Consider the following 71934-nt stretch of genomic DNA (forward strand, 5'->3'; position numbering starts at 1 on the left):
TTTAATGCTATTGCATTGATCAACAAGTTTGGCGGGACCCGAAAAGTCTCAGTATGATATATGATACTTGTTCATTTCTACCACCTTTGTGCTGCAATCATAACAAAGCCGTGGGTCTATTACTAAATAATGCTGTGCAGCCCTTCCATAAAAAAGTTTCTGTTTCTATTCCCCCTTCTGACATGACAGAATATTGATGGTGGATTTTTCTGGACCAGCAGGAACTTGTTAATATTTTATACATACTCTATCAACTACAGGAGATAAATGCTATTTATCTTGTTTTTGTTCACATTTGTTGAATAAAGGAAGTTTTGCTTTGTATTCCGCGGGAAAATGGAGAGGTGAATATTTTTCAAAAGAAATTACTAATTTCCTCATTTGCTGTTTTCATCATTTTAATATTTTTCCTTGAAACTATAGGTACAAATTAATCAAGGAAGTTGGTGATGGAACATTCGGTAGTGTCTGGAGAGCTATTAGCAAGGAAACTGGTGAAGTTGTAAGTATTCTTAACCTGGTATGTTCAAGTTGTGTTCTATTTGAAGTCACATTTTTGTCCTAATCAGTTACATAATTGCAGGTTGCAATCAAGAAAATGAAGAAGAAATATTACTCTTGGGAGGAGTGTGTAAACCTAAGAGAAGTCAAGGTACATCATAATTATCTTTCTTGTCTGAAACCTTAGTTGTCGCGTATTATTTGATTCTTTTGTATATCGTCTCTAAACTTTTTTTCCCTTATTGGCAGTCTTTACGAAAAATGAACCACCAAAATATTGTGAAACTGAAAGAAGTTATTCGAGAAAGTGACATTCTGTACTTTGTTTTTGAGTACATGGTGAGTGGCTAAACTTTTTGGTAGAAAATGGCTGAATTGGTCTAATATATTAAATATTAATTGCTGTCAATTTTTGGGTGACACAGGAATGCAACCTATATCAACTTATGAAGGACAGGGAAAAATTGTTTTCTGAAAGTGAAATTAGAAACTGGTGTTTTCAAGTTTTCCAAGGTCTCGCTTACATGCATCAGCGTGGTTACTTCCATCGTGACCTTAAACCTGGTACTTGTTAATTTTTTTGCCATTGTCTCTATATTATATGTTTGAAAAATGGGAAATATTCTTTAATTCTTATTATATTCTAGCATAATGTAATATGTTGCTAGCATTTCATTTCCTGATTACTGACATAGTCAGAAAGTAGTTTTCATCATGCCTTTTGTACTTTTGGCTGGCTAAAGACCTGAACTCCCCCTATTGTGAGAGAAAACTGAGGATTTAGTTATTGCAATTGTTTTTTCTCATTGCAATTCATATGTATTGAAATATTAAGGGTATTGCTCATGGTATGAAAGATATTCTGTAATCTAGCTTTATTAAAATATGTATTGTTGTTTTGACTCTTTGCTGCTCTTTGCAGAAAACTTACTGGTTACTAAGGATGTTATCAAAATCGCTGATTTTGGCCTCGCCCGTGAGATCAGCTCACAACCACCCTACACTGAGTATGTCTCCACACGATGGTACGTACCTTTGGCTTGCAATAAATGCATCATCTTTTGTGTTGGGTATTCAATAACACGTACGATTGCCTCTGATTAGGTATCGTGCTCCTGAAGTGCTGCTTCAGTCTTACATCTATGGCTCCAAAGTTGGTAAGTTTCTGATGTTAAATATTGATGTCATCATTGATCTTTGATAATTTGTTTCTTGCAGCAATGATGATGTGTACTTGCTACCTTTTTATCTATTAATGTTATTTTTTTCCTTCTAGACATGTGGGCGATGGGTGCGATAATGGCTGAGCTGTTCTCTCTTCGACCTCTTTTTCCAGGAGCCAGGTATTGGCCTCACTTATCACACCCCATAACTACCCAAATAATGGGTTTTCTATTTAGAGTTTATGTTATTTTGATTTGTTTAGATTTTTTTTTTATAACATAAGATATGCAGTCGAATCCAACTTTTAGCCTTTTACAGAAGATGATTTAGGTAGTTTCTCAAAATATTTTCATGCAATAATGAGAGTAAAGCATGCACTCTTTATAATAGTAACAAATAACAAATGCAAAATAGTTTCTGCTCTAAGTTGGTCTGTTTGGGAGGTGGGTTTTGTATGTGGGAGGGGAGGGTTGTTTGTCTCTTCTAAATTAAGCAAGTTATACAATGTTACTAGTAATGAATGAAGTGGGATTCAATTGTTATGGCATTCTTTCAATTTTTTTAAATATTGACCTAATTGTCTAAAACCCTCCTCCCAAATACACCCTAAAGAATAATAACTTCTGGTGCACTAATCAGTAAAAAAAATATGGCTGCAAAATATGTTTTTATATATGCTTTTAAAGTAGAATCCTGCTCTAAAGCAATTGTGTAACTCCTGGATGTTGGAAATCAACATGTTCGTTCCTCGTGACTCGTGCAGTGAGGCAGATGAGATCTACAAAATATGTGGTGTGATAGGCAATCCAACTACTGAATCATGGGCCGATGGACTCAAACTTGCAAGGGATATTAATTATCAGTTTCCACAGGTTAATATTTTCTACATAAGATTTGTTATTTTTGGTAGGCAGCTACTATTTTCTTAACTAATAGTGAGACAATATTATTTTATTTGGTACTGACTATTATATGCCTATTGCTAATGCTATCTATAGCTTGCTGGCGTAAATCTTTCTGCTTTGGTACCATCTGCAAGTGATCATGCAATCAGCCTTATCCAAGTAAGTAGTGTATTTTGCGGGGCTTAGCCATTTAAATTTTAAATCACTCATCAACCAATTATGCTTATGACATTTTGCTGTTCTCTTGTTTTCTATTAATGTCAGTCACTTTGCTCCTGGGATCCCTGCAAGAGGCCAACGGCTTTAGCGGCCCTTCAACATCCTTTCTTTCAGGTAGCCTTTTAGCTGATTCATTCATGTCTTGTTTATCTTTCTCTGAATTCCATTTTTTTAAACTTATGGTTGCTTTACTTATACTTTTTTTTATGTGCTGTAGAGTTGCTTTTACATTCCTCCATCCCTTCGCTCAAGAGCAGTAGCGGCGAGAACTCCTCCACCTGGAACCAGGGGTGCACTGGTGGATGATCAACAATGGGTCAAGAGATATTCGGGTGCTCTACCCAATTCAAAGCCCACCAATTATTTTCCATCTCCAAAAGTACAACCTTTTTCAGGTGATCCCGTGGATCTCTCATATTTATTGATTAGTCATATGAATGCATGCATCACGAGTGATTAGATAGTTTAGTGATTTGGGGATGTAGATAATTTTTTGATAGATAAAGGGGTTGTCGGTCAACTCCCCTCTCTAACATTTCAGAAAGAAAAAAAGGTCCCATCAAGGTAGTCAGAAGCAGAAGGTCCTAAAACAATAACATTCATAGTAAAAGATTACTATGGTGTTCAATTTACAAATTAGATGCTAGTCTTTGTTTTTTTCACATTTTGGCTGAAGTTAGGAAGGTTATAATAGTGTGTTTTGCCTCGGCTGGCATCAAGAAATGTTGAACCCTTCTTGCAACTGGCCTCTTATGATCCTCTGAAAGGGCTTTGAAACATTGAAATTTGAATTTATGGGCCCAAGTCTAATAATTCTAAGCTCATATTTCGTACTTAATTCCTAATGCAAAACAAGGAGAATATCCTTTTTTGTATATAGTCAGGTCTTTCTTAATTTGTGGCATTCTAGTTTCATCCTTCAAATGTCTGATTTCTCATCCAATTATGAATGATACAGGTGTACAGCGGAAGCTGGATATGGTAAATCAGGTTAGTTATTCTTGCCGCATCCTTATTTACGAAATTACGAGCACTTGTTCATGCACACATTCTTTTACCCCATGATGTCAAAAACATCAAATGCTGTTTTTAACTTGAGATCCTTTTATCTATAAGATTGTGTTTTTTCTTTCTTGGGGAACTGCTTTGCTGGACACGTGTTGTATTTTTGCTTCTTAATGTTATTATCTATTTACGCTAATAATATCTCTCTGATTCATTGAAGGATGGAGTTAAGAATGAAAAACCAATGAAGACTACTACACAATCAAAATATCGACTGCCAGGAAAGGAAAGTCCAAGTAAGTTTTACAGTCTGTTCTGTTCAATTATTGAATCACAGATAGTCTTTTTTTATGGCATTGACCTTTCATGAAGATTCTAAAAAATACTGAACAATTGAAAAATGGGAATATAAAGGGAGCACTGAAATTTATAAGATTAAATGAGAAGAGGGATGTATTCCTTTCTCAAGCAGACAAATAAAAATTAGGAGAGTCCCGGAAGGAGGAAAAATAAGGTGCTCTGCGGAGTCATCACTCATTCACTCATAGTTGGCCCCATCTTTGACACCAAAACTCAAATCCCAATCAATCGTTTTGTGCCCAAAACTCCCCCCCCCCCCCCCCCCCCCCCCCCACTGAGTTTCCTCTTTTTCACTGCCTTTGCCACTCCTCTGTCCTAACCAATATATACACAGTAATAAATAGGAATCCAGAGGGTTATCTGGCTCATTAGCGCAACCCTCTTCTTTGGTGTAAATCTAACAAGATTAATGGGACGGGCCTATGGATTTTCTTGTTTTTAATAATCACATAAATTAGTTACTCTGAAATTTATTGGAGAAGTGGTGCTTTTATTTACGGAAAGTTATGTTTGCTGGCAGCTTCTATGAACAAAGGAAGAACTACACGCGGGGTTTCAGAAACAACTGAGAGGTTGGCCAATATGTCTATTGGTAATCAAAGACAAGCCATGGGGCAACCCCGCCCTCCAATGAAAGCTGGAGTTAATTGGAGTTCCGAATCTCCTAACTTCATGCTCAGGCCTGCACCACAGATTCCGACTGGAAGAACATACCCAAGAAAAGTTGCTGGATGAGAAGTACGAGCATCAATATCGCGAATGACCTGATTTACATAATACATATGGGTTGTGGTCGTGTTATGTTTACTACAAAAAAAAAAGTATTGCCTATGTTATTTGGTTGTCGTTTCATACTGTGTTGTGGGATAAACACACGAGCTGATGCTGTTTAATAGGTATGGACTACTATGATGTGTCTGTCAGAGGCACTCATAAATCATGCCTGGGTTTGCTTGGTTCACAAGACAATAATGTAGAAATGCTGGTCTTAATTACAACACCTGTACACGATGTTTGGATCACTTATGTTTTTATTTTAATAAATAAAATGTGAAAGTCTTTTTGTGAGTAATAATGTGAAGGGTGTTGATGTTTATCGTCATTTAATGGTTTTTAAGCCTGATTATAGCATCAAGTTGACCTTTGTTTTCTTTTTTACCTTCGGTAAGTAGTAGTTCTATTTGAGAGAGAAATTATCCAAAACTCCATTTTTCTTACAGTCCAAAACTGCTTTTTATTGGCAGTATTTCTCAACTCTTTATTATTATTTTTTTTGGTAAAACAAATGTATTTTTTGTGCGCAGCACACAGATATTAATTTCTCTATTTAAGAGGTTGATATTTTCTTAGAAATATTTTTTAAATTGGTATAACAAGTTATTTGATTTATTTGTTTGTTTTAGTCATGGTCATTCAAAGGAAAATATGCTATTTATTTATTTATTTATTTATTTATTATTAAGCATTATTTGTCGTGTATTATTCTTTGTCTACAAATATGGAGTATCTCTATCCTACTTTATCAAACTAGTAGTAGATTGATAATATTTATTAAAAAGAAGATTAATATAATCTGGATTAAAATATTGCAAGATAAACAAATTTCCAGCTTAAAAAAAAGTACCAATATCTCGTTTTCCAAACGGCCAAGTAACGGTGAGACTTGGTTATAGAACAATGAGGTGTTTTGAATATGAAAATAAGCATTTATGACCAAGTTGACTTAGAAATTTCTAGCGGTACACCAAAGTAAGGACAGTTGAATATTAAGTGTTGATTTAAGATCCGACAATCGAAATCACATTAGAAAATCAAGTTTAAACAATCTTGGCCATTGATTAAAATAGATAGACAAACGGAGTAATTTTTTTAGGACTACATTTTTTCCACTTATTTAGCCTACTATTTAATATATAGATAGATAGATATAGATGCTATTTTGGAGATGATGATCCACTTATTTAGCCTTACACCCACTTTTACAAAACAATTTTATGTTTTTTTATTAGAAAAATATTGTTTGAGAATTTTAAGAAAGGATAAAATATGTTTTGCTGTTTTTTTATATAAAATTCCAAAATTGTCCTTTACTTTGAACTTATTTGAAGAAGAAGAGTATTTTTAGTCATAATAGAAAAGGTGCACCTTGCTAATTTAGACCTTCATATTTTTAGGTGGGTCTAAATTAACAAACCTCTATATATATATATATATATATATATACTCCCTCCGTCCCGATACATAAGCAAAAAAAAAAGTTTTCACACTTATTAAGAAAAGTAAAATATGATAATTTTAAGGTTGACTTTTTGTGTGTTTGTTGAAATAAGTTTCATGGGAAGATGTTAAAACAATTTTTATTGGTTATTGATTATGGGGAAAAGAAGAGAGAGAGTAAATTAAGTAAAAGTTTATCTTGAAAATGATAAAAGTTACGATAGTTTTTTTTTGCTTATAATTTGGGACATGAAAAAGTGATTTTTTTTGCTTATAATATGGGGCGGAGGGAGTATATATATATATATATATATATGGGAAGGATCAAATTACACCGGTGTAACATTTGACTAATGTTACACCGTTCAATAACGCTTTAACGAATACAAATTTTATAAAATTCACTGTTGGATTGAACACTTTAACTGTTTAGACCTTGCTAATTTAGACCTTCATGTGTTTTTAAGAAGGTCTAAATTAGCAAACCCATATATATATATATATATATATATATATATATATATATATATATATATATTATATCGAAGTGTTCATGAACCAAATGAGTCGAACTGTATATAGTTCAAGTTCCACTCATTTATTTAACAAACTAAATTTCCAACTCAAGTTCGACTCATTTAGTTTACGAACCAAGTTCACAAGTCAATTATCGAATCGAGTTTCGAACTATTCACAAGTTGACTCTGGTCATTGTTGTTGGAACAAAATTGATTTAAAAAATGTTTGCCCCTAAAACTATTAAGGTTTTGATGATAACAAAGCATTAATAAACAATTGGAAGGACTAAAAATTTAATTTTAGTGTGCAGATATTAGCTTCAGATAAGCTCTGAGTAAAGCTCAGAAGATATGTATTCAGAAGTTTATAAGCGCACAGAAGATGTTGAACTTCAGAGGTTACAACCTTCAGATGATGAAGTCGTCAGAACTTCTTAAGGTCTTAGCCGCATCAAACTCTGATGATCTTCTTGAAGTCTGTGAAGATTCTCTTTTGCAAGTCAACTCTTCTACCAATGAAGAAAAGGACCTTTCAAGCTTGATCAGAACAGCTACTCTCATTTTGTCTGTCCACTCTTGAGAACGTGGGACATCAGACTTGTTAGCTGAATAAGGAAAGTCTTCTCTGTACATGGTCAAAGTATCTGAAACTCTTACTCAGTTTTAGAAACAACCAAACTACATCAGGACAAGTTGCTTGAAGACAAATGGTTATCTACTTCAACGGTCATTTCTGCAACGACTCTTTTCCAGCTATATATATATACTAAAAGGATCCGTTGTATCAAATATATATAGAACAAGACAATCAAGGATCTAATACGCGCTGAACAAACTCTGAAGTCTGTGTATACAAGCTCTGAACCTCTGATCTAGTGTTTTTGCACTTGTAGTTCAAATACTTTGTATTCATTGTATTTGCTCGTTTAGGTTCTCCTAAGAGCAGTTGTATACATTCAACTACATTATTACTTTCTGATACCTGAGATAACTTAAGCTTGTGTGCTTAAGTGTGAAGTCTTAAGCTTGTGTGCTTGAGCATAGTTGTGAAGTCTCTTGCTTGTGTGCTTGAGCATTTGTAATCTTGTGTGATTATAGTGAACTCCCTTGGAAGTGCAAGGGGACTGGACTACTCTCGTTTTGTGAGAGGAACCAGTATAAATTGCTTGTGTGCTTTCTCTCTCTCTCTCTCGTGTTATTATTTGTGTTACTTATCCGCTGCTAACGTAGTTAAGATAAGAACTTTGAAAAAGTTTTAACTTAGCTAAAACACAATTCAACCCCCCCTTCTTGTGTTTTCACACCTTCAATTGGTATCAGAGCCTGGTTTGTTACTTTCACCTAACAGTGAGACAGTAAAGATCTTGTGAGAACACTATGTCTGGAGGAGACGATAGTAGTACTAGAACTGTTGAGGTCAGTGGTGCTGTTGGTGATGGTCCTAGAAATGCTTATGGTTATGACTACTTAAGTAATGAATCACATGAACATAGTGGCAATAGAAAAGTCCCTATATTCAATGGTGATGCATCATTATTTGAGTGGTGGAAGGAAAGACTGTATAGCAATATTACTGCCATTGATCATGAGTTGTGGGATTTGGTTGAGCTGGGAGTAACCTTTGAAAACTTAAATGAACATGGAAGATTGTCCATTGAGCATAGAAGGTTACTCACACCAGCTAACTTAAAAATCTACAATAAGCATCATAGAGTAAAGAACATTGTTTATGGTGCTATAAGACATGAAGATTATGTCAGAATAGAAAACAAGTCCACTGCTAAATCTATCTTTGATTCTATGTGTGCTATCTATGATGGTAATGAAAAGGTTCAAGAGGCTAAGGCTAGTCTCTTGATAAGGCAATATGAACTATTCACTATGCAACAAGATGAAAGCATTGAGACTATGTTTACAAGGTTTCAAATCCTTGTATCTGGTCTTAAAGCTCTTAAGAGAAGTTATTCCACCTATGACCATGTTCAGAAGATTCTGAGAAGTCTTTCTATTGCGTGGAGACCTAAGGTCACTGCAATAGAAGAAGCTCAAAATCTCAAGACTCTGAGTCTTGAGGCTCTGATAAGCAATCTCAGAAGCCATGAGATGGTTCTGAATGCTGATTCAGAAGCTAAGAAGAAGTCCAAGTCTGTGGCTTTACAGTCAACTAGGACTTCTTCTAAAGCTCTTAAGACTCAGCTTCTTGACATTGAAGAGGAATCTTCTGCAGATGGTCAAGAGGAGGAAATTGATGAAGATGAGCTTGCTTTATTCATCAAGTTTCAGCAATGGAACAGGCTTAACAAAAGAAATTTCAGAGGAAACAGTTCCAGAAACTTTGTCAGTAAGAAGGATGATCAGAAGAACTGCTTCAACTGTAAGAAGCCAGGACACTTTATTGCTGACTGTCCAGAAATGTCTGCCAAAGACAAAAACAAAAGATACAGCTCAAAAAAGCAACAATTTAAGAGCAAATTGAAAAAGAGTCTGATGGCTACTTTTGAAGAGTTGTCATCTGAGGAAGAAGTTGAGGAAGAGGAAGAGGCAAATCTAGCCCTAATGGCTTCAACTGACTCAGATGCAGATTCAGAGGATGAATCAGAATCAGATTCAGAAGTTACAGATGAGGTATTTTCTGACTGTTCTAAATCTCAACTTATAACTGCACTTAACAAGGTCATTGAGAAACATCTCAGAGTGTTAAGTAAACAAAAAGTTTTACAAGAAAAGCTTAACACTCTGACTGAACAGACAAAACATTTTCAAGGTCTATATCAAGAAACTCTGAATAGAGTGAATGACTTTGAAAAGGGTTGTGCTGTGTGTCACAAACCTATTGATGAGCAGGAAATAGCTCTTCAACAGTTTGTGCATCTCAATCTTGGGAAGAGCAAAGCTGCTAATAGAATTTATAATGTTTTGAGACATAGAGGAGAAGGACTTGGCTATGAATATGGTAGAACATATTCAAAGCTGACGACCTTCGCCAAAAAGGTTGGAAAATCTTGGGTTTATTATGTTGTTCCACCAAGTGAAGAGAGAAAGAATCCTGGTACCTTTGAAAATAAGGATGATGATCTGAGAGATTTAGAAGCTGACAACTCAGAGGAACCAAGTTCCTCAGGATCTGGAAAGAAAAGTTCAGAAGATAGAAGTTGTTCAGAACCTGAGAACATTAGTTCAGACGTTCTGAAAACTTCAAAATCTGAGACTTCAAATTCTGGAATCAAAGGAACTTCAGTACCTAAGGCTAGTCAATCTAAAGACTCAGAAGTTGTTAAAAGAAAAAAGTCTAATTCCAAACCTCAGATGCAATATAGGACTAAGATTATTTATGATTCTAAAGTCAGTAGATATAACCAATCATAACAAAAGATTGATGATAAATACAGACCCTGGAATCATAAACAATCCAAATCCTGGAATAATAACAGATCTCAAACAAAGAAAAAGTTTCAAAAAAGTTATTATTCCAAACCAAGATCTTTCTCTAACACTAAACAACATAGTAAGCATTTGTGGACTAACAAGCGTGGACCCAGAAGATGGGTACCAAAAGCTGAAATAATGTACCATTCAGATTTACCAACTAGGAAAAGATGTGTCCTACCTAAAGCATGGAAACAAGTCCTATGCAAAGGAAGAAGGGCTTATGTCCTAGACAAATGGCTGACAAGTTCTCAAGTTAACAATCAGAACTTGAGAAATGAAGAGGAAGAATACTGGGATGACTTTATCATTAAATGTGATGAAGAGTTCTACCGCAATGATTAAAGTTGTTTCTCATACAGCCTACCACTCAAAGAAGTATCATGAATCACTCATGGTATCTGGATAGTGGATGTTCAAGGCATATGACTGGTGACAAACAACTATTTTCTAAGCTGACTATGAAAGAAGGAGGAACTGTTGGCTTTGGAGGTAATCAAAAAGGAAAGATAATAGGTACATGTACAGTAGGTAATTCTTCCCTATCTATTAATGATGTTTGGTTAGTTGATGGACTCAAACATAACCTATTGAGCATAAGTCAATTTTGCGACAATGGTTATGTAGTTGTCTTTGATAAGGAATCATGTACTGTAACTAAACAATCTGATAACTCCATTGTATTCAAAGGTCTGAGAAAGAACAATGTTTATAAAATTAATCTTTCTGATTTGAATGAACAAAAAGTGGTGTGTCTTTTGACCTTGAGTGAAGAAAAATGGATCTGGCATAAGAGGTTAGGCCATGCTAACTGGAGGTTAATCTCTAAGCTTAGCAAGCTTGACCTTGTCAGAGGTTTACCAAAAATCAAATATCACTCAAACACACTTTGTGGTTCTTGTCAAAAAGGAAAGATTACAAAATCATCTTTTAAACCTAAGAACATTGTCTCTACCTCAAGACCATTGGAACTTCTTCACATTGACCTGTTTGGGCCAGTTCACACTGCCTCTATCAATGGAAAGAAGTATGGATTAGTAATTGTTGATGATTACAGTAGATGGACTTGGGTAAAATTCCTAAGAACAAAAGATGAAGCTTATGATGAGTTTAGCATCTTCTGCAAACAAATTCAAAATGAAAAAGGCTACACGATTTTAAAAGTTAGAAGTGATCATGGTGGAGAATTTGAAAATGAACCTTTTGAAAATTTCTGTGAAAAATATGGCATCTCGCATGAATTCGCTTCTCCTAGAACTCCTCAACAAAATGGGGTTGTAGAAAGGAAGAATAGAACTCTGCAAGAAATGGCCAGAACCATGATGCATGAAACTAATGTAGCAAAGTTTTTATGGGCAGAAGCTGTAAACACAGCATGTTATGTTCAAAATAGAATCTATATCAGATCTAAGTTGAACAAAACTGCTTATGAATTGTTCAAAGGAAGAAAACCTGACATTTCTTATTTTCATCAGTTTGGATGTACCTGTTACATCTTAAATAACAAAGTCCATCTAAAGAAATTTGATGCTAGAGGCTATAAGGGTATCTTTATAGGATACTCTGAACGCTCAAAAGCATACAGACTGTATATTTCTGAAACACACACTGTGAAAGAAACTATGCATGTCAAGTTTGATGACAAAGAGTCTGACCAAGTGTCAGAGCTTGTGGAAGGTTTGTCTAGATTTCAGGTATCAGAGGATCAGTATTCAGATATTCCAAATTACTCAGAACATCCATTCTCTGAGGAACCTCTGAACATGACAGTTCCTACAGACTCTGAACAACAAAGAACTGAAGCAGCTGCTGAACCTGCTGTTGATGAGTCTGAAGATGATGAACCCCCTAGAAACACCTTCAAATACAAATCATCACATCCAGAGGAACTGATCTTAGGCAACAAGGATAGTCCAAGGAAGACTAGATCTCAACTGAGAAATGAGGAATCTTTAGTTGGTCTTATCTCAATGATGGAACCGTCAAAGATTGATGAAGCTCTAAAAGATGATGCTTGGATTGTAGCAATGCAAGAAGAGCTAAATCAATTTCAAAGGAATGATGTATGGACTCTAGTGCCTAAACCTTCACACAAGAACATTATTGGAACAAAATGGGTATTCAGAAACAAGCTGAATGAACAAGGTGAAGTGGTAAGAAACAAGGCTAGATTGGTTGCACAAGGTTATAGTCAGCAAGAGGGGATTGACTATACTGAAACCTTTGCACCAGTTGCTAGACTTGAGGCTATCAGGTTACTTCTATCTTATGCTGTTAATCATGGAATAACTTTGTATCAGATGGATGTTAAAAGTGCATTCTTAAATGGTTTTATTTCTGAAGAAGTGCATGTTAAGCAACCTCCTGATTTTGAAGATGTCTCAAACCCAGAACATGTTTTCAGATTGAAGAAATCACTGTATGGTCTGAAACAAGCTCCAAGAGCTTGGTATGATAGACTCAGTAATTTCCTTCTTGAAAAGGGTTTTGAGAAAGGAAAGGTTGACTGCACACTCTTCAGAAAAACAACCAAAGAAGATATTTTGATCATTCAAATCTATGTTGATGATATTATTTTTGGTTCAACTAATGCTTCTTTGTGCAAGAATTTCTCTAAGATAATGCAGGATGAATTTGAAATGAGCATGATGGGAGAATTGAAGTTCTTTCTTGGAATTCAAATCAATCAGAAGAAGGAAGGAACTTATGTTCATCAATCAAAATATACCAAAGAACTTCTGAAGAAGTTCAACCTAGATGACTGCAAAATAATGAACACTCCTATGCATTCAACTACCAACATGAGCAAGTCAGAAGATGAAGGAAAAGTAGACCAAAAGGTCTACAGAGGTATGATTGGTTCATTACTCTATTTGACAGCCTCTAGGCCAGATATTTTATTCAGTGTTTGCTTATGTGCAAGATTCCAGTCAGATCCTAGAGAATCTCATCTTACTGCTGTAAAGAGAATCTTTAGGTATCTGAAAGGAACAACTAATCTTGGACTTCTCTATAAGAAATCCAATGATTATGTGCTAAATGGATTCTGTGATGCTGATTATGCGGGAGATAAAATTGAAAGAAAATCCACAAGTGGCAATTGTCAGTTTGTTGGTGAAAACCTTATCTCCTGGGCTAGTAAAAGACAAACTACTATAGCTTTGTCTACAGCAGAAGCAGAATACATTTCAGCAGCTAAGTGTTGAACACAACTACTCTGGTTAAAATATCAGTTAGAAGATTATCAGGTAAGCAGTCACAATGTTCCTTTATATTGTGATAACACTGCAGCCATTCATTTATCTAAAAATCCTATCCTACACTCTAGAGCCAAACATATTGAAATTAAACACCATTTTATCAGAGATTATGTTCAGAGAGGCATTATAGATATTAAGTTTGTTGATACTGAAAATCAATGGGCTGACATATTTACTAAAGCCTTACCTGTTGAAAGATTTGATTTTATAAAGAAACATCTGAACATGTTTTCAATCTCTGAATGAAATTTTTTTTTTGGCAATATGAGTATAAGAGGTTATGTATATCAGAACTTATGATTCAGAACATCTGAAACACAAGCTCTGAAATACTTAACTCTGGTAGATTTTTTAAACTCAGAGGCTCTGAACTATTTAAGTGGAAAACGTTTAGCATTCGCTGCTAAACAGTTGTCCATTAAAATAGCAGTTACCAAGTAAACTTCTGCACGTGCACTACAAGAAAAAAGATTTTTGGCAGCGACTATTTTGCAGCGACATTCAAGTTGTTGATAAAAACCTACATATAGCAGCAACTAATTTAAGTCGTTGTGATAAGTTAATTTTTTTCGCAACAATTTTATTATTGTTGGGAAATTTTATTATTGTTGCGAAAAGTGTACATATAGCAACAACTTATTTAAGTTTATGTTTTTTTTTTTAAAAAAAATTTAATATAAATAATATTTTTTTATACATAAAAAACTACCAAACTTTTATTGTTTTATTCCTTTTTTTATGCATAGATTCATATATAATCTTTTTATTGTTTGTTATTTTCTATATTTTTTTTTATTAAACTTCTTATAATCTTTATTATTTTTTTCTTTTTCCTATTTTTATGCATATATTGTTAACAGAGTAAAATTACAATAAAAAATACAAAATTTGAAATATTATTAAAATTAAAGACAAATTATTAAACATAGTAGTAATTAGTTTTATTATATTAGAACTAGTTTAGAAACCCGTGCATATTCGCACGGATCCATCGACTTTTATTCGATATTTAAGATTGTCACTGTATTAATGTAGAAATTTTATTTAGAATTAGAAATTTGTTATATAATAGTATTGTTAAAGTATAAGTGGAATTATTGTGTTATTTCTTGTAAACTTATTTATTCAATTTTTTAATGTTACGGAATGGTCCCGTGTATATTTTTAATAAAAAATTAGAAATTTTATTAGGAATATTCAGAGTAATTAGAAATTTCTTGTGTTATATCTTCTTAATTTTTTTAATATTTTTTCTATAATTGTTTTTATGGACTAAACTTTCTATATTATTTTTTTCACCTATTTTTAGGTATAGATTGTTCTGGTTTGTTCTTATCTATAATCCGTTTTGTTTCTATTTTTAAGCATATCATCTTTTTTTTGGTGGTAATCGATTTTAATATATTATTAGTAGATTAGAATAGATTAATTAAATTATGTTTATTTATATTAACAAAATAGTGGTTTGTTTTTTTTTTCTTCAAAACTGAACGGGACCACTCCATACATATCCACATTGAGTAAAGATAATTCATTATTTTATTTTCCATGTTTTTTGGAATGTTTGTTAATTGATAAAATCTATAAATTTACTCACTTGAATCATGTATTGCAAACTTTCTCTTACGTAGATTACTATTCATCCAACGTTCATCTTTCTCTTTTGTTCACCCATTCTCTCCGAAATTTAACCATCCCGCTTCTCTATCATGTCACCGTTATTCAATAACTTATATGATTTTCGTTTTCAAAATCACTTCTCTCAGTTTGTTCCACACATAACCTCATTAAAAGTTGAGTATAATTTCAATATTAACAAAACGTTACGATGAGAACGCATGTAATATTATAAAGCATTTGAAGAATACTAACGCAATTGAAGAAAAGTGTCAAGACTATGAAAGAAGATGATGAATAATGAAGAAAAAAAGCGTGGGGAAAGAAATCAAGTCATCGGTGTCTTAGTAATTTTTGTGGTGTTCTTATAGGATTAAGTGATAGACATTCAAAGTAGTATTACTCTTTTGTATTATCTAGCTTCTTGTTGTTAACTTAGTCTCTATGTTACTGTTTTATATTATGTGGCTGACAATTTTTTTTTTTTTTGTAAGTATCATGTTTTCTTACGGTCTAAAAGACTTATGATTTGTATTTTGATTATTTGTATTTCAATTTTTTATAAATAAAATTTGTCTATTAAAACAAATTGAACAAAAAACATAACTTATAAATAATATAAAAAAAAAAAATATTTTCTAAAAATTAAGTGAATAATGCAAATCTTTTTTATAAAAAATAACAAAAATATATAATATTATTGTTAAGCTATAAAAGATATAACAACAATTGATATTGTTGACAAAAAATAACTTATTGCAGCGAACTTTAGTTGTTGACAAAAATACATTTTGCAGCGACTTTAGTTGTTGAGTGCAGCGACTTTAGTTGTTGACAAAAGTACATTTTTGCAGCGACTTTAGTTGTTAACAAAAATACATTTTGCAGCGACAATGGTCATCATACGTCAGCGATCTTTGTTGTTGCGAAAACACTAGTTATGGCAGCGACATTGATTGTCCTTGCAAAACTTTTTGCAACGGCACCTATGCCAACGACATGCAGCGACAATTTTTTTGCTGCCAAAAATATATTTCGCAGCAATTTTGTGTTTTTCTCAACGACACTTGTCGCTGCCAAAAACTTTTTTTCTTGTAGTGGTGGTCTACGTGTGTCAGGTAGTGGGTGGTTAATGATGACTTTTAGTATTCAAATTTTTGTCAATTTGCGTAACTTCCCAAATTTGCCATTTTTGTGTTAACTGTCCGCTTTTAAATAAACTTACACAATACACTTGTACACTTTTCACTCTCACAACCCACACTTTCTTTTCTCTCTAAACCTTCAACAAAAATCTTTTTTCTCTCTCTTTAGTTCCTACCCTTACCTAAACTCCATCATGGCTGGTTCTTCTACTTCTTCTTCAACAAAGATCCCTCCGTTCATGTTCAAACATCTTCAGATTGTTGGGAACGAGATGGAATTCCCAGAATCTCAACTGTCGTTACTACCTGAGAAGATGGTCGACTTTAATAGTTTGAAGGATAATGGGTTTGATGTGAAGCCGTATTTCTCTGCTCAAGGATGGGATAAGTACTTCGACATGTTAAATGGTCCTATCTACCCAGATCTCTTGAAGAAATTCTGGATGAAAGCAAGAGTCTTTTCAGAGTATGAAGCTAAGCAAGAAGAACTTGCAGCAATCGAAAGAGATCCTAGTCTGAAAGGAAAAACTAGGAAGGAAATGGGTCTATTGGAGTTCACTGGTACACAGATTAGGTCTAACATCTGTGGTATCAATCTCACTTTCTCTCCAATTCACTTCAATGCTTTGCTGGGTTTGGATAACCTTGGCTTAGTGCTGGATGATTTTGAGAAGGATACAAGATTCAGAGACGAACTTCTGCACAAGATATGCATTAATATGAAGATGAAGGGAAAGGTTAAAGGTCTGACAGATGAGTGCAAGGTTTTATTCAAGATTATTTTATCAACTATCAGTCCAAGAGTTGGTGGTACTGATACTATCTCATGGCCTCATCGTCATCTGATATACTTCCTTCTGACTGAGAGAAAAGTCAATCTGGGTAAGTACTTCTTTGAGAGGATCTGTGAAGCCATCTTCCTAAGCAAGTCTCAGAGGAAAACAACCATTGTTTATCCTAGATTGCTTTCAGATCTTCTTTTCCAAGGTCACATTGTTCAGAATCTGAAGAAGTTCTATCCAGAACTTATGGCTCAGAAGCTCTCGCCAGAAGTTCTGACTGCAAGCTTTTTGACAAAGATGCAATTAATCGACACCAAGCTGGTTCAACCTAAACAGAAGTTTAAAGTAAGTCTAGAAGATCGTCTGTATGTGGATGGATATCCAGTAATCTCTGAATTAGATGCTGAAGAGGTTATTCAAGATTACCTGAAGGTTCTTCAAGGTGAAGGCTATGCTGTTGATAGGAGTATGGTTTCAAAGGCTCCAGTAAACATGTATAAGCCTAAAAGGAAACCCAAGAGGAAAGCTGATTCTCAGGATGAACAAGTTAAGCCAGATCTTCTTGCTCAGAAGAAGGTTAAGGTTGAGCAATCTATGGCTGAACAGAGAACTAAGAGGAAACATGAGGATGTTGCTAACAAGGCTGCTGAAGCATCATCTAAAAAGCCAATTATTATTGATGAGGATAGCTCATCTGATGAGACTGAATCTGATGATGAAAGTGAATCTGATGAAGAGACTATTGGTGCCAAGCTACGTAAGAGACAAGTCCCTGATCCTAAAGGTAAGTCTCCTAAGTACATTCTTAATGAAGCTGAGATTGGAATAGGCTTTACCAAACCTCTTAGAACTATCTTTCCCAAATCTACTAACATTTCAACTTCTGATAACCCCCTATCTGAACTTGAAAAACATCTTAGCCCAGACCCTCTAAACAATCAACCTTTTACTCATGAAACCCACAAATCTTCATCACCTCCGAAATTCAAATCACCTCAACCACAACCACAAAAAGAATCACCTGACATTCCATCAACTGAACCCCAATCAGATATTCCCACTACTGAACAAAACTCTCCCACCAAACAACCCTCTCCTAACAAAACTCCTGAACCAACCTCTGAATCAACTTCTGAACCCAATCCTAACTCAAGTGCTGAACATGTTTCTCCTGAACGTATTCACACTTGTGTTCCTAAACCCTTCATTCCTAATATCTCACCCTCATTCTCTGACCTATTTGGTAACCTCTCCAATCAGCTTTATGATGATTTACTTAGGTTGTCACATATTAAGGACAGGTTCTTGGTTTATCCCTCTGATGTGGATATGGAGGTATCACTTCTCAAGGCAAAAATATGTAATGCTCTGGATGCAGTGGGTGAAGATATCAAGTCTGTTATTAGAAAACGGGATATGGAGGTGGTTCATCTGGTGAAGGAAGGCTTAGCAAGGGCTAGTCTAAAAAGGTTAACTATGTACAGTCATGAAGAGAATGAGCGTGCCAAGTTTGCTGCTATATCTGCTGCTATGAGGCGTCTGACTGCTTTTAAGGAGTTCTGGGTTGATTCCAAACTTTTCAAGAGTCTTGAAGATCAGAGGATTGAAAATGAACGTATTGCTGAAGCTGCTGCAAGGATTGCCCAACTAGCTGATGAGCAGAATCAAGAGGATGCTCCGGATGCTGATGTGCTTATGATTGATTATCAAGAGGATGGTGAAACCTCCTCTGATAAAGGAAAAGCTCTTATGGATTCAGATCAGCTAAGGATTCTTCAGGATGAATTGAGGCAACAATAAGAAGCTCATCAGAACCTAGAGTCCAAGGTGGATAAGCTTGACTCCAAAGTGGACTCCCTGAACGACAAACTTGACATCCTCTTAACTTTTCTTCAAAAACCCTAGGATTTTATGCACCTTATGTTATTTATGTTTCCTTTATTTTTGGTATTCTCTGAACAATTTTATTTTGGTTTTTTAACTTAGTTAATTGGTTTGTTATTTGTTTTTTTGTGTGTGTCGCTTAACTTTATATTTTTAAGATAAACAAGAAAATAAGAACACAAGCAGTTTTTTAAAAGGAAATTTTTTATTGATGCTCTGAAAATGCTGAGTACATTGGCAAAAAGAAAAAGACGACCTAATTCTAGTCAGATGGATAATACTCAGAAGAAATCTCAGATTTCTCCTCAGCATCATCTGATGATATTTCTATAGGATCTGGGTTCTGCTCTTCTTCTTCTTCGTCTTGTTCTTCTTCTGGAACATAGCCAGCCAAGAATTCAGCATAGTCAGCGTCAACTTCATCTTCCTCAGCTTCAGAGTCTGATGAGATGATTATCATTTCAGCATCTTGTGGTTTCTTGTTGTCTTCTTTATCTTTTTCATCTTTTTCGCATTCTTCTTCTTCTTTCTTTCTACGAACCTCTGCAATACGTGCACTAAATCTTTTCATTCTTCTTGATATACTTGTTTATATTTTGTTGTGCAGAACGTTTGTTACCAAAGTGCACCTTTTATAGATTTTTTTTTGGAGCGTTGGTTTTCGCTTTTGAAATAAATTCACCTTTGTAACAACCAATTTCCTTCTTTGACTGTCTTGGTTATCTAATTTTTTTTTACTTTTTGATAATGACAAAAGGGGGAGTAGTTACGCATTAATTGATAAGTTTCAAAAAGCTGAAACCACTTTTGAATTGTTTTACGTATTTCAATGCGGAGATTAAGTAATTTAAAACTGAAATCAAAATTCATAAGTAAGGATAAGTTAAAAGTGCAATTTCAACTTAGCCTTATGAGACTCAGGGGGAGAGCTTGCAAACCTCTCGCTCTGAAGAAAGATGTGAAATTTGTTTCACTTTAAATACTTAAGTCTTATACTAAATTAAATTTTCATGGATAAAACTTAAAGCTTAGGCTTTATGGAGTATCAATCTTAGGGGGAGCTTGCAAACCTCATAAACCTAAGAGAAACATGATAAGTTAATTTAACAACAATTGTCAATTAATACTTATGTTTGTCATCATCAAAAAGGGGGAGATTGTTGGAACAAAATTGATTTAAAAAATGTTTGCCCCTAAAACTATTAAGGTTTTGATGATAACAAAGCATTAATAAACAATTGGAAGGACTAAAAATTTAATTTTAGTGTGCAGATATTAGCTTCAGATAAGCTCTGAGTAAAGCTCAGAAGATATGTATTCAGAAGTTTATAAGCGCACAGAAGATGTTGAACTTCAGAGGTTACAACCTTCAGATGATGAAGTCATCAGAACTTCTTAAGGTCTTAGCCGCATCAAACTCTGATGATCTTCTTGAAGTCTGTGAAGATTCTCTTTTGCAAGTCAACTCTTCTACCAATGAAGAAAAGGACCTTTCAAGCTTGATCAGAACAGCTACTCTCATTTTGTCTGTCCACTCTTGAGAACGTGGGACATCAGACTTGTTAGCTGAATAAGGAAAGTCTTCTCTGTACATGGTCAAAGTATCTGAAACTCTTACTCAGTTTTAGAAACAACCAAACTGCATCAGGACAAGTTGCTTGAAGACAAATGGTTATCTACTTCAACGGTCATTTCTGCAACGACTCTTTTCCAGCTATATATATATACTAAAAGGATCCGTTGTATCAAATATATATAGAACAAGACAATCAAGGATCTAATACGCGCTGAACAAACTCTGAAGTCTGTGTATACAAGCTCTGAACCTCTGATCTAGTGTTTTTGCACTTGTAGTTCAAATACTTTGTATTCATTGTATTTGCTCGTTTAGGTTCTCCTAAGAGCAGTTGTATACATTCAACTACATTATTACTTTCTGATACCTGAGATAACTTAAGCTTGTGTGCTTAAGTGTGAAGTCTTAAGCTTGTGTGCTTGAGCATAGTTGTGAAGTCTCTTGCTTGTGTGCTTGAGCATTTGTAATCTTGTGTGATTATAGTGAACTCCCTTGGAAGTGCAAGGGGACTGGACTACTCTCGTTTTGTGAGAGGAACCAGTATAAATTGCTTGTGTGCTTTCTCTCTCTCTCTCTCTCGTGTTATTATTTGTGTTACTTATCCGCTGCTAACGTAGTTAAGTTAAGAACTTTGAAAAAGTTTTAACTTAGCTAAAACACAATTCAACCCCCCCTTCTTGTGTTTTCACACCTTCAATTGTCAGCTCTGCATTTACTTATTTAATCCTTTTTTTAATGAAGTAATATGAACATGATCATGTGTTGAAGCAGTTATATTTCTTAAATATGAAGATATATTTTGAAAAGGCACAAAAGAGCTATCATTGAGAATTAATAAAGGATTGAAAAGTTATTGTTCCTGTAAGGATTTGAGGGGGTATGCACTTAGCTAGACGATGTTCTAGGTCTAAGTTTGAGAGTAGATATGTATATAGAATGTGATGATCCTATCAGAATTTTGGTTGGACATATATATAGACTTAAGATATAATTGTCCTGGGTGAGATACATGCATCATGGAGTCACTATCTCCATTATTCTAGGAGTAGTTATCACATGTGAGCTATAACTTCAGCCTTATCTCCTTACGGTCCTTAGGATCGGGGTATTTTGTTGATACTCTGGGCGAGAATCTTGACCCGGTCTTTTTGAGACTATCACTTACTCCATGGCCAAAGCTTCCGCAGTAGCTGCATTATCTAATCCCTTGACTCTCCATGTTGCTATCGCGATGACAGTTTCAAGATTGAATTTCTTGGCTCACTATTTGAAATAATTTTTAAGATTGAAAAACGTTGATAAAGAAATTTCCTCTAAACTTAAATATAAGAAGAAAAAAAAAGTCAACATGTTTGAATTTTTTCTTATATTTAAGTCTAACATGGTGTCCGATGCACCCCTAGCAGCCTTAAAAATCCAAAAGATCGTGTGCCACTTATACCTAATCGTACTCATAACCACATCAAATCTTCAAACTTATTGCATAGTAATATGAGCCAACTACTTACGAAGTAATCTCAACGGCTATAAATAAATATAAAAATTGGTCAAAATAAATAAATAAAAATATAAAAAAATAATGACTACCCCACGGGCAAACAAAGAAGGGGCATTGAAATTGGCATGATGGTTGTAGTAGTTTAAGACAAGAAAAGGAAAGGCGGTGACATACACGCATATATATTAGCACAAACACAACGCATATACGATTACCAGTGGCATAAAACAAAAACGCATCTCAAATAAATTAGGTATAACGCACGCCTTTAAATTCTTCTATTCTATATTTCTTGGTCGCCACGAAGCGTAACTAACAGAGGAAAAAAAAACACCACAGAGAGAGAAAGATAAAGAGAAAGAGAAAGAGAATTAGATTCTCGTATTGGAAGAAGAAGAAGAAGCTCTGGATTCCACCTCTTCCCGTCCTTCCTGCTTATTCTTCAGGTCTTTCTTCTTCGATTCTCTCTCTATTTTTTTTTAGCTCTTTTTGTTTCTTCAGATCCGATCCGATTTTGTTTCGATTATTATTCCGATTTGTTTTCTCAATTGATTCTGATTTGTCTTCGATTGATTGATTCTGTTTTCAATTGAATTGTATTTTGATGTTAATTGACCATGAATTTAGGGTATGTTTGGTTCGGGGGTTTCGGAGGGGAGGGGAGGGGAGGGGAGGTAATATTTTAATTTTTTTGTGTTTGGTTCAATTTTTAGGAGGGGATATGAGGGGAGGGGAGGTGAGCAGAATCCCTCCTAAACTCAATTTTTGCTTCCCCAAATTGGGGGATTTGGAGGGGAGGGGAGGGAAGCTTAAAATATTTATCCTCAAAATTATCCTCAATATATTTTAGAATTCCAATATTATCCTTGTCTGTATTGCCTATACTCCTTGTCTGCCTCTGTTTGTTTGTGTGGTGCCGTTGCTGCTCGTTAATCAAGTATTTATCTGTTTGTTTTTTATGATTACTTGCGTTATATATGGACACACCACACACACACACACACACATATATATATATATATATATATATATATATATATATATATATATATATATATATATATATATATATATATATATATATATATATATATATATATATATATATATATATATATATATATACTTGATTAACGAACAGAAGCAGCGATGCGTATCTGCCACTGAGCAGCGTAGCGTAGCGGTCCGATATTGGAAGGATACTCCGTCCTCACCTCAACTTACTTACTCAATCAATTATTAATTGTTTATTACAGATTTTTCCTTTGGTACGTTACAGATTTTTATTTTTTAAACTTGATAATAATTATTAAATAATTATTTAGAAGCTTTTGTAAAAAAAAAAAAAACAATTATCTAAAATAAAAATATCTTAAATTCAATTTTTGAATTCGGGCAAACAGTAGCGTTGAAATTTTTAAGAAGAGAATGTCATTTTTAATTAACTCCCACAAAATCACAAAACTCTCTCGACATTATTTTTTACAATTACGCGTGAATGATACCTAATATACATTTTTATGTGTGTGTGACCAAATAAGGTGTTCTTGTGACCATCTAAATATTTTTCTACAAATATTTGATAGGATAGTTGACCGTCTCTTCACGTGGTTACGATGTTTGATCCCAAAATCTCATGTCATTGACCTCTCCTATGTGTCTTACCTCATTCTGCATGAAAACGAGACTTTGAATATTCGGTTGATAAATGCAATTGTTTTTGCCTTTTGAAGTCTCTCAAATTTTGTAGTTACTCCTCTCAAATTCAAATTGGATAGACACATTGATTTGACGCCCTCACAAAAAAAAAATGTATTTTTTCGTCAAACGTGCTTATTATACTGTAAGAATGTTTTAAGAATCTAAATTGTCCTCTCACTTAGTTATATAGTCATAGGAGTAGTGAATTCAATTAAAAAAAAAAAAGAAAGGGCAAAAACGTAATTTGACGCATTAGGGTTTTGAAGGGGGAATTAGGGTTTGGGTTGGAAAGTTTACCATCTTTTATATATAGATAGATAGATAGATAGATAGATAAATTCAGGGGCGGATCCAGTGCATGGTGAGGGTGTGCACCTGCACACCCTGAAATTTGAAAATTTCCACAGGTACCCCTCTTCTTTTCTAATTTTGACCACCCTGAATATTTTATTTTGCACCTTGACCCCTTGACACCCAAAGTCTGAAACTCCACTCTCACAATACAATTTCACACTTCTCTCTAAACTAATATTCTCTCATATCATGTCAAAACTATTCACACAAACCACCGAAAATTTGATCTGAAGATTCTGAACCGGCGGCGGCGACCACTCCAGCCACCACCACTGTCCATGACCGCGCGAGATCTCCTCTCAGTCTCCTATCTCTGCGATTTTTCAGTGCGATTTCTCCATTTTTCTCTGCGATTTTGTTGTGCGAATTTCTCAGATTTCTGTGCGATTTCTCTCCCTATTCATCACCACAACCCTTCCTCACGAAGATTCAGACAACATTAGCAAGGTAATTGATCTTGATTTTAGGGTTTTGTTAATTTTTTTAATTTAGGGTTTTTTGAAAATTATGAATGAATTGAGATTTTAGTATTTTAGGGTTTTATGAAATTTTTGTTGGAAGTTTGTGATTTATTCTTATCTATAATTTTTATTGCGATTGAAATTTTGTTCATTTATGAAATCAGTTTATTAGTTTGTTACCTTTGTAATTTTTGGGATTCTACTAGTTAGGTGGGTGTGGCCGTGTGGGTGATGTGTTTCTCTGCTAAAATTTTGCAGCTTATTGTGTTTGTGTTGATTTAGTTTTCTCAACTACATGTATCACATTCTCAATATAGTGATTGTGTTTGTGTTGGTTTATTCTTGTCTGCGAGATTTGTTCTTCCCCATCTCTATCTTTGTTGGTCATCACTGCATAGATCTGTCACAAGATTAGGTACCATTTTGTGTCTATTGTTAGCAAAGCTCCTGTGGCCAACTGTTTTTGAGATATGAATTCCATTTTTTAAATTTTAGAGTTTGGTTCTATTCTGTGTTGAAAGTTTTCTGGATCATCTTTTAAATTGGTTTTGAGTTGGATCCTATTTTTTCACTGAAGTTTTTAATCTGGGTATATTGAAGCGGATCATCATTGACCCAAGTTTCAATTTTGGGATTTTATTTTGTGTTGTTTAATCCCCTTTTCTGTATTGTTCAGATTTTAAATTTTTCTTTCTTTCTTTCTTATATGACTTTGTAATTTTAGCCAAAATGATTTGTCCTGACCATGAAGGTGCGGAAGAAGAAAAGCAACAACTCCATCAATTTTCCATTTACATTCTATTTAATTTGAGTGAAAAGTAGCAACTTGAATTTTTGCAGATGAGAAACAGGATTAGTGGTGGGAAGATGATGTTGAGAGATGAAAAGTTTTGAATACGCTTTCCTTTGTTCTATCAATTTTAGCAATATGTATTCTGATCCCAAGTGGGAATGGGATGGTAAGCAGGCTGGTGTTCTGGTTAATAGCTTTGTTTTTCATTTCATAAATGCTTTCTTTGCAATGGATAACCCCGGAAAATGTAGAATCCTCTCTAGTTTGTATACCTGTCCTTTTCATTTTTACTTTAATTCAGACTAGCCAATTCAATGTACCTAATTGGAAGCGCAGTGTTAAGAACCTGAGGATGCAATAAGAGAAACAACAATGAAGGTTGTGGGTCAGAGATAGATTAGTACAATCATTAATGAGATCCGCAACTCAAACAACCACCGGCCAAATTCATTGGTTCTCATTGTTATAGTTTGTTTTATATATATATATATATATATATATATATGTGTGTGTGTGTGTGTCATGTTTTCCTGCACATACATATATAAGATGTTTTTCCTCTGTTATTGCTTTTCGTCTGCATACATTGATACATACATAATGTTTTCCTATAGATACATATATATCACGTTAATAATTTGCGTTTACATATATATGTGTATTGCTTTGCTCTTTTTTCTTTTATATGTAGTTTAAATGTTAATTTTTTTATAGGAGCATTGATAGTTTGTTAAACTATGTGAAATTTATTTTTTTAAAAATATTTTATTGAATTAGATAGATCATCAGGAACGAGAAATTGCTATTAATAGATGGTTTGATTTGCGTCGAAGAGCTGTAGCTCAACTTATGTGTGCAATTGTTTATTGTTATGTTCGGATGTCTCGTAAGAGAAAATTAAGTTATAGTATGAACTCTGAGAGAGGTTGTACGATATACTTTGTTTGAATATTTTCTTCCGTGTTTTATTGAATCAAAGTTTTGGTTTTAATGTCTATGTAGTGAATTTCTTGGTGTGGTAATGAGTTTTGTGTATGTGATATTTTTTTCTTTGAAAAATATGTGTTATTTGTTTTGATGTAATAATAAAGATATATTAGTTTTGAAAATATGAGTGTTATAAGATTTTAAGGATAAAAAAGTAAATTGTTTTTAAAATACCTCCCCTCCCCTTGTGAACCAAACATATATTTAATTAAATCACCTCCCCTCCTCTCCCCTCTTTTGAACCAAACACATATGTAATTAAAAAATTTCTCTCCCCTTCCCTCCCCTCCCCTCTATAAAAATACCTCACCCCCCCCTCCCCCTAATTTGAACCAAACAGACCCTTATTGAATTTGGTTTTGATGATGTGATTTTATTGGACTTGATGTTAGTTAGGGTTTGAATATTGGAATCTATGGGGATTTAAAATCTATTGGAATCTATGTTTTGGTGAAATATACTACTTTTAAATTGCATACTTAATGTTTTGTTTCATGGGGATTAAAAATCTTATGTGATACTGTTTCTAATTAATCCTAGGGCAGCTTCTTCAGTTTTGGAATTTAGTTTCTAGTTGGTTTGGTACACAGGATTCTCAAGCTGATTATTTGTTTTTTGTCTCCTTAAAGTTTTAGACCTTGTGCATGATTTTTTATTTAAATTTAACTGTTATGATATTGATATACTATACTATATGAAATTAATTTTAACGCAAACATAAATGCAATCAATTTTACTAGGTTGAGCACTTGATTGCTTTTTTTATAGCATCGAAGTTTGTATGCTGTTTGGTTTGTTCCAAGTTTTGTAGGGATTTTTTTTTTTTTGTTCGTCATATTTCACATTGTTATTTTTTTCTTGGTCACGTTTCACATTTTTTATGGCCAGTTTTCTCAGCCTGCATAGTTATATAATATCTGAGTTAATTTAAATCTGGATTTTGCTATTATTATAATGTGAGCAAATTGCAAAATACTTGTGTTTACACCATATGGAAGTATGTATTTTGGGATTATTAATCTAACCCCACGTGCTTTGGCCACCTTCTTTTATCGCAGGGTTGTCTGGGCCGTAAATAAATTGGGCCTGAGTCCAACATTAGTTGATCGGTATCGGGACGAGAGTTGAGTGAGAGTGTGTGTAGCACGTTGATCGGAATGGAGAAGAGGATCACCCTGGTTCAGACCGTCGCCACCGCCGGCGTTTTCTCCGCCATTTCCTTCTGGTAACTCTTTCTCACTCTCATTCCACCAATTTTCTTTTCAATTTCTATCCAACCAACCTAATCTCAATTCAATTCTCTGTCGATTTTAGGTATGGATTCATGTTCGGGAGAGAATCCTCTCGCAAAGAGCTTTCTCAACTAATCGAAGATCTCCGTCGCGGTAATCCAACTCCTCCTCCTCATTCTTGAAGCTATTTCTTCTTATTGCGCCGTTTAGAGTAGCTTCACTCACTATGTCACTTCTCGCATTGGTTTCAATTTCAATTTCTATATCTATATTGTGTGTGTATATGTGTTCAATTTTGTAACTAGTGTTGATTGATTGTAGTCTGTAGAGGCTGACCTACTATGTAACACACCGATACCTTGTTTATTTAAGGTATCATAAAGAGTATCATAAAGAGTTTCACAGGCTAATGATACCTTGTTTATTTTTATCATTGGAGTTCCATGACGTAGCATAGAGGATATCAAAATTGATAATACCTTAACTTATTTAAGGTATGGTATCATCAAATATATCATCAATTTAAGTTAAAAAAATAAATATAGAAGAGATCACTTGTTAATAATGTATGATACCCTCCGTTTCAAAAAAATAATGTATGATACCCAAAGTGGTATCACCATTGGAGCAAAATATGTATGAGTTGCATAAGTATTACATGGCATTGTAGAACCACTTGTTAGTAATGTATGATACTCAAAGTGTTAGCACCATTAGAGATGTTGTTATTACATTAAATCACTTCCATTTTTTTATAAATTATTATCGGTGTCAGTATGTGATTTCTACGTCTGTATCACTGTTTCATACCGGAGGTTGCTTCTGAACTATGTGAGCTTGTTGAATGTGTGCGCAAACACTTCTTTAGTTTCCTTACAACATTTTGTTACGATTTTGTTGAATGTTATCTGTTTGAGAGGGAAAGAGAGGTATCTTTCTGTATAAATCTATCGGCTTAGTTGTAATTTATAATTTGACAAGTTTGTTAAGCTCAGCTTATGCTTCAACTACTTCTGTTATCGTTGTTGCTTTTCATAGATAATCTTTGAAGAGCAAAGAAACGGTGTAAATTTTAGATTTGGTATGGTATGTGACCTTAGTTTTAAACAAGTGATAGTTTTTGGAAGGTGAATGAAATGTTACTTGTTACTTTAGAGCAGTAGCCCACTCGAGAGGGAAATATAATTGAAATGAAGAAAATTTGAATTTATTGTTCTGCCTTTTTTTTTTTTCATTCCATTGTCTTCATGTTTATAGAGATTCATAAATTCCTAAAAGCATATTGCTACAGATCAAAAATGGCCAAGTGACTAAGCATTCTTACATGCCTAATAACCAAAAAATGAATTTTGTAATTGAAAAGATTTTGTAAAACAAAAGCATAACAATGGGGCACAATTAGAGTGGCATATCAAGTTCATATGGCTGAACAAAAGGCAAGAGGTAAATAGGAATTACTTGGTAGTGTGGCACAAGTTGGAGTGCATGATGAATTTACGGAGGCTTGTTGTAGTTAGTAAGGGTGAAGTTCAGTTTCCAACTCGGTGAATAATGATTTTTTGATAAACTCATGACTGATGGTGGAAATTCTAATTCATATCTATATTTGTTTTGGCTTCCTGTTGTGGTTTGATGGAATTTTTTCTCCTTAATTGGTCATATTGTTGTGTCATTTATATCTTGCATGAGTTAGTTGGTAGATTGGTCTGTAGATGTTTTGGAGGGTGCTAAGGCTATAACACTGATGTCTGATGTGAATAGTTTGATTGTCATCACATCATGAAATGAGGCGGAACAAAAAATTGGTGTTATGAAAAATCTTGTTGTATGCTGCGGTTATGAAGGGTATTTTTGCTATTATGGAGGGGATGCAATCTTGCTTGAGCAGTTGTTTGGTATGGTTTTAAGTAGTAGAATAGTAGAGGCATGGAAAAAATTTGTGTTTTAATGGCTCATGTAATTCGCTCCCATGGGTCGTTCTAAACAGAGACGAGGGCGAGAATATAGTATTGATCTAGACTGCTTTGGCATGATGTCTATTGTTAATTCTTAATGAATATGAGTATTTATAATATCAGTTTCAAGAACTGGTACCAGTAGGTGTGATGGTGTTTATGGATTACATTCTTTTGATGTACAAATGACAATGTAATAGGTACTTAGCATTAATAAAATGACTTCTGTTTTTGAAAAAAAATAATGTGACAATTTTCTTATCGCATCTTGTTATCTTTGTTGTGGTGTTGAATATTGTTACAAATTGAGACACAATAAGAATGTTCAAATAAGATGAGGATGTCATTCTCTGAGCAATTTGACATATGCTGCTTTATTCAAATCTTACAGAGTGAGGTGAACAAATGACATTGGTGAGCTTTTGTAGACATTTAAAAGGATAGAAGTGGTGAAAACTGAATAGAGACCAACTCCAGTATATTGATTCTTTACCGTCAGCAGATAAAGTTTTTTCTCGTTAATAAATGGAGTTTTATATATACAATGAAATAAATTTATGTATCAAGATTAAATTCAAAATAACAAAGATACTATCACATTATATTTTTAAATTTATGTATCAAGATTAAATTCAAAATAACAAAGAAAAACAAAATTAACAATGTATTTGGTGATATTGGATATATTCATATAGGAATACTACTTTAATGTATTAACAGGATAAATGTCTTAATAAATATATTTGAATGCAATATATATCACACAAGATGAGTTGGATGAGTGGCAAAGACTAACATCAATATTTGAGGGGAGGTGGGTTCGATTCCTGCTAGCTGTAAAATTCAAGGTTTTTTTGGAAATATTAATTGATGGTTTATACCGGTTTGAACCGCTGCCAGTTTCACCGGTTTAACCACTGACCCGTCCGGTTCGCACCGGTTTAACCACTGACCCGTCCGGTTCGCACCGGTTTATACCGGATTTGATGCAGAACCGGTTCTGCAACTGAACCTGCCCGGAAATACCACCGGTTCCCGGCCAGACCGGTCCGACCGGCCGGTCCGGTCCGGGTTTTAAAACACTGGTTATTGCAATTGTTTTTTCTCATTGCAATTCATATGTATTGAAATATTTAAGGTATTGCTCATGGTATGAAAGATATTCTGTAATCTAGCTTTATTAAAATATGTATTGTTGTTTTGACTCTTTGCCGCTCTTTGCAGAAAACTTACTGGTTACTAAGGATATTATCAAAATTGCTGATTTTGGCCTCGCCCGTGAGATCAGCTCACAACCACCCTACACTGAGTATGTCTCCACACGATGGTACGTACCTTTGGCTTGCAATAAATGCATCATCTTTTGTGTTGGGTATTCAATAACACGTACGATTGCCTCTGATTAGGTATCGTGCTCCTGAAGTGCTGCTTCAGTCTTACATCTATGGCTCCAAAGTTGGTAAGTTTCTGATGTTAAATATTGATGTCATCATTGATCTTTGATAATTTGTTTCTTGCAGCAATGATGATGTGTACTTGCTACCTTTTTATCTATTAATGTTTTTTTTTCTTCTAGACATATGGGCAATGAGTGCGATAATGGCCGAGCTGTTCTCTCTTCGACCTCTTTTTCCAGGAGCCAGGTATTGGCCTCACTTATCACACCCCATAACTACCCAAATAATGGGTTTTCTATTTAGAGTTTATGTTATTTTGATTTGTTAAGATTTTTTTTTATAACATAAGATATGCAGTCGAATCCAACTTTTAGCCTTTTACAGAAGATGATTTAGGTAGTTTCTTAAAATATTTTCATGCAATAATGAGAGTAAAGCATGCACTCTTTATATTAGTAACAAATGCAAAATAGTTTCTGCTCTAAGTTGCTCTGTTTTGGAGGTGGGTTTTGTATGTGGGAGGGGAGGCTTGTTTGTCTCTTCTAAATTAAGCAAGTTATACAATGTTACTAGTAATGAATGAAGTGGGATTCAATTGTTATGGCATTCTTTCAATTTTTTTAAATATTGACCTAATTGTCTAAAACCCTCCTCCCAAATACACCCTAAACAATAATAACTTCTGGTGCACTAATCAGTAAAAAAAATATGGCTGCAAAATATGTTTTTATATATGCTTTTAAAGTAGAATCCTGCTCTAAAGCAATTGTGTAACTCCTGGATGTTGGAAATTAACATGTTCGTTCCTCGTGACTCGTGCAGTGAGGCAGATGAGATCTACAAAATATGTGGTGTGATAGGCAATCCAACTACTGAATCATGGGCCGATGGACTCAAACTTGCAAGGGATATTAATTATCAGTTTCCACAGGTTAATATTTTCTACATAAGATTTGTTATTTTTGGTAGGCAGCTACTATTTTCTTAACTAATAGTGAGACAATATTATTTTATTTGGTACTGACTATTATATGCCTATTGCTAATGCTATCTATAGCTTGCTGGCGTAAATCTTTCTGCTTTGGTACCATCTGCAAGTGATCATGCAATCAGCCTTATCCAAGTAAGTAGTGTATTTTGCGGGGCTTAGCCATTTAAATTTTAAATCACTCATCAACCAATTATGCTTATGACATTTTGTTGTTCTCTTGTTTTCTATTAATGTCAGTCACTTTGCTACTGGGATCCCTGCATGAGGCCAACGGCTTTAGGGGCCCTTCAACATCCTTTCTTTCAGGTAGCCTTTTAGCTGATTCATTCATGTCTTGTTTATCTTTCTCTGAATTCCATTTTTTTAAACTTATGGTTGCTTTACTTATACTTTTTTTTATGTGCTGTAGAGTTGTTTTTACATTCCTCCATCCCTTCGCTCAAGAGCAGTAGCGGCGAGAACTCCTCCACCTGGAACCAGGGGTGCACTGGTGGATGATCAACAATGGGTCAAGAGATATCCGGGTGCTCTACCCAATTCAAAGCCCACCAATTATTTTCCATCTCCAAAAGTACAACCTTCTTCAGGTGATCCCGTGGATCTCTCATATTTATTGATTAGTCATATGAATGCATGCATCACGAGTGATTAGATAGTTTAGTGATTTGGGGATGTAGATAATTTTTTGATAGATAAAGGGGTTGTCGGTCAACTCCCCTCTCTAACATTTCAGAAAGAAAAAAAGGTCCCATCAAGGTAGTCAGAAGCAGAAGGTCCTAAAACAATAACATTCATAGTAAAAGATTACTATGGTGTTCAATTTACAAATTAGATGCTAGTCTGTGTTTTTTTCACATTTTGGCTGAAGTTAGGAAGGTTATAATAGTATGTTTTGCCTCGGCTGGCATCAAGAAATGTTGAACCCTTCTTGCAACTGGCCTCTTATGATCCTCTGAAAGGGCTTTGAAACATTGAAATTTGAATTTATGGGCTCAAGTCTAATAATACTAAGCTCATATTTCGTATTTAATTCCTAATGCAAAACAAGGAGAATATCCTTTTTTGTATATAGTCAGGTCTTTTTTAATTTGTGGCATTCTAGTTTCATCCTTCAAATGTCTGATTTCTCATCGAATTATGAATGATACAGGTGTACAGCGGAAGCTGGATATGGTAAATCAGGTTAGTTATTCTTGCCGCATCCTTATTTACGAAATTACGAGCACTTGTTCATGCACACATTCTTTTACCCCATGATGTCAAAAACATCAAATGCTGTTTTTAACTTGAGATCCTTTTATCTATAAGATTGTGTTTTTTCTTTCTTGGTGAACTGCTTTGCTGGACATGTGTTGTATTTTTGTTTCTTAATGTTATTATCTATTTATGCTAATAATATCTCTCTGATTCATTGAAGGATGGAGTTAAGAATGAAAAATCAATGAAGACTACTACACAATCAAAATATCGACTGCCAGGAAAGGAAAGTCCAAGTAAGTTTTACAGTCTGTTCATTTCAATTATTGAATCAGATAGTCTTTTTTTTATGGCATTGGCCTTTCATGAAGATTCTAAAAAATACTGAACAATTGAAAAATGGGAATATAAAGGGAGCACTGAAATTTCTAAGATTAAATGAGAAGAGGGATGTATTCCTTTCTCAAGCAGACAAATAAAAATTAGGAGAGTCCCAGAAGGAGGAAAAATATGGTGCTCTGCGGAGTCATCACTCATAGTTGGCCCCATTTTTCACACCAAAACTCAAATCCCAATCAATCGTTTTCCCTACTGAGTTTCCTCTTTTTCACTGCCTTTGCCACTCCTCTGTCCTAACCAATATATACACAGTAATAAATAGGAATCCAGAGGGTTATCTGGCTCATTAGCGCAACGGGCTTATGGATTTTCTTGTTTTTAATAATCACATAAATTAGTTACTCTGAAATTTATTGGAGAAGTGGTGCTTTTATTTACGGAAAGTTGTGTTTGCTGGCAGCTTCTATGAACAAAGGAAGAACTACACGTGGGGTTTCAGAAACAACTGAGAGGTTGGCCAATATGTCTATTGGTAATCAAAGACAAGCCATGGGGCAACCCCGCCCTCCAATGAAAGCTGGAGTTAATTAAAGTTCCGAATCTCCTAACTTCATGCTCAGGCCTACACCACAGATTCCGACTGGAAGAACATACCCAAGAAAAGTTGCTGGATGAGAAGTACGAGGATCAATATCTGATTTACATAATACATATAGGGGTTGTGGTCGTATTATGTTTACTACAAAAAAAAAAAAGTATTGCCTATGTTATTTGGTTGTCGTTTCATACTGTGTTGTGGGATAAACACATGAGCTGATGCTGTTTAATAGGGGTATGGACTACTATGATGTGTCTGTCAGAGGCACTCATAAATCATGCTTGGGTTTGCTTGGTTCACAAGACAATAATCTAGAGATGCTGGTCTTAATTACAACACTTGTACTCGATGTTTGAATCTCTTATGTTTTTATTTTTAATAAATAAAATGTGAAAGTCTTTTTGTGAGAAATAATGTGAAGGGTGTTGATGTTTATTGTTAATCCTCATTTAATGGTTTTTTTAGCCTGTTTAGCATCAAGTTGACCTTCGTTTTACTTTTTACCTGCAGTAAGGGTCCGTTTGGTTAGATGGAGGGGAGGGGAGATGAAGAGGGTAATCTTAAATTAAAAAAAAAAATTGTTTTTAAATTTTGATTCAAAGTAGATCGAGGAAAGTTGAGGGGATAATCTTGACAAAAAAAGATTAAAAATAAATTTTTTTAACCAATCAAATCTCTCTAATAATTGAGATATTTTGTTTTTATTTTTATTTTTTTTTCAAAAATATAAAACGTTATTTTGTCAAGATTACCCATTCACCTCTCCTCCATCTACCTCGAACCAAACGGGTCCTAAGTAGTAGTTCTATTTGAGAGAGAAATTTATCCAAAACTCCTTTTTATTGGCAGTATTAATTTTTTTTTTAAAAACAAATGTATTTTTTGTGCGCAGCTATGGATATTAATTTCTCTATTTAAGAGGTTGATATTTTCTTAGGAATATTTTTTTTTTTTGTTTACATCTTAGGAATATTTTTTAAATTGGTATACCAAACGGGTCCTAAGTAGTAGTTCTATTTGAGAGAGAAATTTATCCAAAACTCATTTTTATTGCCAGTATTAATTTTTTCTTTTTTTTTAAAACAAATGTATTTTTTGTGCGCAGCTGTGGATATTAATTTCTCTATTTAAGAGGTTGATATTTTCTTAGGAATATTTTTTAAATTGGTATACCAAGTTATTTGATTTATTTGTTTGTTTTAGTCATGGTCATTCGAAGGAAAATATGCTATTTATTTATTTATTTATTTATTATTAAGCATTATTTGTCGTGTATTATTCTTTATGTCTACAAATATGAAGTATCTCTATCCTACTTTATCAAACTAGTAGATTGATATTTTTTTTTTTTGGTACAAGTAGATTGATAATATTTATTAAAAAGAAGATTAATATAATCTGGATTAAAATATTGGAAGATAAACAAATTTCCAGCTTAAAAAGAAAAGTACCAACATCTCGCTTTCCAAACGGCCAAGTAACGGTGAGACTTGGTTATAGAACAATGAGGTGTTTTGAATATGAAAATAAGGATTTATGACCAAGTTGACATAGAAATTTCTATCGGTACACCAAAGTAAGGACAGTCGAATTTTAAGTGTTGATTTAAGATCGGACAGTCGAAATTACACTAAAAAATTAAGTTTAAACAATCTTGGCCATTGATTAAAATAGATGGACAAAAGGAGTAATTTTTTAGGACTACATTTTTTCTTCCTATTAATATATTTGCTTGCACTTTTTGATACTCAATGTCTATAGAATTAAACTAGTGCTATTAAATTTTGTTGTGTCATATTGCATTTTCTTTGTTAACTTTACTAAATAAAACCAAAACTATGGCATACTAGCTGCATAATTGGTATCTAAAAGATTGTGTAGTTAAAATGCTAAGTAGAAAAGGTTGGAAGTTGTGACAAACAATATTATACTAAGAGTTATTTTAGATTTTTGAATATTATATTATTTTTTGTAATCTAATCTAATCAAATTTTCATTTATAAGTATAAACATAAAAATAATAGTTATATAAATCAATTTTTTTTACCAATTATATAAATGACTTGTTATATAATATTTTTTAATAAAGATACCTAAGATAATTCTAAATATACTTTGTGGCATATTAGATTTGAAAAATAAATTACGGTCAAAGGTTTTTAGAGAATCAAGTCAAATATTTTTAGTGATTTGATGATTATAATTGATTGACACCGTCTATTACTTTAATCTTAAGAGTATAAATATAACTAATGTCACAAATTGCTCAAGATTATATGATAAACTTCACGCTCCAATTCCTGCTCAATTTTAGCTTAATGTCATATAAGACATTCACATGAGCAAGACTTTCATGATCACATGATCTTAAGCACCAATTTTAAACACTCACATAAAATTAAAATATAGAATTAATTGTTTTAATTTAATTATTTATGAAATAATTAAAAGAATAAAATAAAAAATTAATATTTTGTGAGTGTAACTAAGAAGTAATATTTATTCTCGTAACCATATAAATTAATCCCATCCACATACTCATAAATAGGTTTAACAATAAATGAGAGAGTTGAATAACATGAGATTATGGTTTCTTAAACTCCATCTAACACAAAGCCTATGCATAATGACCAATAATTCTACATTAAGGTTGTTATTATAACCAATGTGTCCATAAAAACCAATAATCCAATACAAGAGAAATATCCATACAAGAGAACAAGACGAAATTATTTAAATGCATATATATAATACGAAAAACATTAAATTAAACCCCCCAATAAACAAATTCAACCTAAAAACATGTTTTTTTGACTCAACCAAATAACTTTATTAAGCTATGAAACCTTATTCACCAATGATAGAAAAACAAGTTTTCTATATAGGACTCTACACCAAAGACTGGACTCAACAAAAGTTCATAATCACTTATTTCATCAGCAGCATGGCACAGACACTTCACAGGAATTCAGCATTCACTCTTTCTCTGTTGTCCTCCCACCATTTCCTTGCTTCTTCATCTCCAAACCTCTGTCGGCTGCAAATCGAGTTCAAAAACCATCAATACAAATCCTACCAATCTTCTAAACCGATTTTTTCTTAACTCTCGAGTTAAAAAGGACGGTCTACCAAGTAGAAAAATAGCTTATACATAAACACATTACCTGAATCTGATACGACGAATCTCCTTGCTCCCATCAGGTAACTGCCTGATTGTAACAAACACTCCAGGCTCAACTTGCTCCAACCATTCAGATTCAATTTCACTTGCATTGCTGAAGGAAAGCTCATCTTTAGAAGAAGTCCTTGATGCTTCCATGGATGACCCAGCTGCATGAATTTGTTGCTGGCTACTGCTTCCTTGTCCCATAGTGAATCTTGCAGGATTATAGTACTGATTCCTTTCTGCTGAGTCATTGAACCATCCAGCCATAGGGATATCTCCTCCAGTATGAAGCCTCCAATAAGCAGCAGAATCTCTCTGCTGTTCAAAGGAAACAATGTAAGTTAGATATCAAAATAAAAAAGCAAAAGAAATTCATTAATAGTGAGAGTTTTGACATGATTATGAATGTTTACCTCATCTTCAGATGGTGGAGGAGTAATGTTGTTAAGAGCTTGACGGTTGAATGTCTGGACATTATAAAGCTCCCTTAGTCTGTCAAAGTTCTCACCCCACCATACTTGAGCTTGCCACTTATCAAACATGTCTCGGCTTCGAATTCAAATGTTAAGCATTAAGTAACGTTATGTCAACGGAAATTAACAGCAATAAGTACCGACACTTCGATTGAATACGTGTCCTGTCTTGGACACCGGCATGACATTGACACATACGATTACATTCATTAATATCTATTTTCTCAAACCATTATCAGTGTTGACGTGTTGATGCCATATCGTGTGTCGGTGCTTTAGACTGAGAGGTAAATTAAACCTATGTAGCACCGACATTTCAGACAGAAGGCATGTCTGGTGTCAGACACCAACAATCTGACACGACTATGGTACATGTGGTTACATTCAGTTACATATATTTTCATAAATCATTACTGGTGTAATATGTGTTAGTGTCATGTCTGGTGTCTGTGTCAGTGTTTCATAGATATAACTAGTAATAAAATCAAAGCTTGTAATAATTTTTCAACATACTTGAAGCGAATTCTTCTGAGATCATTTCCACCATCAGGAAGAGACACAAAGGTAACATCAACCCCTGGCTCCACCTGTGCCACCCACTCTTTGTTTCCATCCACCTCCTCCACCACTGCTACAACTGGCTCTTGCACTCTAGGGGTTGTGTTACCACTAGTTCCCCCTATAAACCCTTGGTCTGATCTTCCACCGGCTAAATTAGCGTCCCACAGAGGAGTTGAGCCTGAGCCTAATCCTCCCATGTAAGGGTATTGAACCCCTTCAGAATTGGTAGATGATTTCAGTCCACTTTTGTCAGCACCCTTTAACTTCAGCACCATGTCTTTAATCTGCATGTGACGGAAAAAAAAAATTAGATACTCACTCAAATTAACATCAATGCATTAGAAATTTTAATAATGTACCATAAATATTAGATACCAATTGTCTAAAGAATCCAAATAGAAAAAAATTATGATAAGTAATGTGCAAGCAAATAAGTCACTTTAATTAATTGAAAGTTCATTTTAGGTACCAATATATATATGTCCTACTATCAACTATAAGCCCTCAATGGAAAGCATTTCCTAATTGTAGAAAACTACAACAATATCTATCTAAATGTCAATTGTCAACATATTCATATATAAATTAGAAACATTTGGTTCAATATAGTTGCTATAGGCATATACTCTTTAATTATAAGTTAATTCAATTTCAGTTTAATTTCCACCATCTTTTTAAAAAGTTTCTAGTTAAGAGTTGCATGCAATAATTGCTGACAAGGAATAGCATGAAGATGAGGTGTAGGTTAATAAGCACTTATAATGAGAACAAAAATAGCTTCATCACTAATTTGAGTGAAATCCATGTGCGTTTTCCTATTAAGGCAATTCAATTCGACAACAAAAGTACGACTTTTTTTTAAGAGATTATTTTTCACAAAAAATTGAACCTTTTATGACTCTAATATGGTGTTGTAGTTGTAAGAACCGTTATATCTCTAAATCTAACGGCTCCTACAACTACAATACCATATCGCAACTGTAAAGATCCTAAAATAAATGTCAATGAATATAACTTGCTTGCATAGAAAACTTTTGAATGAACAATGCAACGACAAGAATTCAAGGATGGACCACACCATGATACGAATATGGCACATTCCATTCTTTGCTAGACATCTTTTCTCAACATTAACTAAATTTATGAAAGTGGAACATGTTGTTCCATGTTCTCATCATAAATTAGACACTTCATTGAAACATGGAGAAATTAAAATGGTAAGGCATAAACAATATAACAATCTTGGTATCTTGGACTAAATGTTGATTAAAATTTATTGGCATTGAATCATGTTGTTACTACTTATAATTTCTGATTATTTCAAAGTGTGACATTATAATTGGCTAAAAAGTGTACTGAAAAAACTACTACTAGAGAAGTTGGTTTTTGAATTTGTAAGTGAAGAAAGATTAAGGCATTAGAAGCAAGTTTGATTGGTTGATGATGATGGTGGTCACATACTCACATCAAGGTCAGCACCACCAACAACACATGCATACTACTTATAAAATAAAGAAATTAATGGACCAAAGTCCAAACTTAGGAAAAAATGTGGACCATCCGTCAACAACATAAAGTGTCCAAAACACTACAACACACATTTACGTCATCTTAAACCAAATCAATCCCTGCCTATAGATAACTAGTATTACTCGTGTGTGTGACACATATTTTATTATATTCACATATAAAACTTTGTAGTATAGTTAAATATAAACAAAAAATATATACTATTTATTTGGATATAGTACACACATTTTATAAAATTAATTTTTGACAAAACTTATATCAATTTATATATTCATATAAACAAAAATTATATACTATCTTTTTGGTTTAGTACATATACCTTTTTTTTTGTTTATATTTAAGATAATAAAAAAATACAGTATCAAGAGAAAAGTGATATCCGTTTAAATGGTTAATTTTATTTTGAAATTCCATTTAAATGGTTAATTAATATGTATTCACATTATACACATAAAATTTGAATCTAGATAGTTTGCAATCAAGACCGTGACCATCCGATCAAGATTAAATAGTCTAGATCTCAAACAATTTTTTTTAAGGAAACTAAAATTACTTAACATTAGATACCTACAGGACAATCCAAGATATCTAATAATCAACTTATCTCACACAATAATTATACAAATATAAAAAATATCATATGATACGAATGTCTGTGAATAGATCACATTATAATAATTACATACGAGATAATATTTTAAAAATTGAATCGAAAGTTCAACCAATTAAACTTCAAATCATCACTATCTATAGTTGAATTATTTGAACAACTCAATTACAATTTCACAATATTCTCCGACCCGATTTTTAAAACATACTCCATCCGTCCAAAATATAAGCAAAAGTAAGTCAAATAAACTTGATGTATTTGGTTAAAGATTTGGACCAAATATATCCACTTTTGTTGACCAACTTTTGCTTATATTTTGGGACGGAGGGAGTAAGTTAAAAGATTCGTAGGTGGTCCCACAATTGGATATTACCCTCAAAGAGGTTTGATATAGTTTTGTTGTTTTCATCATCAAGATAGAAAAAGAAGCTGCAAAAAAGCAAAGTTCATACATAGGACTCTAGGTCATAGTGAGATAGTACCTGTGCAGTCAGGCTTTTGACGGCTGGTTTAGTGGTCGGCGTGCCACTCTGAGTCTGACGGACACCACCTTCATCCTCATCTCCCACCGTCGTACAGCTTCTTATGCATTCAAACATCTTTACTCTGCACACAAACCATGCAAACTTATTATAGTCAAAAATTTAAAGGAAAATGCTAAACAATGCCCCGACACTGTTTAAGGAGGCAAATATAGTAATATGACATTGAACTTTGTGCAGTCAACGTCTCGAAATTCTAAAAAGTGTTATTTTTAATTTAAAAATTTCCTTTTTTGGTTTCCTTAACCAGTGTCCGGGAGCACCGGTTAGCATAACCCAAATTTAAAATACAAAATCTAAAACTAATCCAATTAATAATAATAAATGATCCTTAGCTAAAAATATGAAAAGAAAAAAAAAGTGAGTAATTAAAAGTTTCATTCATTCTTGTTAGAATAAGAATGAATCAATGATGAAGGATGCCTATATGGCTACAACTATCATGTCATGTATGTAATGTAATGTAATGATGATTATAATAATGTTTTACTTTATGGTACAAAAATTGAGAATAAAAATTTAAAAAAGAAACAAAGCGTGTTTGAGAGTAAGTTTTCTGATTCTGACAAACATACTCTTCTCTGATTCTCTCTTTTTATCTTTTGTGTAAACCAAAAAAAATCACTAGTAAGTCACCATCACAATCAATCTCTATGCACCCATAAAACAAAAGTTCTATAGTGTTCTTAACTATTCAGTACTATGTCTCTGGTATTATCGTGATTATGTCAGAATTAAAGTGATCTACTGTGATTTTACATATGCTACAAAGTATAGCTAGTGAAAAATCACAGTCGATGACTCTGATTCTGATATATCCATCTATTGAATATCTCTTGTATTACTGTGATTATGTCAGAATCACGGTGATCTACTGAGATTTTGTAGATGTTATAAAGTATAGCTTTTGAAAAATTATGTCGATAACTCTGATTCTGATATATCGATCGTGATATCAAACATAAACCTGAATCTAAAAATACAATAGATTGAGTTTGGTATAGTGAAGAAAAGAGTATTAGTTTTAGAAAATGATGACTTTACCAAACTGAAAGAATCTTCTTGTTCTTGATGTTCTTCTTTTGAGTCTCTTCTATATCTCAACTTCATTGTAAGAAGAGGTTTATATAGAGACTTTGAAACCACAATAGCAGTGCCAACAATGTGTTTGGTTTCAAACACTCTTGTCCTTTTTTGCATGCTAGGATGAAATTACTCCTGCTAGCATCATCCTTGCTTGTTTGTGCAAGTAACAACAAATTAAAAGTTCCTAATACCAGGAGAAACTTGAGGTGAGTCACATGGAAATGAGATTCCAATACGAAAACAAGGAGAAGAAATGAAGAAAACAACTGTGGAATGTGAGGGTGGAGGAATCTTGGTGTGATTAATTGGATATTTTGATGATTTGAAAAATTGAAACTACAAATTTTACAGTTAAAGACAGAAATTGCTTCTAAGAGTGTCTATTTATATGGAAAAAGAGAGGCTATGGGACCACAGTTCCCTTCTGTCATCAGTTATCTTGTGTTGGGTTTTAATTATGAGGAGTTATCCGTTTATTTCATCCGCTAAAAAATAAGGGACTAAATATAACAATTTTAATTGTACTGTGTTTAATTTTAAAACTGTTTTAAGACCGAATAAATTGGGAACTAAAAGACTGAACAAAAACTTAAATGTTAGTCTTCCACCGAATCACTGAACAACTTTTTGTTCTCTTGATTAGTCGTCAAAAATACCAAAAAACATCGTACAAGACAAAATTTGTTCAATACCTTAAACTTTGTCCGTTGTTGTGCTGTATTGTTCTGTCCAGTACTTACATTTTACAGATCAAACAGACTTCTGTCTCACATCAACTATAAATGAGAAGAATGTTAGATTTATAAGAGATGATTCGTGAATCTAATGTCTTCGGGTTTTTGGTGGATATTTGAAGTCTCTCCCTCTCTTGTGGTCCGGAGTTATTTGGCCCGTTGTTTATCGGTTTTTAAGTATGAATGGTTAAGTTTCACATTGATTATGAATAAAGAAAATATTGAATTTATAAGAGAGGTGATCCATGAATTTATAATTCCTTAGGATTTTGGGTAAAGATGCGGTGTCCATCTCTTTCTTGTATTCCTGAAGCTTCACGAGACTACCCAACATATTAAAATTATTTGATTTAATTTAGTCTAACGATTAAAGTTGTTTTAAATGCATCAATGCGTCAAAATAAATGAACGGGGAATTTAGAGATTAAGTTCTTGGTGTTATGTGCTATGTGTGATTTGATTTTGATCTAATAAGTAAATGGAACAAACTCAAACTCTATTCTAATGCACTCAATTTTATTAGATAAATTTCTGAATAAAATTAACGAAATTGTCCCATGAAGTTGTAAAAATCATCATTTTCACTCTTGAAATTTGTGAATTAGCAAATAAATCCCAATTTGTGATGTCTCTCAAAATATCCTTTGTCTCCTTTTACTTCATTTGTGGTGATGATGTGTACATTAATTGTGTATCTGACTATACTAGCTGTTAGCCAACGCCACTCCATATTTCACCGGAATTTATTTGACCATATTCCACGTCATAAGGGTAAATGGCCATAGTTTAAAATGTATTCTAAAACTTTAATCTTTGGTTTTGCGGTAGACATAATTGATTTTGACAGAATTGATTTTGATAGAATTAAGTTTGACAGAATTGATTTATGCTTGGATATATTCATACAAAAGTGAGTTGAACAAAAAATCTTAGTGTAAAAATCAATTTTAAAATCAGAAGCTACGATTTCTAGCAATCAATTCTGGAGACAGAATCAATTCTAATTTTGAGAAAACAAACATGCAGAATCAATTATATACGTCTAGAATCAATTCTCGCTACTCCATAATTGAAACCAAACATACACTTATATCTTTTCTAGAGGGGATCTCACTTGATAATTTTTTTTTTTTTTACAAAAGTATCTCACTCGATAATAATAATCACTTATCGGCTATTTTCATTGAGGGGAAAAATATTGAGTGCTTAAAGAATTGGAGTTTTTTAAACATTTTTGCTCTCCACGGGAAAAATGTAGTACCAGGAGATAAACTCCGTTATTAAGGGTTTGAAGGAGTTAAAAAGTTAATTTATAAAAGAGGTATTTTTAAAATGTGTCACTAATTTTTTATTTGTGCCAAAATTCTTAATTTCTTTTCAGAAATTGAGAAATGAAAAATATCCAAGCTCTTGATTTAGGAACTTACTCCAAGAGGAAAGGAGTAAGAGAATTATAAATTAACTGGAATAAGAGAATTATAATTGATGAGGCGGTGGTGATGAAATAGTTTTGAGGTTTGTGTGATCGGCTAAAGAAAAGTGGAGATTGGAGAAAGCGAGAATCTTTAACAATAATGAGGCCGATATATATATATATATATATATATATATATATATATATATATATATATATATATATATATATATATATATATATATATATATATATATATTGACAGAATATAATGAAAATTAACGTGAAAAATTACAAAATTAAGCTTCTGCGAAAATGCGAAAACTCACTGTGATTTTATATAAGCCGCATATGCATATATACAAACACAATTCAAAACAACACAAACACAATTCATACATTAGTCTATGTGTTGGATCAAATGATTCACTCTCAAATTGATCCACATACACACTTGTGATCTTGAAAGAAAATCAATGTTCAGAGAGGGAGTGAAGAGCTTGAGGAATTAGGAGAAAATCACAATATGTGTGTTTTTTATTCATCCAATGATCACTTACAATTATTTATCCACACTGCTTATGACACAACACAAGTCTCATGTAAGTAACTCATAATAACTACACTAACTGAATTCACTATTAGCAGAATTTTAAAAAAATTCAATTAACTCTAGTTACTTGTACAATAAGGAACATATCATTTAACTAAAATGAATTACTTTTTTTTTCTTTTTTTTTTGACAGCTAAAATGAATTGCTTTTAACATATAGTGCTTCATGAATGGATATTTATTTGAGCCAATAGATATATAATGTTTTTCTTTTGTTACAATAATATAGGTAGTTACTTTTCACTATCATTAGCGACAATGAATCTCCGTCGAAGAATCTGTGGACACACAAGGTGGATTCCCCCCTCTGAACCAAATTATTTTCGTAACCACCTTCTTAAAGAGCTCAAAACTCTTATCACTTTGACCGATTCATTGTTTGTTGAAAGAATAGTTACTTACAAATGTTCAAGAAAGAATAGGGAACTAGTTATTTTGATGAATCTTTCTCCAATAATAGTATCATAGTTTGGTTCAATTTGATGGATAACCGATGAGTAGAAATTTGGTATGGTATCATGAACACTAAGAATCTTGAGGTTGAATAATATATACGTGAGAAGACTTATAAATTCGACATTTTAAGATTTTGGAGATCTAATATATTAATCTAATGCAATACCTACTGAAACTCGAACAAGATGACCATTAAACACACTCACGTACATTTTTTATTAAAATAATTATATTTGATCACATGCCCGTATAAAAATAATACGTAAAACTTCCCCTCATGTCGATCACGTTAGCCTGTAAATGTTACATGCATTCTATGTATTTCTACAAATAAAATATGATTAGAAAAATTTAAGAGCAAAGGAAAATAAAAGAAAATACAAAAGCAACATGTATGATACATTGATACTATAGCTAGGAAGAGATTGATGAGAGGCACATGTAAATTACTGAACTGTTTGGTCCAATCAGTTTATTTATTCACAAGTGAGGTTGAAAAAATGGTTGAGTTGAGAGAATCAAAATCAAAATTGGAATTGAAACAAAAAGATTTTCAACAATCTTGTCAACAACTATTTGTACTCCTACAACTAGAACTACAAAGGCTACATATAACATAGGATGCAAAAAACTCTCAGTTTTTAAGGTGTATCTTCTGTATCCAATCCATGATCTAGCTCCTGCACTACTCTATTCACTATTTTTGTTCTGTTTTTACTATTCTTTTGTTTCATTTCATTGCACTGTCCTGTCCCAAACCAAATCAATGAAATTCTTTAGCCTTCTTGTTCTGCAGGTCACTCCTAAAAAACAATACTACTTTTTTTTTATAAGCTAAAAAAAAAAAATACGACTTGATTTTCTATGTGTTTTCAGTTTTTCTTTTTTAATATAAAATTTGAAACATGTCAATTAATATTATTACTAAAAAACTTAAGTCTACAAGAAAAAAAAATGAATTTATTAAAAAATTAAGTCTATGATTATGCAGGGACGAAAATTGATTTTAAATGAATTTATTTGAACTAAAAGTAAGTTGATTGTAAAGTGACTTATATTTAGAGGCTTTGGCTAACATGGAAGACTTCACCAAGTCTTCCATGGTGCACAAGTTGCCGATATTATTATAACGAATACGAATTTTATAAAATCGACCGTTGGATTGAAAGTTTATATCGTTTAGATCATCCATAATTTTTTAAAAAAAAATCGGGAATCATTTGATAAGTTATTGAGATCAATCAAGATTAACGATATTAAATAAAAACTCATAAACCGTTAATTTTGTTGGGTCTCAATAACATATCAAATGATTTTTGATTTTTAAAAAAAAAATATGGATGATCTATACGATATAAATTTTCAATCCAACGGTCAGTTTTATAAAATTCGTATTCGTTACTATAATATTGATAACTTGTGCAACATAAAAGACTTAAGTAACTTGTGCATAATAGCACTGATCATATTTAGATGCATTCATATAAACTTGATTGAATAGTAAATTCAAGGTTAAAAATAAATTGTAGACTCTATGACATTGCATGCTAAGTGAACATGCTACATTACACGTTGATTTTACATTAATATCGGCTCACTAATTGATTTCTTTATAAAATTTAGGTCATCTTAAAGACAAGTAATAGCAATCCAATCGTGCATGACTAAATATTGACAAGAGACTTTTTCTTTTTTTAGGCAAAAGGAGAGTACAGGAAATCCTCTACCCTATTTTAAATAGATTAAACATAAAATAAAAGATATTACAAAAAATTGGGGGAACATCAACCTAACCCAGTTAACCACACAAAAAAATAGTAATTAAAGATAATACAATGAATTCCAACTGCAAGTAGTTTTTAGAACAAACCCTAACGGATAAAAACCAAAACAAACACACACAAACCCACTTGGGTTGGTGCATTGGTATTGGCTTTGGACCTGAGAGTGTGCTTCTCTTGAGGTCTGAGGTTCGATTTTCTCTGACGCCAATTTGGGTGGGCTAATTTAGCTTCTTAAAAAAAAAAACACACACACACATCAAACACTATCCAATATTGACAAGAGACTTAAATTTTATAAACAACAAATGAGTCTTTGGTATGATGGCCTTAATTAATGCGATGGATCAATGTGAAATGGACGCATATATATATATATATATATATATATATATATATATATATATATATATATATATATATATATATATATATATATATATATATATATATTCAGCTAACTTGTTACATTATAGTAATCTCTAAGATAAAAGTTAATAAATAAACTATTTTGACTTGTATTTTCGGATTTCATGAATGTATTTATCAATTCTAAAATGTTAGAGACTATTTTAACCGATACTTACAATTTCAATAATAAATTTACCTATCTAGCAAACGAATTATTGTTAAAATTAAGCTGTTATAGAAACATTGTTCATTTCTTAAAATTATTTGCATGCATGTTTATACATTGTATATTTGGCTGTAAAATTTAGGTGCTAATACATGCAAGTGATGATGATGATGATGATGATGATGATGATGATGATGATGATGATATTGTGGTGCTTTACCTTTAACCTACACTAGTAATTATTTTTGTCCCTTGCTTTATTCATGAAATTGGGGTTAACTCTCTCTTTAAGCAAAGAATGCACTAGTAATTTATTCCATGCATGTGTCACAACCTTTGGAGTTAAGCTTTAGCTATAAAGAGTTCACCTATTGATCATGTTAATGAAGAAGAAAGCATGCAGGTCAAGGTGCAAATTAAATCCATTCCAGCCTCATCTTGGTTTGGTTTTCAAGAGAGCACTTCAAAAATATGTCATTCACTTTAATTAGTTAGATCCTTTTTTTTGACAAAATAATTAATTTTTTTATTCTTGACAAACATAAACTCATATCATTTCATTGTATAATAAGTTTTCAATATAAGGAGGTATTCTCTCAAATGAGTAGTGACTAGACCGGGAAATGGCCACCTTATAAGAAGTGTCACTACAAGAAAACCTTGATTTACAAACAAAATTTAAAATCAGTTAGTGGCGGAATATTTCCCTCAATAAGTTAGTGGCAGAACATTCCACCACTAAAACATAAATTCCGCCAGAACATTTAACAAAATTTAAAAGAAATGAAAATAAAACTTAGTGGCATAATATTCCGCCACTAAATTTAAGGGCGAAATCTTAGGACAGACATTGTGGCAGAATTTTCCGCCACTAAGTCGAAATCAAACGGCTATTACTTTGTGGCAGATATTTCCGCCACTATGTTACATCGGGAGCGGAATCTGACACAGCCACTTTGTGGCGGAATATTCCGCCAGTAAATGGAAACAGTCAAATCTTTACTAACAGAATATTTCCGCCAGTAAATGCGAATTTCCACCAGTAACTTAAGAGCATTAAACGGCTAGTTTTTCCTCCCCTCTATAATACTCATTCTCTTCTCTTCATATATACACCTATACACCTCCATTTTTCTTTAATTTGTCTCTCAATTCACTCCAACATCTTTGAACCTTTTGAATTTTTTCGTCATATCATATTTTTTCACCTCAAATTTCGTTTTCTCATTTCTCTATTATTGCCATTTGAATTCCACAACTCAATTCATATATTCTCGGTAAGTGTTTAGTGTATTATTTTTAAAAAGTTTAGTCTATTAGTCTTCATAATTATATTTTATCTATTATTGTAATTTTAATTTAATAATCAATTGTCCTAATTTTTTTTATTATTTTAATTTAGGAGTGTTCGTTGGCATATGAGTCAATTTGGATGGCAGACGTTTCGTTAAGTGGTTCCGGATTATTTGGTAAAGCGCGAAGTCAGACTCTACTCGGCATACCAAGTAAGTAAAATAAAGAAAATTCTATATTACTTTCTGTTTTAATTAATCTTTAAAATAAATTATGTAAGTGTAATAATTGTTCGTTATTGATTAATTTTAAGTTGAAAAGTTTGTCATTATTCATATTGGTTTTAAAACAAAAAAAACTTAATTATAATAGTTATTTTTCTAATATAGTACGTAGGTTATAAAAAAAAATCATTTTTTTTGTTTTAATATAATAGTTTTTTTTTGTTCTAAGACCAATAAATATAAACTTTAATTGAAAATAAACTTTATTATTTTTAAGATAATGTAACGCAACATATAATGTTCACGTGTTGATTAACTGCATTGAAGTTCAGCCCTACTTAGATTTATTTTTGACTTCGGAACAGATAGCTCCGGAACAATCTTCTGCTAAGATACATGATTTTTTTCCACAATGGTTCATGGACTACATGTTTCTTCAAGAGCCAACCCCTACTGTACAACACTTGAGGAACTTATTTGTTGGCCCGAAGTCAAATGTTAAGTAATGGCACACTTACTTTGTCAACGGATACAAATTCCATACAAGAAGTTGGACGGAAGGAAAAGAAACAAATAACAGTGGAGTATGTATGAAAAGTTTGACTGAAAATGGTGAAGGTGATTTCTACGGTGTTATTGAGAACATATTTGAAATTGAATACAACCATCATGATGACAAGAATACAGTGGTATTGTTTTATTGTACTTGGTTTGATCCATCAAGTAAGGGTACAAAGTATAATTCAAAGACGAACACTGTAGACATCAAAATGAGCAAGAGATACCAACCGTTTGATCCATTTGCTATGGTCCACAATGTCAAACAAGTTTATTTTGTCCCTTATCCATCAACAAGAGTTGACAAACGAGGATGGTGTACCGCAATAATGACAAAGCCAAGAGGTGAAATTGAAAAGGATGGAATAGATGAAGACGTCGATCATCCATATCAGATTGATGAGATGGCCAATGTAGCTGATGTAATTACAGTTGAACCAATAACTCGCCTTTGTGTCGGTGGAGACGAAGTAGAAGAGGTACCTTCCGAAGGTGATGTTGATGTTGATGTAATTACTATTTATCTTTTACAATGTCTTTTTATTTCACTTTTAATGTTATTTTTTTTTACGAACACTTTTAATGTTATTGATTACCATTATTATTACTATTAGTATAGATTTTAGTAAGGGTCATTATTATTATTATTATTATTATTATTATTATTATTATTATTACTACTTATATAACAAACAAAAAATATGTAATAATAATAATAATAATAATAATAAAATTGCTGCACCGTTCCCCACCCACCTTTTTTTTAGTTTTTATTGTTTTATTTTTAATTTAAACATAAACCAAACCCTAATCTATCCAAATCAAATCATCAAAAAGTAAAGGGGAGGCAAAAGGTTACGAGACAAAGTAGAGAAAGAAAAGGAAGCAACTTGCTGCTGCTGCTGCGATTACCTCCGCCACCGTCTCTTTAACCACCATAAAAAAACTACCTCCACCTTCATCACCATCTCTTTAACAAACATAACCCATTTTTTCATCCAAAACAAACAGAACTCATTCCATCAAATCAACACCAACACCTCCACCGTAGCCAGAACCACCGCCGGACCTCTCCCCCTCTCTCTAGTCGGTTGCTCTCTCTCTCTCTCTCTGTGTGTGTGTCTCGTTTTTATTTTTATTTGTTTCTGATCTGTTTGACTGTTTTTTTTCCTTTCTATTTCCCCAATGAATGAATGCTGTAAAAATAAAATAGATAAATATATGAAAATGAATGTTAAATTTATGTTACAAATGTCCTCTTAACGTTGCCAGAAGAATGGTTTTCTTTTGTTGATTAAACAAAAAGGTATTGAGCATTTTGAAGCAACATCACCAAACTTTTGTTGATTTGTATATTGAGGTATAACCGTATAAGTTCATGATTTGTATATTGATTTGATCTTGATATTATTTTACTTGAATCTGGCCCGATAGTTAATAAAGTTAACTTGTACTAAGGCTTGATGCATGCATGATGTATAAAAATTCAGACCAGGTACATGAGAGCCTGAAGATTTTGCACAAAATTTGTGCTTGGACTAGTGTGTCATGAACTCAGGTTTTAACAATTTTTGTGGTTTAGTGACTGAGAATTCTTAAATGATAATGATAAGTTGTGATAATTTAATTGTTGCAGAATCACTAATTTTTGATTTAGCATGTTTTAGTCTCTATGATATGATGATTAGAATTAATCTATTACTAAATATTGATGATCTTAGTGAATTGGAGATGGTGTTAAACAATGCTTCTTTGGCAACTATTTGGTTAATTTTCTGCAATGTGGTCCATTGTTTCTAGATATGCTAAGTAAAGGCCTAACTAATACAAGGCGTTGGTGGTTTTTTTCATCTTTGTTTTCTTTTGTTCAAATGTGAAAATGTTTGACTAGATTGACTTGTGGTTTTTTTTCCTGGATTTTAACTCAACAATGTTTTCCTTTTCCTTTATTTTCGCACGCAGGGCAATAAGCTGCTGTCACGCAAGGAGATCGCTCGCACCTTCGTCGACGACGTCAAGTAAGTTCAGACTCTTACTATATATCTTTCTTTATCGCTTCAAAATCTCACTTCAAACCCTCACAGCAAAGTCGCTCCTCTTCAATCTAGTCGGGACCTCATGCGTTTTTTTCTTTGTGTGTTTCTTGGCTGCCAGCTTGTGTTTAAGATCTCATCTATACTACCCTGTTCACCATGTTCCAATTAGATGTTTGGCTGAAAACAATGCTAGTTGGCAATTAGACAAAGTAAGTCACGATGTCACATAATGTCCAACATCTATTCACCATTACAGCCTCTATATATATATATGATAATCAGATCAACTCTATGTCTGAACGCTATTCACCAGGAAAATTACCAAAACACATACCATTTACACAAATAAAAGCAAAATACATTAATTTAGAGTGTAATTTGGTGGCTGAAATACTTAAGAGCAGGCCAACTAATTCTGGAAAGGAGTATAACTATTTGTGAGCTCTAGCATCTTTCTATATTAAGTGAAAATTCATGTTATTAGCAAGGTTTGCACTTTGCAGTGCTGACTGCTGTAATTTGAATATTAGTATTAGTTAACCTCCAATAAAGAATAAATGACTGCCCACGTTATGATATTTTGATGTTCTATAGAGGACTGCTCTGTAAATTTTTAATCCGTAAAGATTGAAAATGAAGGCTTGCTGCTATAATTGCAGGCTTGTATATTTTTCTTTTTTTTTTTTTGCTTCTGTTTTGGCCTGCTGCTATAATTGCAGGCTTGTATATTTTTTTTTTCTGCTTCTGTTTTGGCCTGCTGCTATTTTATGTTTCCCCACCTTTTCTTTTTGTAGAGGGAGATGGATGAATTCGAGGAAGCTTTTAATGCTCAACAAAATGCTCTTCCACCTAGTGAGCGGGCTCCTGAGGAGGTTAGAGATACAATAATGCTGGATCAATTTGTCGAGGTTGCTGGCGGGATGCAAAGAAATCATCTTAGGGGGCAAGGCAATGCATCTTCATTGGTCATAAGGACCCCGATGGGATATAGACTTGATCCTAGCTCCACTTTTAGCTCGAGTAGTTCTTTCGCTCGATCTAATGCAGCTGTTGATTTTGAAGAGATGGAACGTCGACTCAAAGCTGACAATGATGCTCGGGTTCAAGCCGAGGTTGCATCTCAGCTCCAATCTCATATGGACACAATGAGGTCGCGGCTCCGAGCTGAAGCAAGGGATGACATTGAATTAATTGTCCAAAGGAGATTTACACAACACCAACCACAACAACAAAACTCCCAAAACATGCCAGCTCGCCACTCAGCATATGTCAGCTCGAATCCTTATCAGCAACACGCACGATACGTGCCGCAGCCACAGATGCCAGCTCGCCATTCATCGCCATTAGTTTTATATTTTTATGTCTTTATCAAAAAACAAAATTATATTTTATGTGGTATGATATTTATTTAAATATGTAATATTTTTAATTATTTTTATGTTGAATTTAAATTTTTGTTTTTAATTAATATATTTATAAAATGTGGGATATAGAAATATAATTATTATAATGAAATAAAACGTAATTAATATATTTTTTAAAACGACTCATTTAGTGGCGGAATATTCAGCCACAACATTAATTTTATTTGTTTTTTCTTTTATAAATTGTGGCCGTTTAATTGGCGGATTATTTCGCCACAAAATATTAAAAATCCATTGACTGACTTTGTGGCAGAAACGTCCGCCACTAAATCTGTTTTACTGACACCCACATACTGGCGGATATTTCCGCCACTACATCCAGCAATCTGCAGCCTTCCTGACACACACATTCTAACGGATTTACTGGCAGATATTTCTGCCACAAAATTTACTGGCGAGCGTTTTAGTGGCAGACCTGTTCTGCCACTAAATTAACACTTACTGGCGGAAAATGACACTTAGTGAGGGATAATTTCTGCCAATAAATCCAGTTTTTCTTGTAGTGTGTATGAGCAACCATATTCGTTTGTCGCCTAATAAACTTTACCTCAAAGTCGGAATACAACATAATTAGTTAGATCCTTGTTACTTTGTTTACCTTTCTTTGATCCTTTGGAGTGGATGGGTGACAATTTTTACTTAGTGATAATTATATCATTATTTTATCACTTATACTTTGATATTTAGTTGTAAAAATATTTATATAGCTATATTTCTTTCTGTTGTGCACAAACTAGTACCAAAAAGAAATAATAACGAAAGCAAACGATGATGAACACAAAAGAAGTTTGATAATGGAGTTTCTCGTAGGTACGTCTTCGATTGTAGAATTCGCTACAGCTTATTTCTATTAGATGAATGAATGAATGAATGAATTAGGATTTCAGTGTTTACGAGCGGTATTTATAATTATAATATTATGGTCTTAACCATCCTTATATATTAAGCCATACTCAACACTTCCCCTAATCAAAATTTATGGATTCATCTCTACTAAGAGGAGTACTGAAAAAAGAAGTCTCACATCAAACAAAATTAATCAGCCTATAAAAGGAGTATTGAGTCTTCATGATAAGAATGTCATTGAAGTTTGAAGGTAGAAAACTTAGAAAAGAGACAAAGGATCAGAGAAAAAGTGGGAAAAAAAACCTACTATTCCTCTGAAAAAAGAGGAAAACTTCAATAAATAACTTTCTTTTTTATATTGATTCTCTTTAGTGAGACAAGTTGCTGCAAATTCCTATGAAGGAAAAGGATCATGCTAGCTACTTGTGAATGTTTACTTGTTATGTACCATACTTTACTATGAAGAAAAAGCACACAGTAATTCAACTGCATATGCAAACATAAAGCCTTGATGAGTCAATGTATATGTTCAGCAATACAATTGCACGTGCATTGATTAGTCATCAATCTCTTTGAATTTTTTTGATCAATGGGAAAAATAATTGATCTCTTCAATAAGTTCTATGTCATGATACACTAAAACTTGCTTTTGTTTTGAAATTAATTTGATTAAAATATTTAACTTGTTTCTTTAGAAATACCACCTTATTTTAAGAGATTCATCTAGGCTATGGTATGCTGACAATACAAGAAAATAATGTAGCAGATCAACAACTTTTTCTACTCTTTTATTGTTGGTCAAAGAAGAGAGAAACAAGGAGAAGCAAAAGAAAATAAATAGTAAATGAAAATAAGGAAGGTTACGAGAACCTTATGGAGAATCTTAAGGAACGCTTAACCATTTATTTTCATTTGTATTAGCTATAAAAGCAGTGTGTGTTTCTTTTGTAAGAACAAGCAATAAGTGAACAAGTAACAATAACAACCAGCTAGTTACTAAGAGAAGAAAATTCCAGTATAGGAATTTTGTGAGAAATATTTAGAGAGAAATATTTCTTTGGGTGTAACTGGGTTGTGGGTTCTGTGAGAAAAACACTTTGTACATTTCATTATTATTAATATTAGTGTGCTTCCGCATTATTTTGCTCTTCCACAAATCTGATAATATGGGGAAATTTTGCCTAGTTTCCTAACAACTGGTATCAGAGCCAGTAGGTTGATTTTGCTAATTTTCTAGCGAATATATTATTCACATAAATAGCAACTTTTGTGAATAGTGCAAAATTTGGTCGGCGTTACCAATTTTTCATAGAGGTGTTCTAAATCTCGGTGATTCGCGGAAATTTTCAAAGACGATCCTGAGGAAGTCAGATTCGAGTGGGAGCAATGGCTACAGACGAAGGCAAAGTGAAAATTGAAAAGTTCGATGGTGCGGACTTCAGCTTTTGGAAGATGCAAATAGAAGATTATTTGTATCAGAAAAAGCTACATCAACCTCTCACAGAGAAGAAGCCAGATTCGATGAAGGACGATGAGTGGAACCTTCTCGATAGGCAAGCACTTGGTGTTATCCGATTGTCGTTATCTCGTAATGTTGCTTTTAACATTGCGAAGGAGAAGACAACCGCTGGTCTTATGAAGGCTCTTTCCAGCATGTATGAAAAGCCTTCAGCATCAAATAAAGTTCATTTGATGAGACGGTTGTTTACGCTTCGGATGATAGAAGGCGCATCGATTGCGCAACATATCAACGAACTTAATATTGTCATAACCCAATTGAGTTCAGTTGGTATCGAATTTGACGATGAAGTACGAGCATTGATACTTTTGTCTTCCTTACCAGATAGTTGGAGCGCTACTGTCACGGCTGTGAGTAGCTCGTCCGGAAGTACAAAGATGAAGTTTGATGATGTTCGTGATCTGGTTCTCAGTGAAGAAATCCGACGGAGAGAGTCGGGTGAATCGTCATCCTCTTCAGTATTGCATACAGAGTCAAGAGGAAGAAATTCAACCAGAGGATATGGACGCGGTAAACCAAAGGAAAGACGGTCCAAATCCAGAAATCATCGTAGTTCCCACAATTCAAAGAATATTGATTGTTGGAATTGTGGACAGACAGGACACTACAAAAATCAGTGTAGTCTCCCAAGAAAGAACCAACAAACAAAAGATGAAGCAAATGTTGCTTCAACCTCAGGAGGAGGTGATACTTTGATATGTTCTTTGGAGAATAAGGAAGAGTCTTGGGTGTTAGACTCTGGAGCATCCTTTCATGCTACTTCCCAGAAAGAATTCTTTAAGAATTATGTGTCTGGAAACCTTGGTAAAGTTTACCTTGGTAATGAACACTCTTGTGAGGTTGTTGGCAAAGGTGAAGTGAAGATTAAGTTGAATGGGTCTGTATGGGAATTGAAAAATGTCAGACATATTCCCGACCTGACAAAGAACTTGATCTCCGTAGGCCAGTTGGCTAGTGACGGTTACACAACAATCTTCCATGGCGACAATTGGAAGATTTCAAAGGGTGCAATGACGATTGCTTGCGGTAAGAAGAGTGGTACTCTTTACTTGACAGCAGGAGCATGTCATTTGATTGCAGTTGCAACAAATGAAAGTCCCAATCTATGGCACCGGAGATTAGGCCATATGAGTGAGAAAGGGATGAAGGTTATGCACTCAAAAGGAAAACTACCAAGTCTTCAGTCAATAGAAATTGACATGTGTGAAGACTGTATACTTGGAAAGCAGAGAAGAGTTAGCTTTCAGACAAGTGGAAGAACTCCAAAGAAAGAGAGACTCGAGCTTGTTCACTCTGATGTTTGGGGTCCAACAACTGTCTCATCCGTTGGTGGAAAGAACTACTTCGTGACTTTTATTGATGATCACTCTAGGAAGGTATGGGTATACTTTCTGAAACACAAGTCTGATGTATTTGAGGCTTTCAAGAGATGGAAAGCTATGGTGGAAAATGAGACAGGATTGAAGATCAAAAAGCTCAGAACGGACAATGGTGGTGAATATGAAGACACCAGATTCAAGAAGTTCTGTTATGAGTATGGGATTAGAATGGAGAGAACCGTACCAGGAACGCCTCAACACAATGGTGTGGCAGAGCGTATGAACAGAACATTGACTGAGAAAGCCAGAAGCTTACGTGTGCAGTCAGGCTTACCTAAGCAGTTCTGGGCAGAAGCAGTCAACACGGCAGCTTACTTGATCAACCGAGGTCCATCGGTTCCATTGGAGCACAAAATACCAGAAGAGGTATGGAGCGGAAAAGAGGTAAAACTCTCGCATCTTAGAGTGTTCGGCTGTGTAGCATATGTGCACATTAGCGATCAAGGCAGAAATAAACTTGATCCCAAATCAAAGAAGTGCACTTTCATCTGTTATGGTGAGGATGAATTTGGCTACCGACTTTGGGATGATGAAAACAAAAAGACAATCCGTAGTAGAGATGTAATCTTCAATGAAAGAGTGATGTACAAAGACAGGCATAACACAACTACCACCGACTCAAAATTGAGTGAGCTTGTGTTTGCAGAGGTCGACGATGTCCCAGAAAGTCCCACTGTTGAAAGTTCACAATTAGAGGAACCAATTGAATCAAGTGACACACAACCGTCTTACACACCAGAGCATCATACTCCTACTCCTGTATTGAGAAGGTCATCTCGTAGGGATGGCAACGGGCGCCCATGGGTGCGGGTTTGACACTTACCAAACCCACACCCGAAATCATCACCCAAACCCAAACACAAACCCAAAGACTGTTCGGGTGGCAAAACAACACCCACGCCCACACCCATTGGGTTCGGGTTTTTTCCACCCAAACCCACAACACATTTAAAAATAATTTGCAAATTTAAGAAATTAAATTCCAACATAGACTTTGAATTAAATTACAACTAAAATTAAGGTCTTCCAAAGAAATTCAAACATAGACTTTCAAGAAATTACAACATATACTTTCAAGAAATTAAATTACAAATAAAATTTAAGGTCTTCCAAGGAAATTGAGGGAGACTATGGGGGTAATTAGGTAATTATAAAATATTTCGGGTGGGTGTATGGGTTTCGGGTGTGGGTTTGACTGATATCAAACCCACACCCATATTATCGGGTGTCACCCGAACCCAAACCCAAACCCAGTCAAATCGGGTTTCGCCCGTTGACTTGGGTTTGGGTTTGGGTGGGTCTCTTGGGTTTGGGTTTTTTTGCCATCCCTATCATCTCGGCCTCATGTTCCCAACAGAAGATACATAGACTACATGTTGTTGACCGATGGAGGTGAACCTGAAGACTATGAAGAAGCATGTCAGACCACAGATGCTAGTAAGTGGGAGCTTGCAATGAAAGATGAGATGAAGTCTTTAATTTCCAATCAAACATGGGAACTAGCTAAGTTACCTATGGGAAAGAAGGCACTTCACAACAAATGGGTGTATCGAGTGAAGGAGGAGCATGATGGGTCTAAGCGATACAAAGCCCGACTAGTGGTAAAAGGATTCCAGCAAAAGGAAGGAATTGACTACAATGAAATATTTGCTCCGGTTGTGAAACACAATACTATCAGGTCTGTGTTAAGCATTGTTGCCAGTGAAGATCTCTATCTTGAGCAATTGGATGTGAAGACTGCGTTTCTTCATGGAGACTTAGTTGAGGAGATATACATGCATCAACCCGAAGGATTCTTAGAAGAAGGGAAAGAGAATATGGTGTGTAGGCTAAAGAAGAGCTTGTATGGCCTGAAACAAGCTCCAAGACAGTGGTATATGAAGTTCGAAAGCTTCATGCACAAGGAAGGTTTCAATAAGTGCAATGCTGATCACTGTTGTTTCTTCAAGAGATATAAGTCCAGTTATATCATTTTGTTACTTTATGTCGATGATATGTTAGTAGCAGGTTTAGATATGGACGAGATCAGAAACTTGAAGTTGCAGTTGTCAAAAGAGTTTGACATGAAGGATTTAGGTCCTGCGAAGAAGATTCTTGGTATGCAAATCACGAGAGATAAGCAAAGAGGAGTTTTGCAGTTATCTCAAGCAGAGTACATCAACCGTGTTTTGCATAGATTTAATATGGGCAGTGCCAAACCAGTTAGCACACCTTTGGCAAGTCATTTTCGCCTATCCAAGAATCAGTCACCTCAGACAGAGGAAGAGAAAGAATCAATGGCTAACATTCCATATGCTTCAGCCATTGGAAGTTTGATGTACGCAATGATCTGTACGAGGCCAGACATTGGCCATGCAGTGGGAGTTGTTAGCAGGTTTATGTCAAATCCAGGTAAAGCTCATTGGGAAGCAGTTAAGTGGATTTTGAGGTATCTACGAGGCACCATCGAGAAATGTTTGTACTTTGTTAAAGGAGAGTTAAAAGTACAAGGCTATGTTGATGCAGACTTTGCTGGTGATGTTGATCACCGAAGAAGCACAACTGGCTATATATTTACTGTTGGTACTGGAGCAGTTAGTTGGATATCTCGGATACAAAAGATTGTAGCTTTATCTACTACAGAGGCTGAGTATGTAGCAGTAACTGAAGCTAGCAAAGAGTTGATATGGCTTCAGGGATTGTTAACAGAGTTGGGTTTCATACAGGAGAAAAGTGTTTTGTACAGTGATAGTCAGAGTGCAATACATCTGGCAAAGAATTCAGCATTTCATTCAAGAACAAAACACATTGGTCTTCATTATCATTTCATTAGATCTCTTCTTGAGGATGAAGTGCTAACATTGAGCAAGATTCAAGGAAGTGAAAATCCAGCAGACATGTTAACTAAGGTGGTGACCATTGACAAATTGAAGTTGTGTTCAACTTCAGTTGGCCTGCTAGAATAACAGACCGAGACATGTTTCTATTTGATCAAGGTGTGAAGACCGATTGACATCAGTCTTCAAGTGGGAGATTGTTGGTCAAAGAAGAGAGAAACAAGGAGAAGCAAAAGAAAATAAATAGTAAATGAAAATAAGGAAGGTTACGAGAACCTTATGGAGAATCTTAAGGAACGCTTAACCATTTATTTTCATTTGTATTAGCTATAAAAGCAGTGTGTGTTTCTTTTGTAAGAACAAGCAATAAGTGAACAAGTAACAATAACAACCAGCTAGTTACTAAGAGAAGAAAATTCCAGTATAGGAATTTTGTGAGAAATATTTAGAGAGAAATATTTCTTTGGGTGTAACTGGGTTGTGGGTTCTGTGAGAAAAACACTTTATACATTTCATTATTATTAATATTAGTGTGCTTCCGCATTATTTTGCTCTTCCACAAATCTGATAATATGGGGAAATTTTGCCTAGTTTCCTAACATTTATTAATGTACAATATTAATAAAGTCTCACTTTACCTGCTAATTTTATTAAAAGTCTTACGTTGAATAATATTGATAATATGAAATTAATTATAAGTGAAGTTATGGTTATTTTGCGAGAAAGTCACTTCGCGGTTGATTGTTGCTTTAGAGACATAATTATGGAGAGAAATTGTATTAGGGCTTCCAATTATATCTCCTTTGGTTCAGTTTCTAATATTGGTGTGCAACAGAAGCAAGAATGTAGGCGGTAAAGGCAACAATGCCGCCTATATTCTAGCTCCATTTATACTCCGCTCACTATCACAAAATCAAATTTATTTTTTATTTTATCCTTTTTATCATTTGTCTTTATCCGTGCAAAACATTTTCAATACATGAAAGTTTTTCGGTACTAAAATTACAAACTGAAATTGTCATATAAAGATGTCCGGGACAGCTATGGAGAGCCGATGACTTGCAATGGTGTAATTTAAGAAGAAAAAAAAAGTTTCATTACAAAATGTTTCAGTTTGTATTTGTAAATACTTGCTCGTTCTTTTTCTCTAAACCAGACCCAAACTCTTTGAGTGAAATAAAAAAAAAAAATGTGGTTTTAGTTTATATAGAAATTAGAAAAGCAAAATAGTCAATTTATTAAAAATATTGGGGTGAAAGTATAATTATAACGGTGGGAAGTAAAATTTTCATCTCCTTATTGTGTTTGGGCTGAAGATTGCAATACATCTATAGCCCACATTAGAAAAAACAATACATTAGAATTATACCAGTTCATTTTGGGACGGAGGGAGTATATAAACACATTTGTCTTGTAGGATTTAGAACTAATGAAATGTGAATTGAAAAAGTGGAAAAAAAGTCACATTGGAGATAACACACTCTTTAGTAATGTTTATATATCTCAAGATGACTACTTGGAGTGTGCCCCAAGGAATATCCAGTTTTGTAAACGGGGAACTCTGCACACCATATTGACCATAATGTGCGCCGCCATCCAGCCAGGATCGGGTCCGAGTCGGGCCGGGCTTGGGACTAGGTAGCCTAGTGGCTAAAAACTATATATATATATATATATATATATATATATATATATATATATATATATATATATATATATAACCGACTTGTCTTTTATGTTTTACATAAACGAGCTTCAGGCTACATCACGTCGAGCTAAAAAGTCCGAATGAAAAATGGGCAGAAAAAAGTATGGCCCAAACCCAACCCTATACGGGCTTTCGGGGGCTAGCCCATATATTTTTTATTTTTAGTTTTCCCAAAAAAAAAAAATGAAAGTAGCAAAAAAAAACTTTTTTTTTTAAATTCTGCTGTTTAGCAATTTTGGCAAACAAAAAAAAAAGCCAATAAAGCATACATACATATTCGACATATAAATGCTTATTTAATTATGTATAATGTTTAATTTATGTAATATTGCTTGCATGGTTAACAAATTATTTAGAATTATGCAAATATTCTGATGGCGAATGACTTGTTCCATGATTAAAAGATTTTGAAAGATATGCCAATTGGGTTGATTCAATGTTTATTGTTCTTGCCTTAGAATAAGAAAGAAACCGATTTGCATGCATATGATGACTGTCTTATCTTATCCATTATATGGTACATTAGTTAACTTTATTATAAACTATATGAATAATGAGATGATTTTCTAAAATATTATGTTGATATTTTTAAGTTCTTTGTGTAGGTTTCTCACATACTATAGAGAATACGAAACATCTCGTGCCCGTGTTAATGTATTGATTCGAATAGTTATTCAATTAATCAATTGAACATGGACCGTTTACTAATGATACACTTGCTCTCATGTTAGTTTTCCTTAAGAATATCAATCTTTGTGTACTATCTTTCAAAAAGTCGAAATGTCAAGGTTCTCTAGATGGGGCGCCATACATGAATGCATGAGATAAAAGTATCAATTTGGTCTCTTACGTTTAAAAAATATTAATTTTAGGTAAGGAACTAACTTGAAACCTAAAATAAACGTAAGAGACCAAATTGATACTTTTAAACGTAAGGGACCAAATGTGTAATTAAATCATTTATTAGCTTCCAATAAAATTACTCGAGACATTTTCACGAATTGATCAACTTTTTCCGCTAGAAATTCTCATGAGAGAGTGTGACGAAGTGGACCATTTTAATTAACATTGCTGAATAAAGTTGGAGTCTCTCATGCTAGAGTGGCCTCACTAAATGCCAGTCCCCAAATATTTGAAAAAGGATTTGGTGCTATAAAATACACAGTTTTGATATAAATCCACAGTTTTGAAATAAACCATTGGATCAATTTATGATGATGTGATAGTTTCAATCTAAAGGCTACAATACCAAACATCACCAAACTGTGTTATTTTTCACTGCAGGAAATCCAGGTCCCAAATATTTGTGTATACCAAGATGTATTGACATTGACAACATTATTTTTGTCAAAAAAGCGTGGAGAGTCCGGCGAAGCTCGAAAGAAACATCGAGTCAAATGCTCCAGAACCACAAGAGAGGGAAACGTCACATCTCCACCCAAAGCTTTCACACATTAGGTTAAACTCTTTTATAAATCTAACATTTTTCTCATTCATAGTCGATATGGGACTTAACCACTAACACTTGAAACCCAGCAAAAAAATTAGACTCCTAAGTCTTAAGCCAAGAACATTATGGTCCAAAATAGTGGAGAGAAACATGTAAAGAATTTTATTTCCTTCTACAAATGGATTAACTAATACAATCAAAGTATATGGTAAGACATAAATGGCTTAATCCTTCCCAGAATCACTTCTAAGTGACTGCCAAAAAACAGGCCAATTCTTTTGGGCCTCAGTCCAGCCCAAAAATGACCCTTCCCTTAATGGATCCCAACTAGCAGAAACAATCCCATAACTCACTCCTAACAAAGCAGACCCAAAAAAGAAGAAAGACACAATGAAAGGAACCCAAGTTGGTACATCAATTTTCAAAACAACTTTAAGATAGTAAAAAAATGGGAAAAACAAAAGCCCAATACCTAAGGGTATCCCTACAGAAAATGCCATTCTACCTATCATTCTGTTTGTCACTATTTCAGGAATGATTCCTTGCTCTCTTCTATCTTCTTGTTCAACTTCATCTTCCTCTTCTTCTTCATCATCATTTTCTTGTTTTTTGTTCTTTTTGAGGCTCTTAAATGACTTGTTCTTCTTGAGGTTCTTTGTCTTGTTATTTTTCTTTGGAGAAGATCCAAATCCTTTTGGACCCTTTAAGGTTGCATGTATAGGTACAATGTGAGAGAAGTGAAATTGTGATGATGTATGAATAGATATCTTAGACTTTAAATTTCCACTTAAATAAATATTGTTGTGACTATTATGCTGCAGGCAATAACATTATAGTAATTAGAATCATAGATAGAAAATAAGACAAGATATATATATAATTGAACATTTATAAGCATGGTAACTTTTTTATTACTATGTTGTACTATCCTAAGTTGGTGATATTTTGCTATGATTGAAATTGAGGTAGAATGAAAACCCAAATCTTAAAATTGGTAAAATAATTGGCAATAAAAAAAAACATTTTAAGAAGTTGAATAGAGAAAAGAAAGGAACCTTGTAAAGAAATTGTGGATTGAGAAGTGTGGGGGGAGTTGATGTAGTGGTCATGATGATATGTGGAAGGTGATGATGGATTACTACATAGGTGACAAAAGATTGTTTAATTTTGAGTTAGTAGAAAGAAACACAGTATTGAGTGAGTGAGTGAGTGAGTGAGTGAGTGAGTGCTCAAGAGGATAAGGTTGTGAATAAAATCTATCTAGCTCCTTTCCCCACTCTTTTTCTGCCACTTCACAAATTTGGATATGCTTCTTTATTGAAACGACAGCGTACTGTAATTAATTAAATTAAAATGGAAACAAATATAAATTTCTTTTTTTCTTTTTTATTATTTTTTGTAGATAGGTGAAATTACAATAATCATTTAAAAATTCATACATAAGTAGACGAGTCGGAGTTCAAAATTTTAGTTGCGACTTTTAACTTAATAATTTCAACATTTTTTATCACCTGAGTTAGGATTTATAAAAAGGTAATATAAATTAAATATGCAGTGTGCATGAGTAAAAATTATTTGACATATTACAATTTAAATAATATCAACATGTTTAAAATACAATATATTAAAAATTAATATTACAATAAGAAAAACATTAGGACCAAATAGTCCCTTAAAGAAAAAAAGGTCCAAATAGGTCCCTTAAAGAAAAAAAGTCCGAATAGGTCCCTTAAAGACATCTCCGTTAATCAGTTTGGTTCCTAAAAAGATGTCTAAATAGGACCAAACTGATTAACGGATATGTCTTTAAGGGACCTATTCGGATTTTTTTTTCTTTAAGGGACCTATTTGGACCTATTTTTCTTTAAGGGACCAATATGAAACCAAAAATATTTTTAACGGACCATTTTACTAATTAAGTCTTATTAAATCAATTATATTAATCATATTTATGTTAATTGGTACTAATTGATATTAATTAATTGATTAACTCATCAATAGAATCAATTAAAATCTTATATGGCAACAATGCAAAGAATTCTAATTCTAATAAATGTTTACTAGCTCATTTTTTTCCAGCAAATAAAAAAATGAAATTGAAATATATATATATATATATATATATATATATATATATATATATATATATATATATATATTATATATTATTTGGGAACTTTTTTACTATTTATTTTATAATTTTTACGAAATCTATTTTGTTAGTCATATATTAATAGAGAGACTATTTTTGTTAAAAAAATTTCAACGGGAACCTCTATTTCTGCATAAATATTAATACGGGAATCGATTTTTTTTTGTTATTTATATTATAGTCTATATTTCTACTCATATCTTCATAACCATGGATCGTATATGTTATGATATAATTTTTTAGTGAAAAATAATAATATAAGTTGCGATTGAATATGTCATGACGCTCAGATACATGTTTTCCCCAATTTAGTAACAACAAATGACTATCTAAAAACTACGTGTGAAATTGAAGAGTGAGATGGAACATAGATGAGATGAGAGCTATGTTGCCTAGGTACGGGTACGGTACCGGTATCCGGTACCGGGTACGACATTTTTAGAAATTTAAGGTACGGGTACATTAATATAAAATATTAGAAAATTTATTTTTAAGTGAATTATTATCATCATGCTTTGAAGATTTATTTATTTTTTCCACCATCTCAACTATTTTCATAAAAAATGAGAGATAATTGAAATATAATAAAAAATTATACTCCATCTGTTCCAAAATGTAAGTCACTTTGAGAAAAAAATTTGTACCAAAATTATAAGTCACTTTACATTACCAATGAAGCATTTAATGCTATTTTTTCTATTATACTCTTAACTATTTATTACTCTCGTTTCTTTCAATTATTCAATTTATTTTTCCTATACCATTAATGAAGGACAATTTTGTAAACTAACTCATAATTTCTCTATTCCATACAACATTAATTATATTTCTTAATTTGTGTAATTTGGCCAAAGCGACTTACATTTTGGAACGGAGGTGTAATATTTTAAGAGATTTTTCAACAGCCAATATGTTTTTTCCATATTCACGATCATAAATCAACCAAATAAAATGGATACGGAATCGGTACGTACCATACGAGTATCATGGAGTATCAGGTACTGGTACGTACCCGGTACGGGTACTTCACCATTTTAGGAGTACCTATACTACATTGGATGAGAGTGAATGCCGAAGAAAGAGGAAATATGACCGAGAGCGACTAATAAAGAAGGAGTTGCGATTGAGAGGGGAAATACAACTGAGAAATTATAAGAAGTTATTGTTTTATTTAATGCAATTGACAGAGATATAGAATGAGCTAAATATACGAATGAGCATACTACTTTAGTGCACAATGAGTTGATCGTGAATGTGAAAAAATATACTTTGATGACTTAATATTAGCGGCAAGAATCCAAAATAGAAACTCATGCTAAATGGTACGAGGCGGTTATACAAGAAGTGCAAGAATATAACGTGTTGTTGTTTTAAAGAAATAAAATAATATATAATTTGCTTTTGGTGGAAATCATGGCCGCATGTTGATGAAAATTAACGGATGACAACAAGTCGTGTGTTTCGTTATTTCCTTGTTCGTACCAACATGCATTTTCCATTGACATATTAGTCATTTAAGTAAAATAATTGTTTTAATTTAATTTTAAGAAAAACCAATATCAGTATTGTGAGATGTTTATTTTTCAACAAATTGACTTTAAACTTTATTTAAACTAAATTTTACATTTAATTTTTATCACAGAATATTATTTTAATTATTAAATTATATAAAAATAAAAATTGTAAATATTTATGTAGTTGTCATTAATTATCTTTCATTAGCAATTAAAATTTTAATTTTTCAATTTAAAGTAAAATATAAGTCAATAAATCTACGAACACATTTTTACCCGTGTTTGGCACGGGTCTGGATGTTAGTTAATGTAAAACAGTTCTAGAGTGAAAAAAAATGTCTCATTATTTTTTATTATGGCCGACAATACTTGAAAATTGTTCAAACTATATCAATAGTGATGTTGCTTTTAGTAAGTAAAAGTTTCAAGTATATTGTTCTCACAAGAAAAATAAATAATTAGTTCCACAAAATTCAACTTATATTTATTTTTCTTTGTCTTTTTCTGAATCAACGCCACCAAATAATTTATGTCTCAGTTGTAAGGACGTGAAGGGCTTTGAAGTTTTACCAAAATTGGTGATGTCGGGCGTCATCAAAGTTTTGAGCAAGTTTCATATATTTATCCACCATAAATCACATGAGACACGAAAACATATCCTCTCCCATGACATTTTGCTCAACTGAAATCCCAACCCATTATTTTTTTTATCACAAACTACAATTTTAATCTAAAGTAAAAGAATAAATGGTAGATTTATTCATTGTACCTTCTCCTGTGAAAATTTCACATCGGGAGATGAACTAGCATAAATGAATCATCATATGATGCAGTATAGAAGGTGATCCATCAATTACGATGGGAATCTCTCAATGACCTAGATAGAATTTCTCTTGATTCTTCGTTCGAGCTCATTATACGAGAACCTCAAAATTGACGAGAAAGATATACATTATTCTAACCACCTCTCACTTACTTGAGTGTGTTGGTGTTCGCATGTACAAACACCACCATTAAAAAAACTTTATCATACTTAAACAACGTCAGTCATCATTTGAGATCCAACTCAGATTACCGTTAAAAAAATAATTGATGAATATAATATTTTAAACCCACTACCACATAAATCCCATTGTACCTTCTCCTGTGAAAATTTCACATGATATTTTCACGGAAGATGAACCAGCATATTGAAACGCTTCTCTTTTTATAAATGATCACCATATGATGCAGTATAGAAGGTGATCCATCAATTACGATGGGAATATTTCAATGATCTAGATAGAATTTCTCTTGATTATTCGTTCGAGCTCATTATACGAGAACCTCAAAATTGACGAGAAAGATACACATTATTCTAACCACCTCTCACTTACTTGAGTGTGTTGGTGTTCGCATGTACAAACACCACCATTAAAAAAACTTTATCATACTTAAACAACGTCAGTCATCATTTGAGATCCAACTCAGATTACCGTTAAAAAAATAATTGATGAATATAATATTTTAAACCCACTACCACATAAATCCCATTGTACCTTCTCCTGTGAAAATTTCACATGATATTTTCACGGAAGATGAACCAGCATATTGAAACGCTTCTCTTTTTATAAATGATCACCATATGATGCAGTATAGAAGGTGATCCATCAATTACGATGGGAATCTCTCAATGACCTAGATAGAATTTCTCTTGATTCTTCGTTCGAGCTCATTATACGAGAACCTCAAAATTGACGAGAAAGATACACATTATTCTAACTACCTCTCACTTACTTGAGTGTGTTGGTGTTCGCATGTACAAACACCACCATTAAAAAAACTTTATCATACTTAAACAACGTCAGTTATCATTTGAGATCCAACTCAGATTACCGTTAAAAAAATAATTGATGAATATAATATTTTAAACCCACTATTAGGGGTGGACAATGGGTCGGGTCGGTCGGGTTTGGGCCAAAAAACCACACCCATCCCAAATCACGGGTGTGAAATCTAGACCCACACCGACCCATTTTATCTCTCGGTTTTTTCGGGTTCGGATATGTCGGGTAACGGGTTCAATGGTTCGGATTTGTCGGGTTCTATGTTTCAGATCTGAAAAAAATTATTTCTTAGTTTCTCTTTCAGAAGAAGAAAAAAGAAAAGAAGATGGTGAAGGAGGAAGGTATAAGTTCAATATGAATTCATTATACGTAGAGAACAATGTATTCATAAACTCATAAGTATTTTAGAGCTTGCTAAAAAAATGTGAGAGAATAAGTTCAAAAAGAAGTATTGTGTTGAATTCTTAACAACAAATGAAGAAGAAGGTAGTATATAAATGGTTGTTTGAAGAAATGAAAAACAAGAAAGGAGAGATGTTAAACAAGAAAGAAGAAGTACTGTTTTTTTTTAGCTGTGTCATTAGAGAGTAAAGAAAGAGAAGAAAACTAGACTGTACTGTACTGTAGTTTTTTGAAGAGTTGTCATATTGTGTGTCTCGATGAAACAGCCTGTACACCACTTTTCAATTTAGTCAATACTCAATAGTCAAGAATAAGAATAGACAAGTACACATACTAGTAACCAGTGGATAAAACAATTATATGTTCGGGTGGGTCGGTCATCGTTGGGTGTGATTTAGAAAACCGAACCCGTCCGATTTAACCCATTTAAAACCGTTTTTTCTTGTTTTTGAACCCGGAATTTATTTGAAACCGGCCCGTTAACATAAAAACCATTCGGTTGGAGCGGTTTGGGTCAGTTCTGCGGGTCCTGTCCACCCCTACCCACTACCACATAAATCCCATTGTACCTTCTCCTGTGAAAATTTCACATGATATTTTCACGGAAGATGAACCAGCATATTGAAACGCTTCTCTTTTTATAAATGATCACCATATGATGCAGTATAGAAGGTGATCCATCAATTACGATGGGAATCTCTCAATGACCTAGATAGAATTTCTCTTGATTCTTTGTTCGAGCTCATTATACGAGAACCTCAAAATTGACGAGAAAGATACACATTATTCTAACCACCTCTCACTTACTTGAGTGTGTTGGTGTTCGCATGTACAAACACCACCATTAAAAAAACTTTATCATACTTAAACAACGTCAGTCATCATTCGAGATCCAACTCAGATTACCGTTAAAAAAATAATTGATGAATATAATATTTTAAACCCACTACCACATAAATCCCATTGTACCTTCTCCTGTGAAAATTTCACATGATATTTTCACGGAAGATGAACCGGCATATTGAAACGCTTCTCTTTTTATAAATGATCACCATATGATGCAGTATAGAAGGTGATCCATCAATTACGATGGGAATCTCTCAATGACCTAGATAGAATTTCTCTTGATTCTTCGTTCGAGCTCATTATACGAGAACCTCAAAATTTCACATGATATTTTCACGGAAGATGAATATAATATTTTAAACCCACTACCACATAAATCTCATTGTACCTTCTCCTGTGAAAATTTCACATGATATTTTCACGGAAGATGAACCAGCATATTGAAACGCTTCTCTTTTTATAAATGATCACCATATGATGCAGTATAGAAGGTGATCCATCAATTACGATGGGAATCTCTCAATGACCTAGATAGAATTTCTCTTGATTCTTCGTTCGAGCTCATTATACGAGAACCTCAAAATTGACGAGAAAGATACACATTATTCTAACCACCTCTCACTTACTTGAGTGTGTTGGTGTTCGCATGTACAAACACCACCATTAAAAAAACTTTATCATACTTAAACAACGTCAGTCATCATTCGAGATCCAACTCAGATTACCGTTAAAAAAATAATTGATGAATATAATATTTTAAACCCACTACCACATAAATCCCATTGTACCTTCTCCTGTGAAAATTTCACATGATATTTTCACGGAAGATGAACCAGCATATTGAAACGCTTCTCTTTTTATAAATGATCACCATATGATGCAGTATAGAAGGTGATCCATCAATTACGATGGGAATCTCTCAATGACCTAGATAGAATTTCTCTTGATTCTTCGTTCGAGCTCATTATACGAGAACCTCAAAATTGACGAGAAAGATACACATTATTCTAACCACCTCTCACTTACTTGAGTGTGTTGGTGTTCGCATGTACAAACACCACCATTAAAAAAACTTTATCATACTTAAACAACGTCAGTCATCATTCGAGATCCAACTCAGATTACCGTTAAAAAAATAATTGATGAATATAATATTTTAAACCCACTACCACTAGTACCACATGTTAGAAAAATAAACAAATAATTGATGAATATAATAATTTATCCTAATCCTATAATAAAATATTTAAGGAAAATGCTAAACAGTGCCCCCGGGACACTAGTTAAGCATGTTAAAATAGAAATTTTGTCTCGAAATACGTGCATTCAATGCCTCAAAAGTATAAAAAGTTGTCTTTTCAATATAAATTTTATTTTTTATTTCCTTTTTAGGTAAGCTTAACAAGTGCCCCGGGAGCACCGTTTAGCATGACCCAATATTTAAATATCTTTCTTGCAATATCAGATCTATGGATGCTCATCCTCCCTATTCTCCCTCTTCAATCATATCCCACTTGCCACACCACTTTGAACATTACATTAATACCAAATCTTAAAACTTGTGAAGTGTAAACAATTCATCCATAAACAATAACCATGGCAACTCCAACATCAACCTCACTCTTGAAAATGGAGAATATACCTAACAAAGGTAGAGGCCTTATTGCAACACAAGATCTCAAAGCTGGCCAAATAATCCTCACTGAATCTCCACTCCTTCTTTACTCTGCTTCACCTCTCTTTACTCCTGCACCCTCCCCTTACTGTCACCATTGCTTCAGAACCTTAAACCCTTCACAAACATTTTCATGTCCTTCTTGCTCAAACTACAATTTTTGCAGCCAAAAATGTCTCTCTATTGCACTCAATTCCTCTCACTCTCCTTGGACATGTCAAACACTCTCTCATCTTCAAAATCCCACTTCACCATTATTAGAAAAACCCTTTGAAGTTCAAGTTCAAGCTCGTTTCATTGTAGCTGCTTATAATATTGCTATTCACACCCCTTCAATTATTCAAACTATACTTTCTCTTCATGGTGATCCTAATGATCATGATTCTATAGTTGATAATGCTAAGTTTCTTCATTCTCTTATCTCACCTTTTTGTCCACCAAACATGAATTTTTCAGCTGAATTAGCTGCAAAACTTATTGCTAAAGAAAGATTAAACTCTTTTTGCTTAATGGAACCTTATTCACCAAAGGGTCCTCAAAGATCTATTAAAGCTTATGTAATTTACCATAAAGCTACTTTTTTTAATCATGATTGTATTCCTAATGCATGCAGGTTTGATTATGTGGAAAATGGTGAACCT

At 33.5% G+C, this 71934-nt stretch overlaps 6 protein-coding genes across 14 annotated transcripts in view; 4 read left to right on the plus strand and 2 right to left on the minus strand.

Annotated features, from left to right (window-relative positions):
• LOC123907595 (cyclin-dependent kinase F-4-like) overlaps positions 1-5226 on the plus strand; it is a 14502-nt gene extending 9276 nt beyond the window's left edge. For 3 of the 6 annotated variants that reach the window (XM_045957918.1, XM_045957917.1, XM_045957919.1), the window contains exons 4-18: positions 1-344; positions 424-502; positions 584-652; positions 751-840; positions 927-1065; positions 1424-1526; positions 1606-1658; positions 1778-1844; positions 2429-2537; positions 2664-2729; positions 2835-2903; positions 3007-3184; positions 3748-3779; positions 4015-4090; positions 4675-5226. The exon at positions 1-344 is cut by the window's left edge and continues 169 nt beyond it. In XM_045957918.1, the coding sequence (XP_045813874.1) occupies positions 337-344; positions 424-502; positions 584-652; positions 751-840; positions 927-1065; positions 1424-1526; positions 1606-1658; positions 1778-1844; positions 2429-2537; positions 2664-2729; positions 2835-2903; positions 3007-3184; positions 3748-3779; positions 4015-4090; positions 4675-4889 (1353 nt within the window). In that variant the 5' untranslated portion in view covers positions 1-336 and the 3' untranslated portion in view covers positions 4890-5226. The remainder of the gene's footprint in view (positions 345-423; positions 503-583; positions 653-750; positions 841-926; positions 1066-1423; positions 1527-1605; positions 1659-1777; positions 1845-2428; positions 2538-2663; positions 2730-2834; positions 2904-3006; positions 3185-3747; positions 3780-4014; positions 4091-4674) is intronic. The other 3 variants (XM_045957915.1, XM_045957916.1, XM_045957920.1) reach the window with 2 other exon arrangements.
• Positions 5227-24238: 19012 nt separating this feature from the next.
• Positions 24239-34493, plus strand: LOC123907597 (cyclin-dependent kinase F-4-like). Its single transcript, XM_045957921.1, has 13 exons — positions 24239-24579; positions 27432-27598; positions 27688-27758; positions 30785-30887; positions 30967-31019; positions 31137-31203; positions 31780-31888; positions 32015-32080; positions 32186-32254; positions 32358-32535; positions 33099-33130; positions 33366-33441; positions 33945-34493. Exons 2-13 carry the CDS (start codon positions 27531-27533, stop codon positions 34073-34075), a joined length of 1023 nt encoding a protein of 340 aa, XP_045813877.1. The 5' UTR covers positions 24239-24579; positions 27432-27530; the 3' UTR covers positions 34076-34493.
• A 2207-nt stretch (positions 34494-36700) lies between these two features.
• On the minus strand, positions 36701-42409 carry LOC123907598 (protein BREVIS RADIX-like). Of its 4 annotated transcripts, none has more exons than XM_045957924.1 (6): positions 42009-42384; positions 40905-41028; positions 38235-38566; positions 37662-37797; positions 37247-37563; positions 36701-37119 (listed from the first exon to the last, which is right to left on the minus strand). In XM_045957924.1, exons 2-6 carry the CDS (start codon positions 41019-41021, stop codon positions 37041-37043), a joined length of 981 nt encoding a protein of 326 aa, XP_045813880.1. In that variant the 5' UTR covers positions 41022-41028; positions 42009-42384; the 3' UTR covers positions 36701-37040. The 4 variants fall into 4 exon arrangements, with proteins under 4 accessions (XP_045813880.1, XP_045813879.1, XP_045813882.1 ...); XM_045957923.1 differs by having other exon boundaries at positions 36704-37119; positions 37247-37566; positions 42009-42409; XM_045957926.1 differs by lacking the exons at positions 40905-41028; positions 42009-42384 and adding an exon at positions 38752-38892 and having other exon boundaries at positions 36704-37119; positions 37247-37566.
• An 8144-nt stretch (positions 42410-50553) lies between these two features.
• LOC123907599 lies at positions 50554-53166 on the plus strand. Its single transcript, XM_045957927.1, has 4 exons — positions 50554-50786; positions 51663-51718; positions 51855-51945; positions 52531-53166. Exon 4 carries the CDS (start codon positions 52537-52539, stop codon positions 53146-53148), a length of 612 nt encoding a protein of 203 aa, XP_045813883.1. The 5' UTR covers positions 50554-50786; positions 51663-51718; positions 51855-51945; positions 52531-52536; the 3' UTR covers positions 53149-53166.
• A 9851-nt stretch (positions 53167-63017) lies between these two features.
• LOC123907600 (protein PAM68, chloroplastic) lies at positions 63018-64118 on the minus strand. Its single transcript, XM_045957928.1, has 2 exons — positions 63934-64118; positions 63018-63693 (listed from the first exon to the last, which is right to left on the minus strand). The coding sequence occupies exons 1-2, from the start codon at positions 63985-63987 to the stop codon at positions 63103-63105; spliced, it is 645 nt and encodes a 214-aa protein (XP_045813884.1). The 5' UTR covers positions 63988-64118; the 3' UTR covers positions 63018-63102.
• A 6967-nt stretch (positions 64119-71085) lies between these two features.
• The window catches only part of LOC123907601 (histone-lysine N-methyltransferase ASHR2-like), a 1335-nt gene continuing 486 nt past the window's right edge, over positions 71086-71934 (plus strand). Inside the window, exon 1 of the mRNA XM_045957929.1 lies at positions 71086-71934. This exon is cut by the window's right edge and continues 486 nt beyond it. Coding sequence (XP_045813885.1) covers positions 71215-71934 — 720 coding nt within the window. The 5' untranslated portion in view covers positions 71086-71214.

The sequence above is a fragment of the Trifolium pratense genome, linkage group LG2 (genome assembly GCF_020283565.1).
Source record: "Trifolium pratense cultivar HEN17-A07 linkage group LG2, ARS_RC_1.1, whole genome shotgun sequence".
NCBI lineage: Eukaryota > Viridiplantae > Streptophyta > Magnoliopsida > Fabales > Fabaceae > Trifolium > Trifolium pratense.

Coding starts and splice junctions, on each gene's coding strand:
- LOC123907600 (XM_045957928.1), bottom strand. CDS start 63,987: ATGACCACTACATCAACTCCCCCCACACTTCTCAATCCACAATTTCTT. Junction 63,694..63,933: donor ATCCACAATTTCTTTACAAG/GTTCCTTTCTTT, acceptor TATTGCCTGCAG/CATAATAGTCACAACAATAT.
- LOC123907597 (XM_045957921.1), top strand. CDS start 27,531: ATGGAGAAGAGGATCACCCTGGTTCAGACCGTCGCCACCGCCGGCGTT. Junction 31,204..31,779: donor CCTCTTTTTCCAGGAGCCAG/GTATTGGCCTCA, acceptor TGACTCGTGCAG/TGAGGCAGATGAGATCTACA. Junction 32,255..32,357: donor TTCAACATCCTTTCTTTCAG/GTAGCCTTTTAG, acceptor TATGTGCTGTAG/AGTTGTTTTTACATTCCTCC.
- LOC123907598 (XM_045957923.1), bottom strand. CDS start 41,021: ATGTTTGAATGCATAAGAAGCTGTACGACGGTGGGAGATGAGGATGAA. Junction 37,798..38,234: donor CTCAGAAGAATTCGCTTCAA/GTATGTTGAAAA, acceptor TTGAATTCGAAG/CCGAGACATGTTTGATAAGT. Junction 37,120..37,246: donor ATTCGTCGTATCAGATTCAG/GTAATGTGTTTA, acceptor CTCGATTTGCAG/CCGACAGAGGTTTGGAGATG.
- LOC123907599 (XM_045957927.1), top strand. CDS start 52,537: ATGGATGAATTCGAGGAAGCTTTTAATGCTCAACAAAATGCTCTTCCA.